The sequence below is a fragment of the Carex rostrata genome, chromosome 7 (assembly GCF_964058835.1).
Source record: "Carex rostrata chromosome 7, lpCarRost1.2, whole genome shotgun sequence".
Lineage (NCBI taxonomy): Eukaryota > Viridiplantae > Streptophyta > Magnoliopsida > Poales > Cyperaceae > Carex > Carex rostrata.
This window is the reverse complement of record NC_135924.1, coordinates 10,849,343-10,921,431: the sequence shown is the minus strand read 5'-3', so window position 1 is coordinate 10,921,431 and position 72,089 is coordinate 10,849,343. Positions and strand designations below refer to the sequence as shown.

The following is a 72,089-nucleotide window of genomic DNA, read 5'->3' as shown; positions in this document are numbered from 1 at the left end:
CATGGACGGAAAAAGTGAGGAAACAATAGGCATGAACAAATCTAGTGTTCCTTTTATTTTTGTTTGATCTTTTAGTATGCATGTTTGGATTTTTTTTTTTGGTGTTATGCAATATGTATCTCCATTTTTATATTATGCACATAGATATCCTGATCTGTCAACGACTATGATTGAAAGATGAAATTTTAAATTTAATATCAGCCCTCTAATCAAATAATTTGTCTTCTTTTGATTAAATGCAGAAGTCTAAATTTAGTTAGAAACATACTCGCCACACATACTGTCACATATGTTACAATTAAAATTGAATAGAGAACAAAATTGGAGAGAAAATCAATTTATTCATTTCCTTATCTCTCCTCTCCAGCTATCTCTAATTTCTTATTTAAGAATATCAAATGTTGACATCTTTTAAAAATATATTATCAGCATTTGATATCTTATCAAATTATTTGATATCTTATCAAATTATTTGATATCTTTAAATTTAATACATTACTCAATTTAAGCTATAGTCAATCTTTTTACAATTATACTTCTTTAATTTTGATAAGATAAAATATTTTTTTATTAGTATGTTCAAATTCGTTCTTCTTAATTTCAGTTGTTAAATTATATGAAGAACATATTTTGAGGAGGGATTTTAGTAATATTTCTATAATTAGTGCCACAAAATGAAGCAACTAATTTATTAATATGAGTTCACTTTCACTAAATATTTTTTGTTCTTTTTGACTTTTTCCTATGGGATGTATATATTTCTACAAGCTATCTGTCTTTTTTTTTTTTTTTTTATCAAATATCTTTATTTGCATCAAAGTTTGAAATTCAAATTGTAAATCAAACTCTTGATCTTTTTTATTTTACAATATGTTTCTGTTACAATGCACGGATATGATACTAGTATGTAGATAATTGTGTTATTAACTTTGGTTTACTATTATAGCAACAACAATATGACAATTTATTACAACCCAACAGAATAAAAGAAAATTAACAATTAGGTGCCAACTGAAAATTTGAAATCCGTCACAACCGTTTTCCTCATCAGCATCGGTACCAATGGTACCACAGTTTCCCTTAATTCATAAGTCATAAGGCAAGCTATGAGGATGTATACTTTAGATAGGAATGCCATCCAAGTCAAACGGCAGAGTCATTTACTCGGTTGTGACATGATAGCATTCTGCATCTCTCTTCAGTCCATATTACACCAAAGTCATTAAAATTATGTTTCAAATATATTTTAACGATCTAAGCTAGCATGTGATGTGCTCACGGAGAAGTTTTAGTAAGCACAACTTCAAAAATTATTAAATTGACTTCAAAGAATAAATCTAAATTGTTGAAATTGATATACTTCACGAATGATACGTGTAACACTTGACAACCACTGTCAAGTTTCTCAAAAAAAAAAAAAAAAAAAAAAAGATGCATGTACATGCAAAATTTTTGAAAATTTGAAATTTATTTAGTACAAAGTCAATCGTTAAAAAAATAATAAAAAATGAATGCACTAAAATAACTTATGAATTTTTTTTTTACCGCTTGATTTTATACTAAACGAATTCGAAAGTTTCAAATATTTTGCATGTACATGCATCCCTCGTGAAGTAGACCAGTTTTAACGGTTTGAATTCATCGTTTAAAGCCAATCCATATAATGTTTAAGTTGTTCTCACCAAACCACCAAACCCTCTTGATTAGCGCATCACACGCGAGTTTTACTCAAATTTTAACTGTATATTAGAAATATAAATCTCATTTTCCATTCTCCACACACAAAAAAAGCACTTATTATGACGAGGAATTCTTGTTTTTTTTTTCTTTTCCTTTTTGGTTTGATAAAGTCTGTTCTTATCTCTTTAAAAGAATATTAGTTTTGATATAAAATTTGAGCAACATATGGCCAAAACAAAAATAAATGATCACCAAGTCTCATACAATGGACGACGTGCGTATAACTAATGACTATATATATTAACAGATAAAACATAAATAATTAGAAAACCAATGAAAAAAAAAATGTTTGACATTACTATTATATACTCCTCGGAATAGGTCATCTTCGAATTGGATCGTCTGTTGATTTTGGCCTATGTTACTCGGATACGTTGACTTAGGCACCGTACCCGTATCGGATACCGATACGCGTCCGATACGGCCATGATACGTATCCGATACGCGGCGTATCTCTAAACTACTAGATACGGTCACGATACGCGTTGAGCGTTGACTCGTATCCGATACATCTGTTTCGGCGAGATACGGACGGGATACGTGCCTGTGAGCTGCGCCCGTGGACTAGTCCGGCCGTGTGAACCGCGCCCATGGACACCAGCCCGAGCGTGTGGACTGCGCCAGTGGACCGGAGCAAATTTCTTTTTTTTTCCGCTCCAAGCTAGGTTCGAACTTGGGACCTCCCAAGTGTGGGTCAAAAGCTTTAACCACTACACTAGAGCATCACATGTGACAAGATCTAGTCAATATAATATTTATCTTAAACTTTCATGAAGTCTTTATTTTTCTACAAATTTGATTTAAGTTATAATTATCTAAATACAATATATAAATTAATTAAAAATAATATATATAATACACGTATCGTATCTTATATTTTTCAAAATTGCCGTATTGCCGTACCCGTATCGTATCCGATACGATACCCGTATCCGTATCCATGCAACATAGATTTTGGGTGATCCCTGGACCAAAACAGGGAAACGAATTCCTCTCTGTCTATCTCTCTCAGTCAATCGTCACAAGCTTATTTTCCCTCCCTCTGACTCGTTCCATGTAATTTTAAATAAATGGTGCTCTGCGCACTCTGCATTTCTCGACATCGGATCCCTTCTTTCCTTCTTCGGACCCCATGGCCTATTCCTCTGTTTCTCTCCTCCTCTTTTTAACAACGGCTCTCACCTCTTGTTATGGAAACAAGCTAGGCCTGGACTTTCACCATCGCTTCTCTGACAAGGTGCAGGAATGGACCGACTCTCGAGGGTTGCCACCAGCTTGGAATCCAGAGGAAGCGCCACGTGGCTCTGTAGAGTACTACCAGAGACTTCTCAAGTATGACCTCCACAGACACCGTGACCGTTCCTTAGCTGAGGGTGACCTCTACGCTTTCACCAAATTTGGGAATGAGACCCTGGAGTATATTGGCCAGTATGTGAAATTAAGTTGTTGACTTTGTTGCTTTGCTCTAGATATTTATTTCAGGTTGTAGATATCAGTAGCTTCTTACCAGAATCATTAATCTACTTGAAATTACTTGTTCAGTTTTGAAAATGAAAAATATGTTGATTTGTCAAATTAACAAAAGTAAAACAGTTGTACTATTTTACTAGAGAAATACATGTAAGCAGAACATATTCTTTATTCTGAGCATCATTGACCAATCAACTGTCATTTTTAAATGGTAACTTGTGTATGTTTAATTTTACTTTGTTTTTTTTTTCTTTTTTCTTTCCGGAAGTTAAAAAATTAACATCACCTGAAATGATGAAACATTTTTTTTTTTTTTTTCCTTTTGAATGCCCGTTTCGCAACAATAAAAGCTTGCAGTATGCTTTTGTGGATCTTGGGACGCCAAACCAAACCTTCTTGGTAGCACTCGACACAGGCAGTGATTTGTTTTGGGTGCCTTGCAACTGCAAACAATGTGCTCCTAATTCTGACCCCTCATATGGAGTATGTTTAATTATCGACTTTGCATTACAATTTGAAATAAGTTAATGTTAACAATTTGGTACTTTTTTTCTACTCTCCTTATGTTTTCTTCATGCTAATCAATTTATTTTATATACTAATGAAGTAATGGCAAACTTTGGTTTCTTCTAATTTGGTTTCTCATTGGAAAAAAGATGTTGCATGTGGAATAATTTTCTTAATAAACTTTCGCGCAGAACATTGTTTTTAGAAACTACGAGCCTAGCAAATCTACAACAAGCAAGAAGATATCATGCAGTAGCAACCAATGCTCTTCCACCTCAAAATTCAATTGCACCAATCAATCTGCAGATTGTACTTACACAATGACATATGGAGCTGCTAACACTTCCTCCTCTGGGACACTAATCCAGGATGATCTTTACTTGATAAAGGAGGACATAACTTCAAAATTGGTCAAGCTTTCTATTGTATTTGGGTGAGAAAAAAATCCAAACATAATGCATCAGTGAATCTACTATTCATATTAGTATATTTTTGTAGGCTCATGATCACCAGTTCACCACGGGTAAGTCTTTGTTAATTAAATTGTTTGCAAATGATTTTTTGAAGTCTTCTTGAGGACATTAGGCATTTGGTGCTGTTCTATGCTGTAACTAAGGTCTTAATAGATGGACATAGGCTGTCATTGACAATTATTTAGAATAACTAATTAGTGTATCAAATTTTAAATTTATCAGCTGTGGAGAGGTTCAAACGGGCTATCTTCTTAATGGTGGGCCACCAAACGGTCTAATGGGTTTAGGACTTAGTAATATATCAGTTCCTTCTATGATAGCAAACAGTGGGTTAATCTCGGACTCCTTTTCCATGTGCTTTGGGGTGGATGGTGATGGCCGGCTTAATTTCGGTGACAAAGGCAGTGCTGACCAATTTGAAACTAAACTTAACATTGATACCATGTATGTTACTTTTCCCCCTCTTCTCTCTATTTTGTGTGCCCAGCATGCTAATAGTAACAGATTAAATACCCATTTTGGACTTAATATTATTGTTTCTGTTCATCTGACAAGTAATTGAACAAACAAGAACCTTCTGTTAATTAGTAAAGAAACATACCACTCCTGATGTTTTGGTTCTTGACAAGTTCATTCTGCTTTGTTAATTAGTAAAGAAACAAGTCTTTGTTTTGTAAAGAGATGAAAATTTTACTTTTTAGCATATTCATATGGATTATTTTCCCAGACCATTCTACAACATCAGTTTAACGGGAGTTGTAGTAGGGAGCATAGTCAGCAATTTGTCTTTCACTGCTATTGTCGACTCAGGCACTGCAATCTCAAGATTTACTGATGATGTTTATATGACGCTTGCCACCAATGTAATTTTTTTAGTATTGCAGTTCATCATTAGTGACATATTTACCAAATATTGAGAATTTGAGATTGACTTACATTTATAATTTTTTTATTACTAGTTCTCCGCCCTAGTTTCAGAACAGCAGGTGCAAGTTCAAGGGATTCCTTTTGAGTACTGTTTTGAGATAAGGTAATTATCCTCAGAAAAAAAAAAAGCAGTACAAGTTCAATATAGTTCGATGGCATTTCCTATAAACCTTCTGGGGTTTGTTTGTGGGTGGGTGGGGGGGGGGGGGGGGGGGGGGGTTGTTCTTTTGCGTTTTGTTGGTGATCGGGAACATGGTAATCTGGTTGTTTTACTAAGAAACAGGTAGCATCTTGTTACTTTAAAAAAATAAAAAGATATATACCAGTTGCAAAGGGAGAGTATTTATGTAACGAAATCAATTAATGAGTGTTCTTCTGAGGACCAAAGATCTATAAAATACAGAGCAATTTTGTAATTTTGGTATCATCTTAGTAATACCACTGGTTGTACCTAATTCAGCCATTTGCTCATTCTGAAAATACAAAAAAAAGTTATTTAACTTTAAATTCTGGTGATACTGGGTTTCTCCTTGATATTTGGATGGAGTTGAACACCTTGCTGCAGGAATTCAAAAAATAGGCATATAGTTCTTAAATATTTCAAAAATGGGATAGTGATGTTAGTTTGATAATCCTGGATATGCAAAAAAAGGTTTATTTTTTAGTACAAAAACTGAAAAAAAAAAATTCAACATATTTTATATGGACGGAAAGAGCGAGGAAACAATAGGCATGAAAAAAAAAATTTAGGAAAAACTGATTATGTATGCTCTGGATAGGAATCGACCTACTTTTATCTGCTATATGAGATTTCCTAAAACCAATTTTCCTCTGATCTTTCAGTGCGAATCAAACTCGAATTCTATTGCCTCCTGTTTACTTCAAGACCAAAGGTGGAAGCATATTTCAAGCACTTCATCCTCTTGCAATTGTTATTGATCAGGTACAGGGAGAGAAATTCATTCTTTATATGTCATGCATTACCATATACAATCATGTTCTCCATACCATATAACTGATTGATACTCCTGTCATGAATAAAATCAGAATACTAAGAGAGCGGTTGCTTATTGCTTGGCCATTGTTCGTTCTCGATTCAACATAATCGGAGGTAAAGAAATTTTAAAAATATATCCTGTTCTAATTAGCTTTGGTTATATATTTATCTATTTTATTTCAATGCAGAGAACTTCCTAGTTGGCAACCGGATCGTTTTTGATAGAGAGAGAGGGGTCTTAGGTTGGCAGCCCTACAACTGTAAGTACCCCACAGAAGCGAAAGCTTTTTTCTTGGCATACAGTGATTTGAAATACTTGAAGCTTAGCCTTGTACAACTCAAAAATCTTAACTACTTTAATATATATAAAATGACAGGCTCTGATTCCAAGAATACCAATAAACCTGCTCCTCCTCCTGCTCCGAGCACACCTGTTCCTCCTCCTGTCCCGAGCACACTAGCTCCTTCCCCTGCAATATCAGTTCCAAGTAAATCATGGGCCCATCCTGTTGGCCCCTCTACCGTAATAAGTGTCGTAACATCTTTTCTTTTGATTACCCTTATGTGGCTTCCATTTTATTGATTAATGATTTTGTAAATCAGATTTGCTTGTGCTGCTGAAAAGTTATTGTTGTCATGCTGCTTGTGATGTATTCTTGATAATCAGATTTTTTTTTTTTTTTTTTTGGGTGACATTTCGATTGCACTATAATATGGGGCATACTATTCTGCTTCTGTGAGTTATTAATTTTGAATGTCCTTTTCTGGTGTTCTGTATGCAAGATACATTGGGATAATATATATTGATCTGATCCTGGCTTTTTTTTTTTTAACTAACTAATCTAATTTTTACTTCCTTTAATATCTAGTATTCATTTTTTATTCTTCATAATTTCAACAATATACCCATTAAATTCATTTCTAAGCCTTTTATGTGGTTAAACTAATAATCAAATTCTTTCATCCTATTAAGATATCCATTTCAAAGCAATTGATCAAAATAGTAATTAAGCTTCAATTAACGAACCAAACAAAAAGAAAGAAAGAAAAGGAAAACAAATGTGTATTCAGGCGTTGGAACATGTTATAGGAATGTTTCACAATCATGTAATTGGATACGTTTCTACGATCAAATATCTAGGTCTATTGTTCTATTGAATGTTTTTTTTTTTTATTCCAATATAAGGAATGTTTCTGACAATAGATGTTGTCAATTCTGATTCTAGCCTCGCAAAGATTTTATGCCAACCAAAGTAAGGTGCATGCAAGTTCTTGGGATCTAGTTAAACAATAATTTTGGAATCAGTATGGCTTTTTTCCGAATGGTAGTATTTTAGGGTCATTTTATGTTTCATTATATAATTAATATAATTTTCCGAGTGTGTTAAGTAATTTTAATCCTTATTTCAAAACCTAAGATGACCTTACTTCTGGGCAATTCAATTAATTGCATTCTGTTTTCAATTCTAAGCATCAAATGAATATTTAATATCGATTCTCATCTTGTATGGTACCAACTACTATAGATGTCAAAGTTCTTTATTATATATCTAATCATTTTAGAGTTGCTGGTATTCTTATTCCCTTACTATGGTCAAATAATATATAAATCCAAAAACATTAAAATACTGTAATCTTCTTTGAAAAACTGTAACCTCTTAATCATCCACTAGCTAACATCCTCAACTAATTACAATACCACAAGGATTTTCCAAATCATAATTATGTCCTAATTTTTTTATATTGCTCACAGTATTATATTACATGTAGCAGATTGTACACATAGTTCAATAACCCGCTACACAGATTGACAAAACCCCTTGTTCATTCTACCTACTCGCCGTGTATCTTTTTAATCTTTCTCTCTCAATCTCTCTCTCTCTCTCTTGACCATTTCAAAGTCATCTCATGTTAATGGCTATGTTATCTACCGCTCATGATCATCCATTCCTTCTCTTCTCAGAAGCCAATTATGGCAACTTCCCATTTTTCTCTTTTTGTCCTCTCCATATTTGTAACATTCTTTCATTCCATAGCTTCTAGTAGTAAACTAAGCCTCCAATTCCACCACCATTTTTCTGACACGGTAAGGCAATGGCAAGAGTCCCAAGGGTTGCCTGCCACATGGCGCAAGGAGGATGTGCCACGTGGAACTGCTGAATATTACAAAATTCTTATCAATCATGATCTGCATCGGCACCGTGGTCGCTTTCTTGCTCAAGGTGACCTTTACTCCTTTGCTAATGAAGGCAACATGACCATGCAGTACCTCAATTTGTAAGTGAAATAATTTATGTTCTATTATATATGTTGCATCCTATCAATCAAGAGTTTGTTTAAAGAGTGGAAGACCTTTTCTGGATGATTATTTCTGAATTTTCTTTGGTATAATTTGGAAGATTGCACTATGCCTTTGTTGCACTGGGGACGCCGAGTCAGAAATTTTTGGTGATGCTGGATACTGGCAGTTATCTCTTTTGGGTGCCATGCAACTGTCGCCAATGCGCTCCAAATACCTCGCCTTCATATGGAGTATGTTAGTTTCTGATCACATGCACCACTCTGATATAAAGTTTTAATGTTTATCGAGATTTTGGTACTTATATATCAGCTACTTCGTAAGTTTGTTTCAACTGTGAGAAAATGAACATTAAGTAGAATTATGTGCACTTAGGATTTTGATCAGGTTTGACTTTTTATCACCTACATAATTCCTTTAGTCCTTATTTTGGAACTTATAAATTCAAATTATATTTGTGAAATTTTGTACATAATTTTCTAAACTTTATGATCAATTTAGGGATGGCAATTCTTAAGCCACTAGCAGGCGAGACCTGATCCGACTGTATACTTCATTAAGCTTATCCATAAACATCAATAGAATTTGCTATTAAGCTATATATTTAATAAAAACACAGGCTGACTCGACACTTACCTGATCCAACCCATTGTCACCCTTAACTCATACATAATTATATCTATGCATGGGTAAATCTTATATTTGACTAACGGGAACTAATCCAAGCAGAATTATAAGTTCAACAACTACATGCCAAATGCATCTTCTACGAGTAAACCAGTCACTTGTTCCAGCAGTGAGTGCGATAAGCGCTACAGAAATGTGTGTCTCAACAGCACCGGTGACTGTACGTACTTGGCACAGTATGCAATGGCCGATACTGCCTCTTCAGGCATTTTGATGCAAGATGTCTTGTCATTCATGAACGAGCACAATACTCAAGATATCATCCAACTTCCTATTGTATTTGGGTAAGTTTTTATCTTAATAGAAGTGTCTTTTCAATTATTTTGTAAATGGGGGATAAAATTAATTTGTAAAAATGCTCTGCTTATAATTAATTATGATGATTCTATTCAAACAATAGGAGGTAGGGGTGTAAACGGATCGGATAATATCCGATTTCGTCCGAATCTGAATCCGAATCCGGAAAAGTACTTAAATTATCCGATCCGTATCCGTATCCGAAAAATTATAACGGATACGGATACGGTAAGGCATTTTACTATCCGTATCCGACCGTTTATACTTTAAACCACAACAAATGTGATATATGTTTTTAAATTGATTTATTAAATTGCATATTGTATGAATAATTTATTAAATTGCATATAGATATATGATGAACAATATAACACTATGACATAATTAGTTACTAATATTTTAATAATATAATAGACGTTTTGTAACTAACAAGCTAATTATGAAAAATATCTGTATCCATCCGATATCCGATCCGTATCCGTAACATTTAATATCCGATCTGTATCTGTATCCGTATCTGAAAAATTATAACGGATACGGATACAGTAAGACCACTATACGATCCGTATCCGACCGTTTACACCCCTAATAGGAGGTAATTTAATACTCGAAAGGCAAAGTTGGAAAGATTTGATCATGCATTAATTAATTCTTATGTAAATTATCCAGTTGTGGTAAGGTTCAGACCGGTGCTTTCTTACGTGACGCACCCAATGGCCTGATGGGTCTCGGGTTAGATAGTTTCGCAGTTCCTACAATGCTAGCAAACAAAGGAATAATTTCAGACTCATTTTCAATGTGCTTTGGAGATGACGGCAACGGGAGGCTTAAATTTGGGGACAAAGGCAACCCCGGCCAAAATGAAACACCACTTGTTGTCCAGAATGGACTGTAAGTCTTCTTGAAAATATATATATATATATATATAGAGAGATAGGCTAATGTGCTTCCATAAGCACTTGGCCCGAAGTGCTGCCACCCCATTTTCGATTTTTCAAAATTCAAACAGTCGATCCGAACCGTTCATCTTGTTCTCCATATTAATATCTGCTTGGAGACCAAATTTTACATTTTTTGGAATTTTTTTGCTATTTATTAAGCCACTTTGAAAATCGCTGATCCAACGGTGAACCCCTGATTTTACTGTTTGGAAAGCCACCGTTGGATCAGCGATTTTCAAAGTGGCTTAATAAATAGCAAAAAAATTCCAAAAAATGTAAAATTTGGTCTCCAAGCAGATATTAATATGGAGAACAAGATGAACGGTTCGGATCGACTGTTTGAATTTTGAAAAATCGAAAATGGGGTGGCAGCACTTCGGGCCAAGTGCTTATGGAAACACATTAGCCTATCTCTCTCTCTATATATATATATATAGAGAGAGAGAGAGAAAGATAGGCTAATGTGCTTTGGGTAGCATATGGGCCGAAGTGCTACCGGTCCAAATTTGAAATTTCAAAATCCAAAAAGTCGATCTGAACCGTTCATCTTGTTCTCCATATTAATATGTGCTTGGAGACCAAATTTTACATTTTTCTGAAATTTTTTACTATTTATTAAGCCACTTTGAAAATCGCTGATCCAACGGTGGCTTAACAAAACAGTAAAACCGTTGGATCAGCGATTTTCAAAGTGGCTTAATAAATAGTAAAAAATTTCAGAAAAATGTAAAATTTGGTCTCCAAGCACATATTAATATGGAGAACAAGATGAACGGTTCAGATCGACTTTTTGGATTTTGAAATTTCAAATTTGGACCGGTAGCATTTCGGCCCATATGCTACCGGAAGCACATTAGCCTATCTCTATATATATATTTTATCTTGCATGTAAAAATAAATTGACCAGTGATCATAGGAACAGCGACAGTTTCGTACTGTTCCAATAATTTCAGGTAAATATTACATTTCTATAATATATGGAATGCTGCAATTTTGTAAAAATGATCAATAGCTTTTTTTTTTTCTTTTTCTTAGGCCTATACTTGTGCTTACAATTGAATCTAATCTTAAGTTTCTACACTGGATTGGAAAAGACAAATTTCAGTAATCCAAAACCAATGTTCTTATTTGTAGTGGTGAATGCAGCTTTCTTTTTATTTAACTACAATTATACTTTGTTTACTCAATTGGTATTAATTGTATTCATTTCAGTCCATACTACAACATCAATATAACAGAAATGGTAGTGGGAAATAAAACTATCAAAGCAGAATTCACTACACTAGTTGACTCCGGTACTAATTTCGCATTACTAGAAGACCCATTATACACTCAATTCACTGCTGCTGTAAGTTGCATAAAGCTTCTTCAATTGCATGTGAAATACAGTTTCACATTTATATTTTATACAAGACTAAGTTTCTCCTTTGTATTATTTTGTAGTTTTCTGCACAGGTTGAGGACAGAAGGATTACCGATCCTAATATCCCATTAGATTATTGTTACGAGAGGTAAGTTTGTGCAAAACTAATTGAGCTCAAATTAATTCAAATGCATTAATATATAGTTTTGTAAGCAAATATAACAAAAGGATTTACTTCATTTAAGCATGAAAATTATTGAAATTATATTGCACAACTACCTCCTCAAATTTACTTTTTCATCGAAACTAGTGTCCTCCGCGATTTAGAAAATGAATTTTCCTTTGTGAGATTTTGACTCATTTTATTGAAAGTGTTCTATATTGTTGGATAATTGTATGTTTTCCATTCAAGATAGAACAGATAATTCTCTCTCCTTGCTTTATGCAGTAATTCTAAAAAGAATAATGCACATCCGTCTGTGAGGTTTACAACAAAAGGCGGGAGCCAATTTCCTATGCTAGTGCCTATAGTTGGATTGTCTGATGAGGTAAATAAAGAACAAGGAAGACATTTTAACAGTAGTGTGATCAGGATTACCTTGTTTTGATGAGCTAATTGATGCATTTGGAAGTTTAACATGATCATAGTTGGTACTGAACCTGGCCATGACTTGAGTTGGTACAGACTGGTACTACCAAATATTTATTTCCCCATTTCATTGTCCATCACTATTCATCTAATGATGCATTGAGTATTACATTCACTATTCATCTATTCTTCTAATCTTGCAGTATCCAATAATTGCTGTATACAAAAGAAATTAAAATTTTGGTCAATTTCATACTTTATTTGCAGAACTCAAATCCAGTTGGATACTGCTTAGCAGTGGCTCAGAGCACTGATGGGAATGTAATTGGAGGTAAGATGACTAAATTTCGATAAATTTTCTATGATGTGACTTGCACATCAGGAGAGAATGTAGAGTATATAATTTCTCAAAATTTTGAACTAGAATTTAATTCATATTTTGGTAGTCTTTTTGGAGTTTGGACCTTCATTTAAGGAAAAAAAAAATTAAATCATGTTATGTAAACCTTTTTGTAATTTTAATTTAAATGCAGCCATTGCTATGACGGGCCTAAACGTCGTCCATGACCGAGAGAAGCTAGTCTTGGGTTGGCAAGAGGCTGATTGTAAGTATCTCATCTCCCATAATCCAACCAAAGAAATGCAACTACATGTTAAATAACAAATTAACCTTTTTTGTTGTCATAGTCAGATCACTGCAGTGAATTCTGTTTTATCACTTGGTAGTAATGTACTGGCACTGAGTACCACCTCAACAATTACAGAAGGCGAAATGATATTTCCGAAAGAGCTTACGTACAATATTTACATTAGGGAGAGTAAAAAAAATGTCGAAATGTGCTTTCCTATGCCAAAAAATAGTTGTAGGTGAAATAATTCATATGGTCAACTCATTATCATTATCATTAACACCACCGATTTCATTACTCGAACGAAACCTACAAAATTAGAACATTTTGTAAAATACTTTTCTGTACTCTAAATACACTTAGATGTCAATTGAAGAGAGAATGTATGGAAAAAATGTTGGGTTTTAGGAAATCTTGCTCAGAGAAAACTTGTAGAGCTAAATTTTGCCATCCCAAACCCTAGAACTCAATTGGGCTGGATTCAAGCCTGCTAGGCCCAAAACGTCAACATAATTGTACCATTTCGGATTCAAATCTTGGTAATGCAAATTATTTGTACTTTGACAGGTTATGGTTCTTTCAAGAACGGTACTATAAAACCAGAAAGCCCAAACTCACCACCAAGACCCCTGAATTCGTGGGCCCCACATGTCAGTGCCTCAAACGTATTGAACATCTTGATATGTCTCTTCATGATGAGTTTACCGGTTGTTTTGTTCGATTGATCTGCTCCTAATTTGTAATTGTCATTATTTTATTTTGATATTGTTCGTGTACATACATTATAGTTCTGAAACTAACATCTTTTATACAAGTCTGTTACAGATTCATATTCAATTATACTGATTTTTTTTTAATTTATGAATTTATCAGTTGGTAATCACCAATTGGTCTTTCAGAAGTACAAATTTTATGGTAATCATCTCGGTGAAGCTTCACTTTTCTATAATTTTATCCAAAATTTTAAATGGCGTTTATCGCGTCATAGCGGAATGACTAAAAAAACGGTGTTATGCCCATATAGTGCCGCTATAGTACGGAATAACGCATTATAGGACTGATAGTGCCATAGCTTTTATGGTCCGAAAATATTATAGCGTGCTATTTAGAACCTTGTTTTTATCCTTATCAACACCCAATGATTACTAAATGTTAATGGTACATCTAATGATAAAAATTATAGTGATTCTAAACACACATCTAGATTTAGTGGTACATCTAATGATCAAAATCTAAACTTTAGTTTTATAGCACTTCTTCTTTTTTTATTCATAAAAAAAAGATTTTTTTTATATTTTACTGATTAAAAGATAATACAAAATATTCCGCATTAAATGTATATCTATGATGATGAAAGGGTTTGTATTATACAAGATATCAAATTTTATAGTATTATTAAAAGTGACCCTTTTTTAAAAAAATAAAAAAAGTTTAAGTCACTCAATTTTTTATATTAATAGGAAACTTTCATCCGAATTTTTAACATATGACTTCTTATTCCGAGTACATTATATTGATTACTATATTAAAGACTAGTTCTCAATATTATTCAATTTTTTTTTTAAATAAGGTTACAATTAATTTTTTTTATAAATAAAAAGAAAATATATACTAGAATTATCCTACATTATCTACTTTAGTTGTTGATTTGCAAAACATTGGAGTACTCTCCTTGCCTTTTCCTAAGAACATGAGGCATAATTATCACCACAGGCACTTATCACAGAATATGATCACGTATTCAAAACGTTCAGAGGTTTTCTATAGAATTTTTTTTCCCAAATTATGTATATCATAATTGGCACGTTATCCAAATTTTATTAATACCTGGTAGTATAAAATTAATACTTAACACAAGCCTAAATGAATTTTAAATTAATACAAATATACAAATTTATTGGTGAATTTTAAATTAATGACTTTGATAGTTAACTTATTTACGAGTTGATATATATATTTTAATTTAAGTGTTACCCAATATTTTTTATATGTTCTTTTTTAGAATTAAACTGAGAGACTTTATGTGGAGAGATGAGACTCAGTTTATAAATTATATCCAGTTTAAGAGTTGATGTAGTTTATAAATTATATCCAGTTTAATAGTTGATATAGTTACCAAACTAATATTTCTATGTCTGATCTCAATTATAAAGAACTTGATACTATGATAGGTAGAGTATAATTTTAGCTGATTCAAATTCCAATCCATCTTGATATCACACAATTGTGCAATTAAAATATGGAGCCAATTTATCATCCTGCCACAGCATATTGCACAGTCGGCTACACCATATACCTCATCGGTGGAGCCTCAAAAAATGTCTCCACCAATCCTGTGGATCAGTGTAAGTTTCACCACACCAACAAATCCGTCGGCCAATTTTTGTAAATCAAGCCTCCACTGATCCTTAGGATCGGTGCAGGTAAATATGGGATCTTCTGTGGCACTGCTCTAGCGGGGTGTGAAAATGGGTAAATCAAGCTTCCACCGATCCCTAGGATCGGTGTAGGTTCTGCTTTTTTTGCTCCACCGATCCCTACGATCGGTGAAGGCTATTTCTCTTAATTTCACGCAAAGCGTGCTTGTTCCGTTGAAAGAATTAAAATGAGTTCTATTTAAAATTAAAATATTTGTTATCTTTTGTTACTTGATCAAAGATTGTTTTTTTTTCTAATATATGAATTAATTTTTGATGTAATTATAGTGTGATATAGTACTAGCATATTTGTTTGGTTTTTGTAACTTTTAGTAAATTGTGGGAGGTACTGGAGTTAGAAACCCTTATCATGAGGAACCTTTATGGACATTAATAAAATTAGTCTTGACTTCTGTCTTTTTATCTCAAAAGAACAAAAATTTGATGAAAAGTATAAAAAAAAAAACGAAAATAATAATTATAATCGTCGTTAACGGTGTCTCAGACTTGCCTCCAAACTAATTGTTTACAAACAAGGAATGGAGTTGATAGTTCTCCAAATTGGCCGAAATTTTTATTTATATCCTTTCACAAAAAAAAAAAAACTCTAGATTTGAGGAATTACCACATTTATCCGGACTGCAAAGTCAATCTGCGGCCCATTTAGGGTGTGCTCCAGAACTTGTTGCGCAGAGGAAGGGGACGGGAGACGAAGGGAGAGTAACACGGCTCGTGTTACTCCGTCTACACCCCGAATCGGGGGGTATGAATTTCGGAAGCCTTCAACGTAGAGTTACCCCTGCAACAGTAGCATTTCCCCTTCCTCTCCTCTCTGATTTCTTCGTTCTGGAGCGAGTAACCATGGCGGACAGCTCCGGTCTGCCTTCGTCTCCCCTTCCTTCCCTTTAATGAGGGGTTTACTCTCCGTTGTGGAGCACGCTCTTAAGGGGGGTCCGCAGATTGACTTAGAGGTCCCTTAAAACTTAGATATATTCAATATGACAGTGCATTTTTTTGTGCTTTTGGGGACCTCTAATCCAATATCCCCCCCTCATAAATAGACCGCAAATTGACTTTGTGGTCTGGGTAAATACGGAAATCCCTCAAATCTAGAGTGTTTTGATTTATTTATTTTGTGTGTGTTACAAATAAAAATTTCGGCCAAACTGGTATGTCAATTACTAAATTTTCATTAAAAAAGCTTAAAGTATGAAATTTTATGGTAATCAATAAATAAATTTTTGCAACACTGTAAAACTGTTTTCATAATGAACAAAATGTGTGAAGCCTAACTAGGTAAAAGAAATAAATAAAAAATCCTCAAACAAATTTATAAAAGAAATAACAAAAATGGTAAAATATTGTGTTTTTCTTTAGTTAGAAGCAGTGTTTTAAATTGTGGTCGTCGGACAGACGGAGTACCACCAAGTAATTAATCGATATGTAGCCGATTAATCATTTTTATTAAAATTATGTGTATATATTCATAATTTATTAAAATTAATTTATTTAACTTATCAAACTTACTAAAGAAACTTAATTTAACTTAATTTTATTAATAAACATGGCACTACCCTTATTTCTTCTTAACAACACATACATACTTATAAAGTATAAGTACACATATATTTAATGCAAAAATAAATTCGAAAATTAAGCTTTATCAAATACTAATAAAATATTATTGAAAGAAATGAAGCATTTCAATATAAAATTATTAAAATTAATTTATGATAACAATTTAATTTCACATATGAACATGACGTACTAATTAAAAAAATTACATTAGTAAGTAAGAAAAATATATGTTATATAAATAATAGAAGAATTATCAATTTCAAAATAAGTAAAATGAAAAAATATATATAAAAAATATTGAATGTATATCCAAGCACAAATAAAACTACAATATATAATTTATGAAACTTATTGTCACACACAGTAACAGAAAAAAATAATATGAAAACAAATATTCACTGAAATAAATGAAAATAAACAGGAATCAACATATGATTAAACAGAAATAAATGGAATTATCAGAAATAATAAGCCAATTAATCAGAAAAATTCACAAACAAACCTTCAATTAGTGTATTCGTAACAGTTTGACCACCGTTAATGATTAAATAATCGTAATCGGCTCTTAAGATCGTTTTTTACAGTACTAGTTAGAAGTGCTCAAAACACTAAATATTTCGAGGAAAAAAGGACTAACAAAAGTACATATTTCTTAATGGAGGAGGGTTCCAATGCCTCATCTTTTTCATAACTTATCATACCTCATATTTAAAATTTTTGTTTTTAAAATCCAAATTGTCGATCCAAATCATTCAACATAATATTTATACTAAAATATGCATGGAGATGAAATTTTATATTTTTTGGAAACTTTTTACTAATTTTTAAGATAGGTACAAATTATTGTTTTTGAACCGTTCAAAAAACAATGATTTTCTACTCATCTTAAAAAATAGTAAAAAATTTCCAAAAATTATAAAATTTCATCTCTAACTATATTTTAGTATATATATCATGTTGAACTGTTGGAATCGATAATTTGGACTTTGAAAACGAAGATATAAAATATGAAGTATGAAAGACACGAGACATTGCAACCCTCCTCTTCTTAATATTGTTAAAAAAATAAAGTACAAATTGGGTGAAGATAATATTAAATAATAGCTTCATCCATATCTCTCTTTTTTGTTCTTCAACATTAGTCTTTATATGTATCCCACTGTTAATTATAAGTTAAGATGAACCTTCCCTTGAACATTAGTCTTTACCTAAATTCTACGATATTAGTTAGATCAACATGCCATGCCACAGAAGATTGCGAATATATAATGAATAAAATAATGATGTATTTAATTTATCCCAAATAAATAGAAAATTAACAATCAACATAGTACCTTAATTGTACATCGGCCATTTTTATTAAAACTCTAAAAAAAAGGTTTTTACAAAAGTACCCCCCGTTCAGTTTTTTTTTTTTTTTAAAACTGCCCCAACCGCCCGGGGCACGGGGGTCCTCTAAATTTTTTTTTAGAGATCTTAATATTTTTATTTAAATAATTTTTGTGAAGTTTTAATTTTCTTGTTTAGAGTGTATACCAAAAAATAAGACATTATATATTTATGAAGTGATGTCGTAACTCTTTATAACTTTGATTTAATTTGTTAGTTAGATATCAAAAGTCTAAAGATAACACTAATTAAGGACTTGACCTTGATTCTTAATAATTTATTTTATTCAAATATACACAAGGAAATATAGTTAGATTGCCTTAATGATGTCAACTTCTTTTTTTAGAGAATAATTGGAGAGCGAGAGAGAGAATAATAGAATTATTTGATTATTGTCAACATATACCATTTGCTTGAATAAGCAAACACACACAATAAATAGTAAATGCATTTTAAAATAATTATATGGATAATTCTTGAATAATCACTTAGGCTTTTGACTAAACAAAATACCAATCGTTGCATGTCTATCGTTGATAGAAAACTTAAACTGAATTTTTAAGGCACAAAACGATATTTTTTTGCAATTCTGATGCTTTAAATGCCCGGGATTTGCCCCGGAAAAAAATTTAGATCCGTCTCATCCCTCCCTTTCTGAAAAGTGGTCATACGCGCAAATCCGACTTTCATAGCCAAAGTTATAGCTGTTTAAAGTTTTTTCAAAAGCTGAACTTTAGAAATTCATAACTAATTATAGAAAAATCCAAATAAATTGAAATTTGTATCAATTCTATATATTTTTGAATGCTCTACATGCTGGTGTAATCACTTTTATAGTTTGATCCTTGCATCAGTCCAAACTTGCTGATTTACCAGCAAAAGTCAAATTTGATGTTTTTAGTGCATTGCACTATACCAGTGGCCTTTGCTTAGTATTTGGCTGCTGAGTTTGGACTTGGTATCATACCAGAAGTCAGTCTAGAGTACTTTGCGTATGGGCAGAGATCTAATTTGAGATTTGAACATATTTTAGTAACTCTAAACTACTGTTTTAGTACCAGAAATAAAGAGAAGAATATCAACAAGCTGTCAGACTTGTAAAGAGTTATAACATCACTTCATAAATATATCATGTCTTATTTTTTGGCATACACTCTAAACAAGAAAACTAAAACTTCACAAAATTATTTAAATAAAAATATTAAGATCTCTACAAAAAATAGAGGACCGCCCGACCCCCAAGTGGTCAGGTCCCTAGTGGACCGCCCCTGCCCCGGGCGGTTGGGGCACTTTAAAAAAAAAATGAACTGGGGGGGGGGGGGGGGGCGGACTTTTGTAAAAATATTTCTTTTAGGGTTTTAATAAAAATGGCCGATTGTACATGTATATAATATTATCATAAAATATTGTATTAAAATTAGTGTGCTTTTTTTATAGATGCTCGACATACTACGAGGTAATTATTTCGGGAAAAGGAATAACCAAAGTACATATTTCTTAGAATTGTTAAAAAATAAAGTACAGATTGGGTGAAGATAATATTAAATAATAGCTTCATTCATATTTTTTTTTAATTATTTATTTCTTCAACATTAGTCTTTATATGTATCCTACTGTTATAAGTTAAGATGAACCTTCCCTTGAACATTAGTCTTTACCTAAATTCTACGATATTAGTTAAGATCAACATGCCATGCCACAGAAGATTGCGAATAAATAATGAAAAAAATAATAATGTATTTAATTTATCCCAAATAAATAGAAAATTAACAATCAACATAGTACTTTAATTGTACATGTATATAATATTATCATAAAATATTGTACTAAAAATATTGCCGAAATTTTTTTTATATACCATAATAAAAAAAAAATCAAAACACCTTCGTTTTGAGGGAATTCCATCTTTATTCAGGCTGCAGAACCAATCTGCAGCCCCACTTAACTGGTACAAGGAGTGTTTTGGGTTGTTGTAACATGCAAAGTGGGAGCACATATTGGCTCTGCAGTCCCTCCCAAAATGGAGCCGAAGAGCCAATCTGCAGCCTAAGTAAAGGTGAAATTAATTCCCCCAAATGGGAGTGTTTTGATTTTTTTTTTTATTATTATGGTAGTTAAAAAAAATTCGGAAAATATTGTGCTTTTTTTTTTTTTATAGATGCTCGATCGATATATTACGAGGTAATTATTTCGGGAAAAGGAATAACCAAAGTACATATTTCTTATTAGTATTGTTAAAAAATAAAGTATAGATTGGGTGAAGAAAATTTTAAAGAATAGCTTCATCCATATTTTTTTTTATTTTTTTATTTCTTCAACATTAGTCTTTATCTGTATCCAACTGTTATAAGTTAAGATCGATGAACCTTCCCTTAAATATTAATCTTAAACCTTCCCTTAAATATTAGTTAAGAACTTAAGATCAACATGACATAGAAGATTGCGAATAATTAATGAATAAAATATATAATAATGTATTTAATTTATCCCAAATATGTAGCAAATTAACAATCAACATAGTACTTTATATGCAACATGTATGTATGTGATATTCATAAAAATTATGTATGTGGGTCTCATTAGTTTAGACAAATATAATCTATTTATTAAATAAATATACAAATATTGCATAAATCAATCTTGCCATAATTATAAATATTAAATAATTAAATTAATAATTTAAAGTTACTGTATACTAATTTAAGGTTACGAACTAACTCTTACTCTTGAGAAATATTTTGCCTCATCTCTCCGAGTCATCATATCCGAGTACGCTCCTCAACTAGTTTAATATATTTTTTTTTTCAATTTTACCTAACTTTCATTTCGAGCGCTCATATATAATTCTAACAAACTATAAAGGCTTAGTTCTTATTTGTGTTCTTATTTATTTAATAACTTTAAATTATTTTTATTCGTAATCAGATTTAACAAATGCAATACCAATCGGATCATCCGAGTAAACAAATTCCATCCACAAAACCTTTTCCATCGTAGATTCGGGTATTTTTATTATTTTGGACCTAAATAACAAAAGAGAAAAAATGATCCCTCTTAAATGCACGGATTCCAGAAAAAAAAAAAATTATTTTAAAAATGCATACCTTGACCTTCTCAATTTAGTCAATTGCTTGCTCGGGATTGCAAAATAGATTTTGGGTAAGAATTAAGCAAGTCCTTCATGGCAACTATGGCGGCTTGGTTTATATTATTTTTCTATATTGGGTTTCTCAAATTTGTGATTAATTCAGTTCACACTGTCTCTAACTTTTTGGAGATAATTTTTCCTCGGTCTCACGGTACATATTTCTGTCATTTGTATTGGAATTTGGAGGAGGTTTCTTTCGGCGAATTTCACAGATTGCATGCATCTCAATATACTGTTTGATTCTGTGCTGCATGCTTACTGCACAGCATAGTCACAAGATTCGTGAATTATATATGAATTATATCCGAATAATTCATTTTATTAGTAATGTAGAACCGAATGCCGAATTATTCGGTTGACCGAATTTAACCCGAATTTAACCCGAATTTTACGAATTATTCGCGAATTTCTTTCCAGAACATTTTTTTTTTGGTTTATTTTTTTGCTCTCTTGAAGGATTGAGATATATGGTATGAATAATTCTAAATCATTCCCGAATTATACCCGAATTATTTCCGAATCACGAATTTTTGACATCGCTGAACCAAATCTGAATAATTCATTTGTCACTATGCTACACAGTTAAATATATAAACTAAATTAAAAAAAATATAACCCTACATGTTTTCTCAATTATTTAAATAAACTTGATAGAATTCCACTTTATATATCCATTACATGAGATAAACTTGAATTGCTAATTAATTATTTAATAAAATATTAAAATCATGTTATATTGTATGGTCCAACAAAATTAAGATTGTGATATATTTAATATATAATTTTAAATAATAGAAAAATATCTATCATATATTTATTTAACTTAGAAATATTTTTTTTTCATTAGAAAACCGTATATGTATCATAAAAAATGAACAATCTAAAATATAGTTAAATTAGAAGTCTGATTGACCGCCCATCCACAGTTAATTTAATTCAACAAGTGAGACTTTATTAAGTAACTTTAAGCCAGATTTATTCCCCAACTGCAAATCACATAAAGTGTGGATTAAACTTGAGATCTAATTTACAGTTGACATTATTCCTATAAGTAATTCGTAATTATCTTTGACTTCTAATACCATTTAGAATTTTAGATCCGGATACAGAGGTTTAGGTCAAGCGTGCAGCGTGCCTAGTCTACGAAATACAACAGTACAGTACGGCTCAAGGCAGTTCATCTAACCGTTTTTTTATTTATATTTTTTTCCAGTCCGAATCTGCTGTAATCTCGGAAGGGATTACAGGACTTTGAAATTCCAATATCAACAGTTCAAATATTTTCTGTACAGATCTCGAAAAAAAGTAAGTTTTCATGCATAAATCTCAAAAAAGACCAACGGTTCAGATTGGGATTACAGGGTCCTGTAATTCCCAAAGAATTACAGCAGATTTATTTTCATTTTTTTCTTCAATTGTAGGGGTGAAATTAAAAAGTTTTCATGGAGAGCGAGTTGGAACAAAATATGCATAATATGTAGCAGTGTTGTAAATAACGGTATGCGGCCGTCGGACGGACAGGGTACCACCAAGCGATTAATCAGGAATAATCGGTCAATTAGTCAGAAAAATCCATGACGGTTTGATCACTGCCAACGACTAATCGGCTGATTAATCGGCCTAAACGGGCGTTTTTTACAACACTGATATGTAGAAAGTGAAATTTAAATGTATATGTATATGTAGATATATCAGTTTTAAATCGTTAATAGGCATTAAATCTACTAATTAATCTTAAAAAAAATTCGAATCTATTTAAAAATTTACGGGACAGTTAATTAACAGCGAACAGCTTTAAAATTCGTACGGGACAATATTTACGGAGAAATTTAAAATTTAAGTTAAATTGGATATAAATTCCAAGCCAGCTTCCGTTGGAGCTAACTTGCAATACTGAATTCCCTCATAATTACATTGTACGGATACATCATTGGATTGTTAAACTTTTACTTGGAAAATTATTATGGGGAAAATGTTCCCTGCCGCAATAAATTCGAGGCATCTTAACGTCACAACAAATTTATTTTTGTATTTATTTATTGAAGTCCCCAGGTCGGCATCTTTTTTTGGAGAAATGCATCAGCATTAATTCTGTTGTTTGGTACAACATATGACATTTTTTTTCTTTTTTTCTTGTTACAACTATTTTAAAGAAACCGTGACAGTCTAATGTCGGATCGGAATTGTTTAATCTACATTACGATGTCGACGGATAATTTTAATATTTCTACAAATTAAGTGCACATAAATTTTGATATATATCAAACATTTCAATCAGATATCAAATCAAATTTGATCTAATTAATTCTCATCCAACATCCAACGTAACAATAATTTTATTTATTTATTTGAAGTCGTCAAGTTGGCATCCTTTTTGTGGGGAATTTAATGTATCAATTCGTTTGTTTGGTCCAACATATGACATAGTTTTTTTTTTTCTTTTCTTGTTACAGTTATTTTAACAAGTTAATAAAATATTTATTCCAATTCCGCAAAAAAAAAAAAAAAATATATATATATATATATATATATATATACGAATTCTGAAACTTCTTAACCAAGGACCTGTATAAATTGTAAATCCTACTAATTTTTTTTATTAGATAGGTACCATTGTTCTAAATAGCTAGCTATAGCGGTTTTGGACCTAAAAAGCTAAGCTACGGAGTAAAATTACGCTAATTGAGCTATGGCCGCTATAGCGGTAATGACGGTCCACTATACTACATGGGCTTATTATTATTATTTTTCAATTTAAATGGGTTTTAAAGTCCAAGCTGAAATTAAATTATATGTTTTTTTTTAATTTAAGAAGCTATGTCAATAAATTTGAACATTGTGCGTTGGGCTCTCCAGAAATTAAAACAAAATATAGTTCCTGAGATAATATTAGAACTTCTTAATTAATTTGGTGTTTTTTTTTTTCTATGAGACTTTAGATAATGTATTATTAGTAGAAATATAAATATAATTTTTGAAAAGAAAAAAAAAACGCTATGTCTGATAGTTTTCGTTATAGCTGCGCTATTCGCTAAAGTTTTTTTTTTTTTTGGCCTCCCCGCTATACCGCTATGAACGCTATTTAGAACCTTGATATGTACCACTGTAACGGCTTATAGCCCAAGGGATAATTAAACACCTTGCATACCAAGATCCATCATAAAAAAAACATTAGATGAAGAAATTAATATAGAATTGTTCAACTTTTTTTTGTTCCTTTCGATTTAAACTACGTACCCCGGTACGTTGAAGTCTAATTTCAATTTATCCCAACGAAGACAAACAAATCAAGTTACGAGAAAATGCATATCCTAGTCCTATCTTTAATCAATAAGACAATAATAAAATATAATGGATTTGGTACACATGAAGGAATGTATCTGAGTTATGCAATTTTATATAGAGAGGTGAACATGGAAATCTTTCAAACTGAAGCAATGCAGAATTAAAGCGATTAGATTTTGCTTATAGGCCCAGCAACTTGAGGTGTATCTCACATGCAATACAAGCTGCTTCAAGCTTAGACTTCTTATGATAATATTTCTCACTTCTATATAAATGCAAATGTTCCATGTATTACCATTCCTATACATTTAACAAATCCAACCAATTCATCAAATCAAATTGGCCATACTGAGAAAAACAGAGCAGAAATACAAATGGAGTTCTCAAGATTTTGTTTAATTCTGTTAGCCATGAACTTGATGGCGATTCATGTTTCCGGAGTGGTACCGTCAAGATGGATGAAGGCATTTGCGACATTCTATGGTGGAAGTGATGCAGCGGGCACAATGGGTATAACCGGAACAAAACAAAAATTCAAACATACCTAGTGTTGCTTGATTTATAAAAAGAAAAAGAAAGCAAATATGGTGTCTGATTTTATTTTAGAGATTCTCAATTTATTTAATTTTAAATAAACATATATTATGATGGATACAGGTGGGGCTTGTGGCTATGGCAACTTGTATACACAAGGATATGGTACCAATACTGCAGCACTGAGTACACAATTGTTCAGTAACGGGGCTCGTTGTGGGGAGTGCTACAACCTCAGATGTCGTGATGATTTGGTCCCGCAGTGGTGCCATAAGGGCGTAATAATCACTGTCACTGCCACCAATTACTGCCCACCAAACTATGCATTGCGTAGCGATGCTGGTGGGTGGTGCAACCCTCCTCGAAAGCACTTCGATCTGGCACAACCAGCCTTTGAGAAAATCGGAATTTATAAGGCCGGTATTATTCCGGTTATGTATCAAAGGTGATTGTTTTATCCCCATATAGACAATAAGGTCTAGTAGCAAGATGTTCCTATTATATTTCATTTCACCTAACAAATATGAACAATTAAGAAGATTAAACTTCTGCTGTCCATAGAATGAGATACAAATTAATTGTAAATGGAGAATATAAACAAATCACAACATCCTTTATGTCTTTGGCTAATAATCACATGATGTTCTGAATACAGAGTTCCTTGTGTAAAGAGCGGTGGAGTGCGGTTCACGATAAACGGGCACAACTACTGGGAGTTGGTCCTTGTGACAAATGTTAATGGACCGGGGTCAATCAAATACATGTCAGTGAAGGGATCGAATACCAAGTATTTACCGATGACACGGAACTGGGGTGCAAACTGGCAGTCGAGCGCTTTCCTCAATGGCCAACCCCTCACCTTTCGTGCCACAGCTACTGACGGCCAGACACTGATCTTCCCTAATATTGTCAATACCAATTGGCAATTTGGCCAGACTTTCTCCAGCAGTGTGCAATTCAGCTAACATGATAAAATTTGGCAAATGCAGTGTATTAAGTTTAAATTATCTAAGGATTGGTGGTTGATTAGGGTGGCTGAGGCATGCTTTTCGTAGGTCATTAGTGGCCCGCCATCTTTCAGTTATTAATATTTGATTATCAGAAAAATCAATATATTGATTTGTTATATATTACTGTGAAGTGGAATGGCAGCAAGTGTAGCTGCAAGCAAAGTCAGATGGATATATGATGTGTCCTAATTGACTACTGTAAATTTATAATTATTGATGGATTAATTTAATTTCTGCTTACTTTTTTGTTTTATTTAATTTTTGATTGAAGCCCGTTGGCATAGTTTGTCATTAAAATAAAATACTGGTGCAGAGGGCCTTGATAATGAACATGCATCTGCAAACAGTTAGCCCTCATAAGTCATAACTAAAATGCCTTACATAACCCTAACTTGTTTTAAAGTAAACAAATGTTTACACTCAATTCTTGAGTAGAACTAGGGTGTTTCTAAGTTCACCAAGCTCCTTTGCCGAAATTTTTATTAATACCTCAAAAAATTATAAAATTACAAAATCTATCCAACTTTCCGGAGGAATTTGAAATCTGCCCCTTTCGGTGACTAAATAACCAGAAATAGAGACTTTGTCTGGTTATTTAGTCACCGAAAGGGGAAGATTTCGAAATCCCACGAAAACGTGGGTACATTGCGTAATTTTATAAAAAAATTGAGTATTAATAAAAATTTCGGCCCCTTTGTGAAATCAATTCTAAGACCTATTGGATTGACTTCAAACGACAAATCCAAACCATTGAAATCTTTCTACCTCACGAGTGATGCGTTTACATGCAAAAAGTTTAAAATTTAAAATTAATTTTATATAGAGTTAAGTAGTCAAAAGTTGTCCAAAAAATGAATGCGTTGAAATTAATTTATAAACCTTCTAATTTTGACCACTTGACTTTATACCAAATTAATTTGAAACTTTAAAATTTTCATATGTATACGCCCCACTCATAAGGTATAAGAATTTCAACAGTTTGAATTTGTCGTTTCAAAATCAATTCAATAGATTTAGAGTTGAGTTCACAAAGAGTCTTGAGAATGCACTCTAGAATAGCTACTATTGAGAATAACTAGAATAGCTACTATTTGAGAATAGTGCTAACTCAAAGCTATTCGGAATAGCTAAAATGTTGTTTGGATGTACTCTTAGGAATAGAGTTTGCACTCTTTGGATGCACTCTTTGCAACAGTCGCTATTTCGACTTTTTATTGGAACAACAAAATAACACTGTTCTGCTTGTTCGAAATAGCAAGTGTGATTGTTTGAATAGACTTGATTTAAAATAGCACTGCTATTATGAGAATAGCACTATTCTCATACCATCCAAACATACCCGTATATATATAACACAGAAAATACGGGACTCGTAAACCTAATCAAAAGCATAATCCTAACTAGGTCAAGTGGTGTGGCCCTCGGGGACAGCTCCTGACATCTCCTGCTGCGGACCGCCAGAACCTGTACCTAAAACCCACATAACAACTTGTGGGTGAGCGACGAATCGCCCAGTATGTGACCCAGAATTATCCCCTCAGGGATCCTCTACGGTCAAAGCACTTTTATTATTTATAAAATAAACGCAATTGAAAATATGCACATGTGTGAACCTATAATAATATCTAATAGAATTTATAGTAATTTTCAGTGATGTCATGATGCGATTATTCTATTATGCCAACATGCAAAATAAACCCAAAATAAAATCAAAGTATAATATCGGATAGAAATCAAGTCGGAATCCAGTACACCTCGCACTGTGTGCCCAAATACAATAATAATAATAATATGGATAAAGTAATCACCCCGTGCCGTGCCAATAGGATCAAAAGATCCAAACAATATAATCCAAGGACTGTGATCAGAGTGCAATGATACACGATGCCTAATGACATCGAGCATTGCTCCACAAGATAGTAGCACACTAGCCGATGGTTATATCAAATCCAATGTGTCATCTCGCCTAACGATTCATCACCCAAACATATCCAATAGGAGAAATCATACAATGCATGTCGTAAAAAGTTAATCTCTTCCCTCATGAGCAGGAGAGAACTCTACCGTCCGGCCAGACCAATAGGATCAGGGGCTCGTCGACCCCGTGCATCAAGGCTCGTCGACCTTATGCACTTGCACATCATTCCTCAAGGCCTGCATTGGACTTGGGAACTTCCGTTCTAGGCAAAGTAGCTCCTAATGTAGGGAAGGAATAAATTCCCGAATCGTATCGTGCCACAGAACTCGAGATCGGAACTGCTCACGTCAAATAGTAAAATGATCGAAAAATATATATATAATCAAGTTATACATATAATATATTCCTAAAGCCATCCAAGGATCAAGTGACCCTCAGCTCAGCGGCTATCGGGCCGTCCCATGCCAAGTGACACCAAGACGGAACGAAGTCACTCGGCTCTGCTCAGCTCTCACCAATGCATGCGTATGCATGTAAAATAATAATATAGTCTTTTACGAGAAGAAGACAGCTAATAACCTAATATTCTAATAAGGTATATATATAATATTATTTAATTACTCTACTCTTAAAATACAGTAAATTCGAGTTTTTCAGGGTTTATGCAATTCTACCTACAGTGCAGAAAGGATAAACATGCTCTAAAGTTCCTCAAGTCTCTAACTATAGCTATGATGCAAAATGAGTTCTCATGTTTAATTTCTTAGTTCCATAAGCCCAGTATATATGGGCTTTTGTAGAAGCTCAAAAGAGCTGAATTAAGTAGGCTCAATATAACATGACAACAAAAAGCCCAGTTTAATACATTCTGGTTCTCACTCGGAAAGGGAAAAAAGGGTCGAGCATAATTGGATTCGTCGTCTCACGTTACATGTCTGCCACGTAATGTCACAATACACAAGATTCACGTAACTTGAATATCGAATGATATGTCTTATCATGGAACATGCCTATTATATAATAAAAATGATATGGTATGTTATGACATGTGATTTGACTTGAACATGTTATAGTATGGTACGTGGTCACATGTTTTAGTGAGAAACGAAAAAATTCGGGTTCGGTTCAGCGGGTTTAAAAATTCGTGATTCGAGTATAATTCAAAAATGATTCATTACTATAAGAAATCAAAAAAGAAAATTCTCCAAAACAAACCCCAACGACGTTTTTTCTTGTTTTTATTGCGAATAATTCATGAATCGAGTTTTATATGGGTTTTATTCACGAGTTTGGTTCGAAAACGTCAAAAAAAGGAATTAAACACAAATAATTCGCGGGTCTTGTCATGCATGTTACAGATAGAAACATAATTATTATATCTATTAGATTTTAATCTGATAATTAATTTTTGAAAATTCTAAAAATAAAATGTCTCAGCATGACAACATATGACATGATCAAACGTGGTCACCAGGCCATTAACATGATGTAATTAACCTCCACTTTTTTTTAATGTCACGTCACATGAGAAAAAACTAATCATGTTATTTGACAAAGTCACAACAATTTATTAATCGCATCTTCGATCTTACACATCATTAAGTTCAAAATGTCATTATCTATCAATTCCAATTCATGCATTCGTGCATTCGTGCAGTTGATAATTCCACTAGTAGATATATATTGAATGGTCAGAAAGAATTACTAAAACACACAAGACGGGTCGTGCATTCGTGCACGTCTTGACTTACTGTTTATACCTAATAATTATGAAAGAAACATATAATTGCTATTTGCTAATACCAACGTCTCCGATAAAATCGGAACGATACTTCCTAATATACCAACATTATGATATGGTAGTTTAGTATTTAAATATTTAATCAACAATCATAGCAAATTCGGGGATGTAGCTCAGATGGTAGAGCGCTCGCTTAGCATGCGAGAGGTACGGGGATCGATACCCCGCATCTCCAATATTTTTTATTTTTCACTTTCAATATTTTACATGTTCTGAACTTTTGCAACGACAATTTCAAACAATAATATTGCTTCGTTGACCGACTGGATGGAGCATTCATGAAACCCAAACGTTTAAATTGACATGCACAAAATAAGATTTATAACCTTTAATTATATATTTTGGATATTTTTGTTTTTGACTCCACAAATTAAATCTACATATTAGGGCTGGCAAAGAGCAAGCTCGATTTAGCTCTCCGAGCTAGATCAAGCTCATAGCTCATTCGTTTTAGTAACGATCGAGTCATGAGCGAGCCAATATTCGGATTCGAGCTAAAAAAAATGGCTCATGGGTCGCTTGTTTTGACAACAAGCGAGCCGCGCGAGTCAGCTCATGAAAGCTCGTGGGCCAAAAGCCCAAATGTATTAGATAATATAATATAAAGTCAACTACCATAAATTAAGTTTGTAATTAAATTCATACATACTAAAATACTAAATCTTCAAATTCATACAAACTTAGTTTACAAAATAAATTAATGCATACTAAATTCATACAAATTCATACCATTTTACAAATTCATACTTGGACTGAACTAGCTCGCTAGTTCGTGAGTGAGCTAAGCTCCAGCTCAAACTTGTTAATTTTGGATTGAACTAGAGATGAGCTAGCTCGTTAATAACTCGATCCACTAACAAATGAGTTATTAGCGAGCGAATCAGACATGAGTCACAATCGGTCGGCCACGAGCTACGAGCTTTCTTGCCACCCCTACTACATATATAGGTTATTGTTATAGCATATTGATAGTCTTTAATTATCTAGCAAGCCAATTCATTTTGGTTAGGGTTGACGGCTTCGATAGTGAAATTTCCAACTCTCCAATATATTTATTCACTTAAAAAAACACAATATTAATTTAATAAGGTCGTATTAGTAATTCCGAAGAATCATATATTTACAAATTACTCTTTAAAGAATGGCCTAATTAATTATTTTCTCTATAATTCATACTCACAGTGTAACATCAGAAAATAGAAATAAAGGAAAAAATAATCAACAAATAAAAAATAATTCAAACCATCTGCGTTCTTCCCGCAATCTCTTGTGCAACCAATCTCCTACTCCTATTGATTGTAATCATGCATAAATACACATGCTCCTCTAGCTCCTCTAATTGCTCCATAAATTCTTCCTCTCCTTCCACCACTTCTCTTGTCACCTCTCTCACTAGCTGTCTTTCCCTCTCTTCAAGCACCATCCTGACCACATTTCGACCGTGTTCAATCTCATCATGTACCCGTTGTACCATTCTACTTATTGTGTCGAAATCCCTCTCCACAATATATGCGCCCTTCACCGCCATGTCCATCTGTACTTCTGCCCTCTCATTGCGGTGGATTTTTTTGGCAATGCACTTGAATGTTATCATCATCGAAATTTTCTTGGCAACACGAATGAAACGGGCTTTCCTGAGTATTTTTCTATGGGCAGCAGCTAGACTTGACACAAGAGGGTGGTACCTGCCAAATTATTGATCATGAAAACATTATTCTTTGAGGAATTCAATTATCATATTTCAGGATCAAAGGTACTGCTCTTTGATGCAACAGGAAACAATATCAACTTAACAGTGTCTTGTGAAATAACCAAAAAACAAATCCCTTTTATTATTTACTTTTGGACATGCGACTCGCAAGGAGGGATGTTATTTATTGGCGGCGTTACACGGGATACGAAAGGTAAACAATGGAATCCGTAAACACAATTCAAATCCGTTAACAATGGCTGCGTCACATGGAATCCGTAAACACGGAACTAAAAGTATGACCATGTTTTATGCCATACATGCAAGTGACAAATATGATAAACGAAGCGTACCTTGAATGTGCACTATGAAAGAGGGAGAGGTTTTGCGATGAAAGCGGGTTGTCTATCTCAACTCGCTTCTCCAACTCTGTAAACACAGCTTGTCCAGGTCGATTATGCAGTTGTCGTGCATCTACCTCAGACAGGCGAAGTAGCAAAAGCCTGATGTATCTATGGTGTTTTCTCGCCGTATCTAGTGAAGCAAGAATCACACTACATGCGGCACAAGCATGCATAGTTGTTTCAAAAAATTCTACCAGAATTGACGAAAGTTGAAGGCTGCGCAAGGTCTCCTGGCTCGGGTTGATCACAAACTGTGGAAGGTTTTTGAAGAAGCCAGAAGGGACAGGAGAGAGGTGGATGCTTAGGTTCGGACTTGGATTCAGATTTTGGTCTTGATTTTCATTTGTTTTGTAGTTTTGATTTTGTTCTTGGCCTAGGTTTTGGTTTGGATGCACCATGGTGTAGAGATCCATGTAGGATTGTGTGCGTAGATTTGCGTTGTATTCATCTTCTACATTAAGGGGTGTGCTCCCAGCTGATGTACTTAAATCCATTTCTTTATCTGCGTTTTCATGAAGAGAGAGGGGGTTAAGAGAGAGAAAGAGGAGAGTTTTGTTACTTGACACTGAAGGAAGACCAAAAGAACAAAAAATTATAGAGGCCATGCACTGTCAAATTGTTTATAATTATTATCTCCTTTTCACAAAACTGGAGACTCTGTTTCATACCACATTGAGTTATTTGACTTGCAAAATAAGCTACTACTGTTGGAACACTGAGGTACGAACTGGAGAGGATACAAAAAAAATGTGTTTCCACAAATTAATGCAAGGTGATACCGTGTTCAAATGTTGCTTCTGTGAAATTCTCTTTTTTAGGTTTACGTAAATTAATTATTCCTCCATTACTTTTAATTATAAATTCTCAGTAAATTACAAACATTTTAAAGAAAAATAAATAAAGAAAGAAAGAAAGAAAGAAAGGGAATGAAAACAGGCGATAAATTGTAACTTGCCTGATGCTAAATTCTCAATGTGGCGCGATCTAACAGTAGAAGGAGACTCCAAATTGTGCGACATTCTGATTTTCGGACACATCTTCGACCATATATATATATATATTTATTTGCTTTTATCTTCACTGAATCTCTGAAGATATATAAACGAAACAGATATATAAAATCTAAGGTGGCAAGAATAAAATCCGAAGCGATGAGGTGTGTTATATAAGGGTTACGGGGGGAGAGGCGAAAAATCGAATTAGCAAAAGAAAAGAGAAGGAAAACGCAATCAGATATAAATCACCGCCACGTACACTAGGATTTCAATTGTCCTGAGGCAGATAAAAACCTATCTTCTGTGTAGCAGGTTATGGAAAGATTTATATAGGAGGTGGATACAGATGGATCCCACATTTCAGTAGGTTAACCCATTTTACATCTAGCACAATAGCCGCAGAGGACTTAATTGATTGAAGGAGAGTGTTGGACAACTGTGTGAGCCCCACGTGCCCGGTTTTCAATGGTTGCCGCGTTTCCTCTCTTTTCAGACTCTTTTTTTGTAGAACTTGAGGCGAGATCTGATTCATTTGATTGATGAGGCAAGGGCCAGTACCACACGCTACCAACTTCTTTTTTCCAACTTCTAATTAACAGTTTAACACTCCCCATTTTACAATTTTTTCAAGCAATAAACAAAGGGACAAAAATATCTTACTAATTAATTTGGTATGTATTCCGCTTGAGCCGCCTCTTTCTCTCTGATATTTTCCGAATTTGGGCGGAATTATATATTTTTTTTTCTGTACAATCATAACCATGAGTAGAGGAGTAGTGATAAATACGAGTAGATTGGATATTATCCGTTTATATCTGAATTTATATTAAAAAATTTGCAATTTGAATTTTCAAATACATGTACAATCAGGAGCGGAGTTAGACTTCCGAACTATGAAGATCAAATACATATGAGAATCAATTATATAAAAAATTTCATTGGAGAATAAGTATCAAATATAAAATTTTCCTTCGGTAAATGAGAATCAATTACACAATATCATAATATTTTGCTTTAAATTATATATAAATATAAAAAAATAAATAAAAGTCAATTAACCTCATCTCTCTTGTGTAAATCTGCATTGGTGTACATCTGCATTGGTGTACAATATTAGTTTAGAAAACATATATGGATACAATATTCGTATATGTAGGCTTTTAGTTATTTTAGATATCTGATAGTGTGGATAAGGATACGGATACAAATAATTATTTGTACTCAATCATATTTTTATGGGAAAATTTCATATATATCCCTCAAAAGTTTCAATATTACATATTTATCCCTCTAAAATCAGTAATTACATATTTATCCTTAAAAATTGTACAAAGCCGCATATTTGTCCAATCTACCTCTATAACATATCAAATATCTCAAAAAATAATTAAATAATATTTTTTAAAACTTTAAAATTTATTTCACAATATTAATCAAGTATATGTTAACCATTATGCCCTTTGATCTCTTTAATCCGCCTGAGTTCTCTTCTCTGTAAGGCGCCAAACCTCTCTCGCCTCTCTCTCCAAACGCGCCAAATCACAGATTTCTTCCTGCCTTCCCTAGTCACCTCCCCTCTCACAGATTTCTGCCGCTCCTCGCTACTTTAATTTTCCATTTTCTTTTTGACTAAAAAGACAAAAACAAAGAGCGTAATAATTTGTATTACTAAAATATTTTTTTTAAGTTTTAAAAAATATTATTTAATTCTTTTTGGAGATATTTGATATGTTATAGAGTTAGATTGTACAAATTATATGTGAGTTTGTATGATTTTCAATGATAAATATATAATTATTGATTTTGGAGGGATAAATATGTAATATTGAAACTTTTGAGGAATATACATGAAATTGCCCCTATTTTTATTTTTCTAGGATTTTATTTAGTTCAGACACAAAAATAAGATGGAAAATTATGCAATGAGTGCAATTTAATTTTGGACATTATATGACTACAATTTTTGTAATTCTTATGTAAACATTTGTTCTTAATTACTTTGTTTTCTCATATTACGGATTGTAAATTTTATCATTTGAATCAAACGGCTTTCACTCTATATGTATGTGCATCAAACTTTCATGATTGCAAATTGAAAAAAAATAGAAAATTATCATATAGTAAATTTCAAATATTAAAATTTATATGATTTGTGATGTAAGAATAAAATATTATTACTTTGTCAGTTTGAGAAAATAATTATTATCTTATTTCTCATATTACATGAACTTTATGATTTCTCAAGTCCAAGTTTGTGAAATTTTATTTTGTGTACAATTTTTTTTATTTCTCATATCCTATCTAAATTAATAATAACAAGAACACTAAATGATTAACTAAACATGCGAAATCAATGCCAGGTCTCACCCTAGTAATTTTTTTTATTCCTTTTTATCCAACAATATTGGGATAAAATTTATTCTTACTCGAATATTTACAGATTGATATGAATAACTGAATACAAATATTGAAATCTAAAATTTTAATTTGGAAGCGCATACGTATATAACACCGATTTTTTTATTTATATCCAAAAATTAAATCAAATTACAAATAATAACCGAAGCACTGTTGAATTTCGAAAATTACCCAATCCGGTTATCCAATAACCGGATTTGGGATAAATGTCCGGTTATCCAATAACCGAACTCAACAAATATAACCGGTTATTCACTAACCGGAAAGTTATGTTTTTGCTTTTTTTTTTTTTTAAAAAAAAAAAAAACCGGTTAATCACTAACCGGAAAGTAAGTTTTTTTTTTTTTTTTTTTAAAAAAAACAGAAATTTCGAATTTTTTTATTTTTTATATTAAAATATTAGAAATGTTGAATATATTTCTTTGAAAATAGATGAAATACAATATAATTTGATTTATTAGAAAGACTGCAACAAATAACCCGGATCAATATTTTTCAGGCCAGATTTTTCGCGGTTGTAAGAAAAATTAATATATTTCTTTATTTGCTATTGGAAAAAAATAAAAATGCTCAGATTCTGAGTTATTGATCCCGGTTCAAAAGTCACTTCTAGGTAATCTAAAAAATATTGTGATCCATCTAGTACATTTAATTAATAAAAAGTTGTTTCTATTTAAAAAAAATAAAAACTTTAATTTATTTAATAATTGTTTTTCAAAAAGAATTTTCAAAATAGAAACAACTTTTTATTAATTAAATTTACTAGATGGATCACGATATTTTCTAGATTACCTAGAAGTGACTTTTGAACCGGGATCAATAACTCAGAATCTGAGCATTTTTATTTTTTTCCAATAGCACATAAAGAAATATATTAATTTTTCTTACAGCCGCGAAAAATCCGGCCTGAAAAATATTGATCCGGGTTATTTGCTGCAGTCTTTCTAATAAATCAAATTATATTGTATTTCATCTATTTTCAAAGAAATATATTCAACATTTCTAATATTTTAATATAAAAAATAAAAAAATTCGAAATTTCTGTTTTTTTTTAAAAAAAAAAAAAAAAAAGCAAAAACATAACTTTCCGGTTAGTGAATAACCGGTTATATTTGTTGAGTTCGGTTATTAGATAACCGGACATTTATCCCAAATCCGGTTATTGGATAACCGGATTGGGTAATTTTCGAAATTCAACAGTGCTTGAGTTATTATTTGTAATTTGATTTAATTTTTGGATATAAATAAAAAAATCGGTGATCTAGAAGTGATTTTATATACTAATTAATGGCGTTGTTAGTTTAATCTTTTTTTTTTGTCTGTGTTTTACTTTAAAGACAAACTGAACCTAACATTCTCTTTAATGAATGCGGAACAAAAGCCAAATCTCACAAATTAAATTATCCTTTGTTAAAAAAGAGGCATTTGGCTCCATTTAACTATCGGATTAATACATGTGATCCTTTTAAATTCCTATATTAAGGAATCCTATGTAGATTTTTTTTTTAAAATGGAACTAATTTTAAATATTTTACAGAACAAGCATCATTGATTTCATTGAGTTGTTTTTTTTATAAAAAATAGCTCCACCGATCCGTAGGATCAGTGTAGACATAAACATGTTTGCTTCTATTTATTATTGATTTTTGTGGTTAGATTGTTCAGATGGGTCATAAAATGGCTCCACCGATCCTGTAGAGTCCAAATCAAATTGTACTTGTTTTATTAAAAATATTAAATTTGATTCTATTTAAATTTTATTTTGTGTACAATTTTTTTTATTTCTCATATCCTATCTAAATTATTAATAACGAGAACACTAAATGATTAACTAAACATGCGAAATCAATGCCAGGTCTCACCCTAGTAATTTTTTATTCCTTTTTATCCAACAATATTGGGATACAAATTTATTCGTACTCGAATATTTACAGATTGATATGAATAACTGAATACAAATATTGAAATCTAAAATTTTAATTTGGAAGCGCATACGTATATAAAGACATATTCGATATAATAAAGAGTATAAGTTTAAATAAGAAATTGAACAATTTTTGAAATATTCATCAGAAATTAATGCTTTTATTATTAAGGCCCAATAAAGTTACTTTCTAGGCCCAAAATGTGTATCAAGACAATAAATTAAAGGATTTGAAGCCCATTGAGGTGGCCTCTTAGTTCATGGGCTTCATCCTATCCAATACCTTTAAAAATGTAATCCGTACCATAATGATCTAGAAGTGATATTTATATACTAATTAATGGCGTTGTTAGTTTAATCTCTTTTTTTGTGTTTTACTTTAAAGACAAACTGAACCTAACATTCTCTCTAATGAATGCGGAACAAAATCCAAATCTCACAAATTAAATTATCCTTTGTTAAAAAAGAGGCATTTGGCTCCATTTAACTATCGGATTAATACATGTGATCCTTTTAAATTCCTATATTAAGGAATCCTATGTAGATTTTTTTTAAAATAGAACTAATTTTAAATATTTTACAGAACAAGCATCATTGATTTGTTTTTTTTTATAAAAAATAGCTCCACCGATCCGCAGAATCAGTGTAGAGATAAACATGTTAGCTTCTATTTACTATTGATTTTTGTGGTTAGATTGTTCAGATAGGTCATCAAATAGCTCTCCACCGATCCGGTAGAGTCCTAATCAATTGTACTTGTTTTATTAAAAATATTAAATTTGGTTCTATTTTTTAAAAAAAAATATCCTATCCAAGTCATATTATCTAAAGAAGTTTATGGGATGCCGTTATCCTTTTTGTTTCATTATAAAGACGAACAAGTTACACATGGACTTTTGTAAGCTATTTAATTGAACTACATGTAAAATAGATTTATCAGAAAAGGTGAAACCGGCTTGTAGTTTCCCCTTTCGCTTTATTACTCTGATCAACAAGACGAATACAAGTACACTATTATTAATCTATAGATATCAACACAATAAAAGAAAAAATTCACCCCCACCCCCACCCCCTTACAAAAGACATAATAACACCAGAAATTTCTTTCAACAAATTCAAATATTCGACGATTTCACCGCACCTTTCTGCAATTCAGCCTGACCTCCTGGCCACCCGTCAGGCTACTCATCCTCAACATAGATTTAACGAATGCGAGGTTAAATGCCTGTTGTGAATTTGCAAAGGTGGTAATAAAGCCTTTCGTTTTCGGGTGCGTGAGGAGCGCAGCATCTGAAGAGAAGATGCTCATTCCCCCCAGGAGCATCTTGTAGTACATGTTGTCAAAAACCGTGCTGGTTGCGTCCAATGTCGCACCGGCATTGTTCGCTGTGTTATTTGCGGGACACGCTTTCCTTAGGCTGGATGCAAATGATGGGTTCAGTGTTGGGTCTATGCCATTTACCGAGTTGAAGCTGTTGATCCGGTTTTGAAAGGATGAGCAGTGTGCAAATCCTAGAGTGTGACCCCCTGAAATATAATTAAAAAAATATTGAGTTAATAATTAAGGTTTTCTCAATTGAAAACAAATAGATATACATGTTTTTGTTTTAATAAGATTGGACATGAATAATGAACGTGTTAGGTTTATGCAACATGGCACATTTTGGTGGGTCAGGTTTAGTATGGTGGGTTATGCTTCACATGAAAGCATTTCTGTTTACATAGATAACCCTGTGAACAAAATATTTTCATGTATATCCTTGCAATTCTCTCCAGCAAGTTTTTTTTTTTTTTATCTAAATAAGAAAAATATTCTCCATCTAGTTGGTTGTCAGAATAAATTTATTGTTACTTAATATGAGAATGTATTTTACAAGTTATATATACTCAATCATTTGTGCGCATAAGAACCGATTTAATCGCAAAATTATTGAATTTCACAGGAAAAGTATACAGCTTAAAAATGGAAAAAGGTTGGCCATATATGTGCAAATTTGCTTATCATGAAAAAACTAATTAGACTTTGTGCTCAAACTAAATAACCGAAAGAATGATCAAAGAATTATTTTATCCAATTTCCTTGCTGAATAACAACAGTATAAGTTGTCACTGCACATGTTCTTGTCTACATCGATATTTGGCTTGTACTGTGATTGTAGTTCTGCCATGCTTACTATTTTTTTTTTTGACATGTTCTTGTCTACATCGATATTTGGCTTGTATCGTGATTGTAGTTCTGTCATGCTTACTGTCAAAGAATCAGTGTGCTGTGTTTTGTTCTCTTCCTAAAGTTTCACAAAAACCACACACATCATGGTCCCAATTTATTTTATTTTTTCTCTTAGGATAATCCAACTTTTATATCCATACATATTTTTTTCAATATTAATATCATGAATTGTGAACTTTTAGAGAGGAACAGATTAGCTGTAGGTCACTGACAATGATTATTAGTTGAAATTTGAAAAGGAGCAAGCATGCAAATGCTGATAAGGACTAATAATAATAAAGTTTTTGTCCTTTAATAATATAATTTGTGAGGTACTTAGAAGACAAAACATATGTCATATCCCTTGTCCTACAGCATTAGTCCACTAAGTTCTGTCTTGGACCAGTTTATTTTCAATGATAAATTAAGCTTATATATAAACCATTTCCCCAATACAAAGAGCATACGAGTTTGTTAAAATTGACACTAATCTTAGCTCTTTTCATTTTTCTTATTCTGAAGGTTATTTGACAAATTATTACACTAATGTGAAAACATTTGGCTTATTTTCCTAATCAAACCGGGTAAATATTGATCATGGCAACCAAGTATCAGAATATATGTACCAGTAACAGCAATTTGAACATTAATTAATGGAGCATTAATATGGGTTGATCATAGTATGTACCTGAGAGAGTGACAAGGTCTTTGACTGACAGATTAAGCTGATTAAACCTCTGTTGCAATTGTGCAAAATTGGAGGTTGGCGCTGGCAATAGTGATGTTTCACTTGCTCTTGATATCCTGCCATCTAACCTCCCCACTGGAACCTTCCATGTGGGTCCCCCTGACTGCCAATTTGAAGAAGAACTGAATGTTAACTTGTTTGGGCCAAAACAAAAACAATAGAAAATTGGAAGTTCTGATATTGTAATTACATTCAGTACAACAAGGTACTTGAAGATGTTGGAAATGTTACTGTTCAGTTCAATTGTAAATATACAACAAGAACTACAAAATGTAGGTGTAACATGCATATGATTCTGAAGTAACATGCCAACAAAACACTAGATTGTTCAAACCATTTTTATCTCAATTCAAACCAAAAAAAAAATACTATTGTACCTTTAACCAACAATGTATGGGTTTTGGAATCTTGAATGCTTTTAAAAGCTGCTTTTTGTTCTCCCCTTTTTCTATTATATTATGTGCGATGAACGCATTGAAAAGAGGTAACAAAGCAAGCAAAACAGGGGAAAAGGGTGAAAGATGCACACTATAACAAAATTTAGATATTTGTGATTAGGACTATTCATCACATGCCAGCATCAAGGTATTCTGACCTCTAAAATATGAATGAAGGACAAACTAAATGTTTATTAAATAGAATTTTTTACTGGTGGACGTGGCTACTACCAACTATCATTAATTTTAAGAGCCTAAAAGCTACTAAGAATCTAAACTTTCATTTTATTTCCTTTTTTACCCTCCATTTGTTCAGGCTTAATAATATTCTGTTGCTTACCTGGATAAAGAGTAATCAACATTGAAAAATTGAGCATGATAGATCGAGTAATTAACAATTATGACTTACGAGAGCGACGGCATCTTTAGCAGCTAAAGCGAGGATATCAGCACAGGAAACAACACCAGGGCATTGAGCCTCGATCGCTGACTTGGCATTGTCGATGACGAAAAATGCATGGAGAGACACATTTGGTGGGCCCGCCTTCTCGGCCGTGTTGTTCGCGGTTGAGTCCAGCAATACTGATCCATCACAACCCTTTAAAGTTTAAACATGTTACAGCATTGTTAGAACAATAGAATTTCATATGCTGACATCAGTGACATGATACATGCGGTCATAAACCTCATAAACTTTTTTTTTTCCTTTTCTTTTCTCAGTTGTATGATGAGGAAGAGACAACATCAAGTTTGCATGCGATCTAGAACCCAGAAAAGGAAATCAGAAAATTTGAAAAAGAACTTTGAGAAAGAGACATGTAACATGGCAAGCACACTAGTCAGAAGTGGACATGATACATAAACCTTAATGGACTTTAGCCATGCTTTCATTTTCACTTTTTCTTTCTTCTTGTTCTTCTTCTTGAAGAAACTCTCTAGGTATCTAATTGACAGTGAAATAAAAAAAGTTCTAATGTAGCCTAAATATATTAAATTTGTATCCTCTGCATTAACTCAACTTTTTAGTTAATGCAGAATGAATCCGGACCATCTGATTCGTGTAGGCACGAATATTAAATATACCCCATGAGTTTCACCTCAGCCCGATTGGCTCGGATCCTGATCAGACGGCTGAGATGCATTAACTCAAATGCAGAAGATGTGGACTCAAATATATTGACTCTTACTTTCACTTCTTATTTTCCTTTTTAAATAAAGTAGTATTCAATATAATTACTATAGTAGTTTACTGTTAGCCACTGAAAAAGAGGTGAAGCTGCAGCAGCATAAATGTAGATGACATTCACTACATTTTTTTTTATTAACTCACTTAATGTTAGAAAATAATTTAAAATTTCTAATAAATAAATACAACATTTTCTTGAATAAAACTTGGAAGAAGGAAAAAATGTATGTGTGATCTTTTGGATATCCTCTGTTTTGAGTAGTGTGCAGATTTATTTGCCAGAAATTATCAGCTGGCAACCCCTTTTACTTTAATAAAAAAATATGAGCACAATGCCGGTGCTCATCGGCACCCAAATGCACATGAATGCGCCCGCACATACATGCGTGTGTGTGATTGAGTGTGTGTGTGTGTGAGAGAGAGAGAGAGAGAGACCCTGACGAAGCAGTCGTGGAAATGCATACGGAGCAGTGCGGCAGGAACCGTGTTATCGGTCACCATTGCTTGCTTCACAGCGGCAGTCACCGTTGCCTCGTAATTCGGGCAAGTTTTGTCATAGTAGTTTAGGCTAAGTCCACTTCCAACATGTAGAACAGAGAAGATAAGAAGTGATACAAGAGCAACTTCCATCCTTCTTCTTCCTCACTCTATCTCACAAAAAGGTATTTCCTTAAATTGTGGTGAAAAGGGATAAGGAGAGATGGGTCATATATACTGCCCACAGAGAGAATCAAAACAAGAGGAGACCACATGTATGCCAATGTGGTTGTTAATGAGGGGATGATAAAACTAAAAGGATTGATTATTAAAGTGATTTGGTTTACAGAGATTCTTGTTAGAAAGGAATGTGTGTTGTTTGGGGGTGGCTTTACCTCTGTAGGTTGTATATATGTGCAATTGTGCATGTTACCTTACCTGTCAGTTTCTTGAACAAATAATTTTCTGTACCTTCTGTTGTTTGAGAAATGGAAATTATTCTTTTATTGATTGAAGTAATGATAAATTGATGAGTACATATTTAAAGTATCAGAACTTGAGAAGATTCTATGTACTTGTCACAAATATACAGTCTCGCAACAATAGATTTTGACTTCACCAAATTGTTGACCTTGATTTCATGCTCCTGTTTTTGTTTTTATCAGTATACTCACTTCACCAAATAATGCAATTAAGTTAATTAAAATCGAATAGTATGTTGATCAACTTATTTCCCCTGCAGATATGGTGTAAATGTGGAAATATAGCAAAGAGCAAGTACAAAAGAGGAACAAATTTTGCTTCATGTGTGAGTTTACAGTGTTGAAAGGACAAAAATGCGACCTCCCAACAAGCACTAGTAGACAAATTTATAAACTCCACCTATTGTACTATTGAAAACCTTTTCAACTTCCATGATAGAGTTCTTCAAACGAGAAGCATTTGGAAGTAACCTCCAAGGGAATCGTTTTATGGGAATCGTTTTCTAGTTAAGATTTAGCCTCCTGTTCGACCATTCGGAAATAAATCTGCTGTGATTCTTCAAGAATTACATGACCCTGCTATTCCAAATCCAACCCTTATGTACACAAATTTCGAAATAAATGAAGGGATGGATTTGGAATAGCAGGATTATGTGATTATTCTTGAAGAATCACAGCAGATTTATTTTCTCGGCCATTTACCGTTCTTGTGGGGAAAAAAAAATTCACTCAGGGTAAATTTTTTTTCCCACGCGCATAGTGTTTCGGTCATTTAAATTGAATCCGTTCCCGTTTCTGTTCCCGCCTGGCAGCCGTAAATTCATATTTTACCACTTTGTTCCTCTTTTTCTTTTAAAAAGCGAGCGCTTGCGTATGTCCGGTTTTAGGATTTGGGAAGTAGCTTATTTTAGCAAATATCATTGAATATATTAAAAATATATTATTTAAATCAAAAGAAAATATATATCAAATTTTTGTTAAATTGATTTAATTATTTATTTATCCTAAATCCTAATCAACTCTATTTTTCAAAATTTAAACTATATAATGAAATATGATTTTTTTTTTCAAATCAAATTAATTTTGGTGAACATGCAATTTAAGAATGAAAAAAAAAAATAATCTAGTCTTCGAATTTGAACAATATTTTTCCAAAATATATCAAAACAAATGTACATGAAAGTGTGTAGTACAGTAAAACTAACCTTCAAATAATTTATGGTTAGTTTCCAACAAGCTGCGGTTCAATCGAAATAATTATGAAAGTAATCTGTAATCATGTGTGCCGACTAGACTTTTGGCAAAGGAATTAATTAGATTTTGTTAAAAGCGTTTTGGACAAATTTGATCCAAAGTCAGGTTTAGAGCGTCTGATATGTGTTGAGATTGGTGCAAACATATTTAAAATTTAATACATTTAAATGGTTATGTGAATTGAAACTGTTCGTATGAATTTTGAGAACTCGCATCCCCTGAGATATCTCATATTTTGCGTGACTTTTTGGAAAATCTCAGACGTTCAAATATGTTCTGCACGAATCTCATAGCTCAAATAATACTAGCTCTGCCCCCATCTCCAAATAGGCACCGAACACGTCGGTCTCGCAAAATATGAAATATCTCAGAGGATACACACTCGAATTTTGACACCTATCGAACAATTTACATCTAATTTTGATCAGACTTTGTCCATAGTTTTTTAGACAAAAATCTTACATTTTCACAAATTATATATCATGAGATTTAGAGGCGGATTTAGTTTGACTCTATTTATACTTCAAATAATTGTATTTTATAAATTAAAAAAAAATATATCATAGTTTCAACTATGATTGACATCCATTACTATTGATCTCCATATTATATTTTCTTCTCCAATTTAAAAGCTTACTAATATTGACCCCTAACGATAAATTTCTGGCTCCGCCCGTGATGGGATTACATAAAAGATTATAAAAATTAAATTATGTAAGAAATTTACCTTGTTGTTAATTAATTACCGTAAATAGCAATTAGAAACCATGCTTTGTTTTTAAGCGTTTGCATCTTTGACCGGTCCCATCCCATGCACTAAAGAGTGGGACATTGCTATTGGACCTATTGGTGGGTTAGGATAGGATGAGAACCCTTTTTTAAGTTGTAAGTTGTAACCACCACCTCCATTTCTCTTGTCGCCACTCATTCTTGCATTTTTCATTCATGCATCTTCAATAGGTGGCAATTTCTCTCGTCTTGCTCTTGTGACCACAGTGAAAAACTGAAAAGTTCGGATTCGGTTCGGCAGGTTCAAAATTTTGTAATTCGGGTATAATTCGAGAATTATTCTTACAATAAGAAAGCAAAAAAAAAAAAAAAATCTCCGAAACAAACCCCAGCAAAAAAAAAATAATGTTTTTTTCTCATTTTTTTCGCGAATAATTCGTGATTCACGTTTTATTCGCGAATAAAATGTATTATATGTTTTATTCGGAGTTCGGTTTGAAAACATAAAAAAAAAATACGAATAATTCGCGAGTCTTGTTACTATGCTTGTGACATATCATAATATCATATGTAGCATTCTAAATTATTGATATATAATAAAAGCTCTCCTAAAATACTTATTATTAAGTATTTTACAAAACTGATATTTTTTAGTGGTCCAAAATTGTCTAAAAACATCAGTTTTGTAAATACTTAATAAATAGTAAAAAATTTCAAAAAAAATATAAAATGTTATGTCGAAGCATATTTTAATATATATATCATGTTGAATGGTTTGGATCGACTGTTTAGACTTTTAAAATTACAAAACCGAATTGTTGTAAAATGTTGTAAGTGGTTCCCTCATTTTACAAACAAGTAGCATTATGACATGCATCCACTTTTTTATGAGAAGTAAAATTTTGGTCTATTTTTGTATATTTGTACGGAAGTGATAGGTGAGGTTTAATTAGGAATTAATTTTATGGATTTGAAGTTCTTGATTTGAATATATTACATATATATGATCTAAAATAATTCATTTTTTGCATGTAAATATATTAAATTATGAAGCTTTCAGAAAGAGGGTTCATAAAATTAGCATCTGGAATCTTTTTAATTTTTCAATGAATTCCGGGATGTGTTAAAAAAGGTAATTAGCAAATCTTTTTGTTTCCAAAAATACATAATCAGACCCTAAATAGATCCAAACCTGTGAAAAAAAAACGTGACAGAACATGACAAGACATAATTAACATGCTGTAATTTGGTCATGTCATGTCACGTTATTGCATGTGATCAAAATTTTTTTTTATATGACATGACGTGATGTAACTAAAATTATGGAGAATAGATCAAACGTGGTGTGTCAAAGAAAATAATAATAACATATACCAAATAATAAGAAACTACTACAATAATTAAGAAATAATGTTTACAAATTAGTCATGTATCACATGACGTGACATGACTAAGATAGTAAAAGACAAACATAACATGTATTATGTGATCACGTGACGTGACCTGACGAAACTCATAATATATTAAATTGGTTTACCTCTCCAAAGGCCCAAACTAAAGGAATTTGCATCCTCTGAGATATCTCAAATTTGAGTGTTTTTTAGAAAATCTCAACCATTCAAAAACATTATGTACGAATCTCAAAGCATAAATAATACTGACCCTGCACTATCCCAGATTAAAACGGGCAATTCAGATCTCATTCTACACTGAAATCATGAGATTGGAGGTCAAACACTCGATGCCTTCGGAGTTTAATTTGATGCTATAGGTGAAAAAAAAAAACATTATTTTTTTTTTCTGAAAAAAGACATATTAGATATTACTGTCCGTTTCATTAGAAACATAAGAAACTATTGCAAGTCTTTAATTACCACAGTCCACAAAGTAACACCTGCTATTATGGCCTAAACTTTTTATATCGCACCGTTGACAGAACAAGCAACTTTTGTCTCACTGTATCATACATTTGAGTTGCATCGATCATTGGCTCATTCCAAAGCCCCAAAAAAACCCAATCTCCTAGTCAACTGTGCACCAAAAACATTCTATAAAAGCAAATCATATTTGAAAATAAGTCACCATATATAGTCCATAAATAAGTGCATGCTATTTTGATAGCCAATTGCATGGGTACGTAATTGTTTTGTAGCTAGCCACACCCGTTTCTTTATAGGCAGTACCTTTTATTTCTTAGTTTACACGGTATGCTAGCTAGAAATTTCCAAAATATCCAACGACAGAAGTCACAAAACAAAAATGTTCATCATGAGAAATGGCAGTGGAGGTAGAGGTAGAGGTAGAGGCAAAGGTCGTTTAGAAGTTAATCATGTAACTATATATTTGGTGTCGTGTCATTCTCATTTCCTGACTTTTAGTTGCAACTGTACTATGTTGTGTGGCTAAATTAGCCCACATGCATAGCTATAGTCTCTCTATAATTGAAACAAATAAATTATTCGGATTCAGTTCAGTAAGGTCAAAAATTTGTGATTCGGATATAATTCGAGTATAATTCGGAAATGTTTTGAAATTATATGAATTAGAAATCTCAATCCTGCAAGAGAGCAAAAAAAACCAAAAAAATCAGGGAAATACGCTCAATTAAAGTTTGGTCAACTGAATAATTCAACGTTTGATTCGATATCACTAAAAAAATAAATTATTCAGATTTAATTTGAATTTAATTCGCGAATCTCGTGAGCTCTTTCGGTGTCGCCAGACATCATCCGTCATCGCTTGTTCGACTATGATTAAAACAAGCTTCACACCATAAAAAAAAAATGTTATCTGCCAAAAAAAAAAAGGATTGGACAGCTTTTTTTCTCTCTGAGAAGTTTTGATTTACCGTTGTACAATTTAAGATTCCAATCAATTACCCTACAAAAAAAAATCTATAATTCCAAACACTAAAAACAAATTGCTGATAAAAAATATCTGGTCCTTGATATTGTTAGGCCTAGAAAAATGTATAATAGGGCTGAAAGATAGCCTGAGTGTTTTTTGTGGAATTTTGAGTTCAAGCCATTTAAGAAAGAATAGTGGCAATTCAAATACACAGAAAAAGGAATTCGGCCTACAAGCAGAGCCCAAATTAGCAACCAGGTAAGGCCTGTTAGATATATGGTCAAGATAGAAAAATCAAACAATATTACAAGAAATAAGTTTGCATTTGTTTTATCATTTAACGTAGGTCTACTTTAAACTAAACACCGCATTTTATACCAGTAGATCAATAGTTATATTAAGAGAACTGATAACAGTATTCGCGCTACAGTACCTGTATTGTATCTGTAGGGGGGACATCAAAAATTAAATGTGAAAGATAACTTTCTGTGAAGATCGCAAAAAATCTACAATTCGAATTTTTTTTCCTAAAGTATTAATACTTATGCAAGGAAGTATTTATACCTATGAGTGGATAATTATTTATTGTGTAGGTACTGTAGCGCGAAGATAACAATACTCGCACTGTATTCGAGAGGACCACCGAAAATTAAATGCAGAAATATAACTTTGTGCGAGGACTACAAAAACTTCACAATTTGAACTTTTTTCCTAAAGTATTAATACCTACGCAATTTTCTCTTTCAAATGAGATCCATGATGACGTACTTTCAGGCTTATCGTCACGTAAATATTTATACCTCACCGAACAAGTATTTATATCTATACTTGCAAATATTTTTTACATATGGCACTGAAAGTATTAATATCTAAGTATTTAAGTATGTATACTTATGCACTGAAATATTTATACCTATGAGGTCGACTATTTTTGTTAGAGGAAGGTTGACGCAGGAATAATTGGGGAACTCGGAAATGGATGATCATAATAAGTTATGCATCAAAGTATTAATATCTTATTTTTTTAGTGTTAATATCTTATCGTATCTTCTAAGTATTTATATCTACGAATGTATAAATATCTAAATATTTTTTACATATAACACTGAAAGTATTAATATCTATTTACTGAAGTATTTATTCCTATACAGTCAATTATTTTTGTTAGAAAAATATTGATGCGGGGACGAGTACAGGGTATACGTGAAAGGGGGGCTATATAATTAATGGGGACCAAAGAGCAAGGGTATTACTTTTAGAATAATAATTAGTAGAGACAATATAATTAGTGGAAATCATAATATATCATTCTTTTAAATGTGAATACTGTAGTGCGGGTATTGTAATGAAATAATTCTATAAATATTTGTCATTTCAATTATCATTTGGATACAGCGAGTCCAAATACAAACCTTTAGAAATATGTCTACCTGATCAAGTAACTGCATTTTTTGTAGCATGGGGTCGCAAGCAAATTTAAAAGCAGCTAGCAAAACAAATATGAAGCTAATGATAGTAGTGCTAAGTTCAAAATATAATCAGGCATGCTTCATTCTCTTGCAAAGGATGCCTGAGATCTGAGGCTGATCTGATCGCCTCCAATCTATAGCGGTATCAGTAAAACATGCCTTCAATCTACAGGCCACCACAGTATATTTGGATGAATAAAGATCTGGCAAGAGCTAGCAGATGGCGGCTGTGGATTTGGATGAATAAAGCCGTGGTTAGAGGAGTAGGTGACGGAAAAGTATCTGAGATACTGTAAAAGATTCTCCTCACTTTACAGTTTGAGATCAACTCTCAGCCACTTCGAGATTCGAGTTAGCATAAGGGGCAGTATTATTGTTGTGAATTCAGCAGGTGACGGCTGTGGACAAGGTTCGGTACTTCGGTTCAGGTATGTTTGGATGTAGCGAGAATAGTGAGAATAGAGGGAACAGCGAGAATAGTGCTATTCTGATCCATCCAAACATACTCAGGAACAGCGAGAATAGCGCTGTTCTCGTTATTCCTACAAAAATATGGAATAGCAAACTACTCTCTCAAATGTTCAATCGCTATTCTCGCTATTCTAAATGTTCAATTCAAACAATATTCTGAATAGCTCCGAATAGCACTATTCTTAACCTACTATTCTCAACAGTAGCTGTTCTTGCTATTCTAGAGTGCATTATTTTGTCGTCCAAGATGAAAAATCTCTATTTCATTTCAAATAAGTTTTAGATTAGTTTTTTTTTTTTATATATATTTAATTTGTGTCCAAGATGTGGATAACGAGGAACGAACTTTTGGCATCCAGTTTAAAAATGGGTTGAAGAATTTTTTTTTTTTTTTTTTTTTGTTTCTGCGAAACTTTGACAGAGGATGTCAATGAACATTTTTTTTCGTTCATCCCATATTTTTTCATTTTCATAATAAACATATATTGCTCAAATAAATAATCGTCTTTGCATTCCTTCCCGTCAAATTACTTTTAACTAGAACTAGAAGGGACAAGTTCCCTACCAGAGTCATTATAAAAAGAGATGATATTTAGTTCAAGTGTAGTTTATATATATTGGAATAATTTGGGTCTCAAGTCCATCGGATTCAAATTTGAGTTTGATGAGTTTCGTGTCCATTCGATCTGCTTTAAGATCCGTACATAACACTTCAAGATTCATACAAATCTATCGCATACGGATTTGTTCCCGTCTGTCTAATCCACTTTAAAATCCGTTCGCGATAGATCTGTATGAATTTTGAAGTGTTATGTATAGATCTTAAAGCGGATCGGATGAACACACGGACTAATCAGTACGCACGGACTAGTGTGTTGTTCCCATTAGATGGGATTTATGAACAACTGTTTTGTTGACCTCTATTGTTGTATCAGAATTAATTTTACGAATTATTTGCGAATTTTTTCTAGAATATATATATTTTTTTTACTCTTTTGCAGGACTAGGATCTCTGATCCGAATAATTCTCAAATTATATCCGAAATTTGAATCACGAATTTTTTATTTCGCTGAACCGAACTCGAATAATTCATTTGTCACTGTGGGGAGCAAAAACATTTTTGTCTTTAAAAGAATTGGAGCAGCACCCGCTACATTAAATTTGTATCAGAATGGTAGAGCCGTAGAGGATCAAGATTCCCACTTTCCCATCGAATGCGTATCCTCTGCATTAACTAAAAAGAGAATTTTTTTAGTTAATGAATCTCAACCGTTTGATTTTGAACGGAGCAAATCCGGCTCTTGCCTATTATATAGGAGGCCTTTCAATATTAGTGCAAATCTAGTTTGCACGAATTTTAAAGTAAATTATATGGTTGAGATTCATTAACCCAAAAGATTTCCTTTTGAGTTAATGCAGAGGATATGAATTCTTTCCCATCAGGGGGCAAACAAAGTGGACGCAATATAACCGGAAAAAAAAAAACGAATACTAAAAAAGTGGAAGATTTTTTTTTAATGTAAAATAAGGATATAGTCATTTAAAAAAAAAAAAAGAAGAAGTGGAAGATCACTGGAACACCTGTCATAAAAAAGGAAACGTCATGTTGACAGATGGTGTTTCAACCTCTAGTGGGCATTCTTCTGTACCAAAATGCTCTTTCTTTGGTTCAAACTTGAAAGGAATCCAAATCCAATTAGATACGAAGATATATTGTAGAGAGTACTATAAAGAGATTTGTTCCTTTGAAAAGACTTTGCCAATTATGGAACCTAGTATAGGTTTATAGAAGGGTAGAATATCAATTTTAGATCTAGTCACTTTTGGTACATTCATATCACGTTAAATTTGATAAAAATAGATAAATATCTTTCCGAAGTACCTCAAGTAGGAAATAAATAAGCTGTTATTCTAAAAGGATCACATGACCCTATTATTCCGATCTAAGGTGTTGATCTTTATCGAGATTCGGACACAAAAAACTTTTTGTTTTGAAATTTACACATGAAAAAACTTTGAACGGTTGTGATAGAAATAACAGTCTTGTGATCCCTTTAGAATAACAGTCTTGTGAACTTCCTGAAATTCATTATACTAGACAACAACAACAACCAAGCCTTTAGTCTCAAACATATCTATGGGTTTCATTTCATGAGATAATGGTTGTTTTTCGACCATTGGTCTATCGTTGGCTCGCCACGCCTATCATGACCCTCCTCCTTTATCCTGGCTTGGAACAGGGTTGTGCAGAAACTACACAGACGGAATTATCCATTATACTAGCACGACTAAAAATTAATAATGAGTACCATATAGGAATTTTTTTCATAAACCATAATTAATAAAACAAATTTTACGGAACCAATATGATTGATTTTTTTTTTTAAAAACCATAAGGACCGTGGGGTTCCCACGGTCTCAATTTTTTTTTTTTTTTTTATAAAACAGAATTTTTTTTAATTTTTTGTATTAAAATATTAGAAATGTTGAATATATTTCTTTGAAAATAGATGAAATACAATATAATTTGATTTATTAGAAAGACTGCAATAAATAACCCGGATCAATATTTTTCAGGTCGGGTTTTTCGCAGCTGTAAGAAAAATTAATATATTTCTTTATGTGTTATTAGAAAAAAATAAAAATGCTTAGATTCTGAGTTATTGATCCCGGTTCAAAAGTCATTTCTAGGTAATTCAGAAAACATTGTGATCCTTCTAGTACATTTAATTTATGAAAAGTTGTATCTATTTTTGAAAAAAACAAAAACTTTTAAGTTATTTAATGATTGTTATTCAAAAAGAATTCTCAAAATAGATATAACTTTTTATAAATTAAATGTCCTAGAAGGATCACAATATTTTCTAGATTACCTAGAAGTGACTTTTGAACCGGGATCAATAACTCAAAATCTAAGCATTTTTATTTTTTTTCTAATAACACATAAAGAAATATATTAATTTTTCTTACAGCCGCGAAAAACCCGACCTGAAAAATATTGATCCGGGTTATTTATTGCAGTCTTTCTAATAAATCAAATTATATTGTATTTCATCTATTTTCAAAGAAATAAATTCAATATTTCTAATATTTTAATACAAAAAATAAAAAAAATTTGATATCGTGGGAACCCCACGGTCTGAAAAAAATTCTGTTTAAAAAAAATATAAAAAATTGAGACCGTGGGAACCCCACGGTCCTTATGGTTTTTGAAAAAAAAAAACCAATCATATTGGTTCCGTAAAATTCGTTTTATTAATTATGGTTTATGAAAAAAATTCACCATATAGACTTCGTATTGTAATAAAATATAATTAATACTAAATTATATCGTACCAAAAAAAAATTGGCATTTCATGGATTGGATAAAATATATTTGACAATTAATTTTATTTCTTTTTCACCAACTAAATCTTACAACAAAATGGTTGTTATGCATGATGTCAAAAGCCAAAATCTTTGGTTTTCTGCCGACCTGAACAGTATAAATCTAACTAAAACTAATAAAAAATTGTGTCGTCGTCAAGAAGCAATAATTGTGTCTTCTCTTTCATATTGGACTGAGAATATATTGCTCTAATTCTTTGAGAAAAGTAGAGATATGTTTTTTCATCCAATCATTTAAATATTTTTAGGGAGCACCTAGCTATCCCTCCGTAACAATTCTCTATTTCAACCCTCAGTCATTAACTACTTCAATAACTACTAACTACCTAGGGGGACCACTTACTATTTGGGGACCACATTGTTAGTGTAATAATCTAGAAGTCAATAATACGATAATTTATCATAAAGCTTTGTTCATGAATTGGATGATTAATATCATTTTGTTGCCTTGAGTATTATTAAATTTATGGATCATTTCGAGTTCATGACTGAAATTGTGAAACTCCATAATATAGATGATATATACTCGTAAAAAGTCACTGACCAAGGTAATTAGCAGGAACACTAATTACCGCGATAAGGTTAGTATGTGGATTAAAAGATGGTTAAGTTTTACAAACCACCTGACACGAGATGTCATTTTAATCACATAGATACATGTTCTAGGAACATGGTATTTGACAGACCACGAATGAAACATTAAATAGAATTGTGTTCGTGTCATTTATGTTTTCATTCAGTGCCAAGTTCTACAGTATGAGGTATTCATCTTTCCTACTAAGAAATGTATATGTGTGATTGTTATCAAACGCTGTCGGTAAAATGCAGTTATAATGGTAGCTCTTCGGTATACATGGCTTAGCTGAGGTAGTGATGGTTTACCAAGAATACTATTTGTCTCTCGTATCTTTATACGAGCTATAGCATCACTGGGCCCCTTGATAGAGTAAGATTATCTGCTAGCGGTATAATTACAAGAGTAATTATATTTGATAATCTGCTCAAGATCAAGAAAAGATTCAGTTAGCAAGTATGACACACATCTACCTTGAAACTAATCTGATAGCTATGAGACAGAAGAACAGACACAAGTAAATAGTTTACTGGATCGTGATATTGTACTGTACAGCATCATCTGTGTAATTGGATGGTCATGATGTGTTGCCAGATGCCGCTCATGATTATAGAAGTTAAAACAGTTTTAACTCTGTTTACCAACATAACACAAATCCTATTGGGTCACACCATTAGGAGTTAATCGGAGAATCTTATTGTGATTGATTATAAATTGGTTATGATCAATAGTAAGATGGTTATAATTAATTATACGTGTTATAATTAAATTATAAATGTTATGTAAAAATAACAAGCAAAAACATTAGTTAATTTATAAACGTGTGTGACACGTTGTATAAAAGTTAACCGGTTAATTTATAAATGTGCAGGACACGTTGTATAAATTACCGAAACAACAACCGCAAAAAATATATATAATTGTTCAGAATAATTATACGAATATTATTTGTATTCGGGCCGAGGGCATTCGGGTCTTTTCAGATTCGTGCTTATCTGCATGACATGTCATCGATCCTATCCAGATGACACGTCATCGATCTTATCCACATGACATGTCATCCTTATCCATTCAATGGCATTATCTTGTAAATAGGCCGAACTTGGAGGGCATTTTGGTCTTTTGGTAACCGAACCTAAACCCTATAAATAGGGGTGGAGGGGTAGAGAGAAAAATCGTTAATTCACTCATACCGTTTTGTGTCGAAACAGATCGGTATTTTCTCTCTTTCTCGGTTTCTCTCCCAAATAGTGTTTCGGTTGAGAAAAGAAAGTTATACGTACTTGATGTATAATCTTGCGGATTGTTGTGAAGTTGTAGGGCGCAAAAAGTTGCACGGCGTCAGGTTAGCTAACGGTGCAGGATGTCTTAAGTGTGGGTGAGTGGAAATATTCCCAGCTGGGTTCAGTGCTCTGTTTCTTTGAATGTGAGCAGGTCACCGAACTCAGGGGAAGGGATTCACTCGGAATTTGCTTCCTGCATTCCTCCTGGTTCACCCCTTGTGACGAACTTACGTTCATGATCGGTTGTCGGAGGTTTTATTATTTTCGATTGTGGGGACGTTTTACTCCCGACGGGCGCAAGCCCCCACCGTTAATTACATCAGAAAGACCTTTCGGGTCTATCTGAAGACCTCATGCATTCCAGGATTTGTGCCTATTGAGGTTGAATTGAATAACGGTGCTAAAAGGGCTCATGTATAGTTTGTTTTGGTCATGTGGTTGGTTCTCATTTAATTTATAGGCATGTTTTGATTGATTGTCGTGATGTATGCATGAAGACATGGATTTCATATGTTTAAAATGTGAGAAAGTTATTGAGAAATATCATTTATGTGTTTTTAATATGAAAAGAGCATTTGGATATTTTTATTTATAAAGATATGTCGAGAGAAGGGGCATTTTGGTCATTTCAGATTATTTGTGGGACATGAATATGTTCAAATATCATTTAAGATTGTAGAAAATTGAATTTGGGTTCATTTGGGAATGATTTGAGTTGATTTGGGAGTTAGTATGAAAAAGTTATGGTCAAAAAGGACTTAAAAGGACTTATTTGTGAGGATTTTATACTTCCAGGGACTTGTTTGTAAATTTCCAGGGACCTGAGGCTGTGATTTGGACTTTTAACAGGGTCTGGAATGAAATTTGGGCCTTCAAGGGCTTGTTTGAGAAGTTTTTATTCTGACAGGGGCCTCTTTGTAAATTTATAGGGGCTTCTCTACATATTTTAAATAAACAGAGGGATTTATATGTAAAAGAAGTTTGTTTAATCATTTCTGGGCTTTGAGATTGGTGTTGGGCCTTCAAGATTCGGGCTTTGGGCCTTTGAGGTGTGCACTAGGCTATCAATTAATGTACAGGGCTTTAGATTGATCCATTTGGGCTTTGAGATTAGTGCCATGTCATTTTAATTCACTTGAGCCACTGACAGAGGGGTCCCATGCTGTCAGGAGCCGTTTGATTTATCAATTTGAACATGGGCCGTTAATCACAGAGATTGCTTCAAGATTCGTGCAGAAGGGTTTCTCAGCTAGGGTTCTTCCCCGATGAACTCCTTCCGGCCAATCTAGGCCACGGCGGCGCCGGCCAAAGACATGGTTGTGATTGTGAGGCTGTCAGGAGTCTATTGGTACCATTGTCGGCCGTCGGCGACCATCGGAGGCGGCGGAATAGGCATCTACGGTACCAATCGGTACCGATTGAGTCCCAGATCGATTTCTATCGATTTCTTTGCGATTCCTTTCAATCAATTGGTTGTTTAAGATCGTATGAGACTATAGAAGGCTCTAGAGGCATCAATTTCCCATTTAAATAGGTTTTAGGTATGATTTAGGTTTTGTCACTTCGGTTTCAGTACCGAATTGGTACCAATAGCAGGTACAATGGATTTCAAGTCAAATTGGACATTCAGAGATGCCTTTTATGTCATTTAGATTGTATTGGAAGAATTTGGGAGCTTTGGTTTACATTAGATCAGAATCTGGATCAAGTTGGCATAAAGAACATATATATTTTGATATTTCTAAATCATTTTCTCTTGAATCTTGTACAGGACATGTGGTTTTTATTTCACAGATTCAAAGATATACATGTTAGGGATTTTTGTTCCAAATTTGGGATTTTTCTGAGCTCACTTACTCAGTCAAATGGCTTGATCAAGTTCAGGGGTATTCATGGTAATTTTACCATTTTAAATACAGAATTTCCATTTTAAAAAGATGAACTTTGAAACCTCATAACTTTTCATAGGAATGTCCAAATGAGATGAAGTTTATATCAATTTTGTGTGTTTTTATGTGTTCTATCTAGCTGTGAAGTCCAATTTTCATTTTGACTTTTGTACTGATCTGAGCTGTCAGATTTATCAGCAGGGGTCATTTTACTGTTTTTTTGGATGCTTATGCTGTACCAGTTGTGCTTCTAATGCAATTAAGTGCTGAAGCTAGGTTTGCCATGGTACCAGGGACTGGTACAAGTTCATTCAAGGTCTGGTTTGGTCCAATACAAGTTTTCAAGGGCATTTAGCCACTATTTTCATACCAAAAAAGTGAAAAATAGAGATCAAAGGGTTCAAAGTTTATAAAATCATCATTTTAATGTACTTTTAACATGTCAGAACTTGTAATTTTGCAGGGAAGTCCCTGATTGTTTTAAAACCGTGTTTTTATACCTTCTCACTTGATTTCAAGAGGCATTATCACCAAAACTTCATGGATTCATAGATGTAAATGACATATGGCAATACAATTGCTGTCTTTTTACACTTTGAACCTCAGTTTCTCACTATTTGCAAATAAACCCTTGGAAATAATGAAATTAGCCATTTTTGGTAGCATAACCTCACTATTTCTCTAGTTTTATTTGCAATTAGGCCTTCTCAAGTGATCATTAGGTTGAGAGTTGCAAAGGATGCCTGTGGCTCACTTTAAACAACCCTTGTGTATTTATCTTTTATTCAAAGTCACTTTATTCCCTTATTTTGATTATTTTTGTAAAGAGATCAAAGGGTCAGATGAGCAAGGATGCCTGTGGCTCACTACACTCATCTTTACCTCTAATTAATTTACAAAAAGAATCAAGGGAGGCAGAGAAGAAGAAAATGAAAGAAAATAGAGAAAAGTGTACAAAAATGTAACTTTTTATGAAAGGTTTGTGTCAAAACAATACATTTTATGTTTTTAATGTTTAAATACATTATTTAAGTGTTTTTAAAGAAGATCATTGCATCAGAACAGAAAGGAAGCAAGTGCTATAAGAAAAGAAGATCAAATGGCTAGAAATAAAGCTTTATTAATGAAAATAATGTACAAACAAGGTCCCTAGGGACTTTACATTGCATCCAAGCCCTAATTACCTATGAATTAGACTTGTACTCACAGAGGAAGCTTATGGTGTGTGTGTGCACCACTTGTATGTGTGTAAATGTGTGTGTAATGTGTAGCTGTATGCTCAGAGCTCAATGTGTGTGTTTTCTCTCTTAGCTGTGTGTTGTCTTGAACTTCATTTGGGGTGCCCTTTTATAGGCTAAGAGCTCAGCTCAGGATTTGGTAGGGCTGAGGTGGTCTCATCTTGGCCAGAGGTGCTTGATCAAATGCCTCTGGTTGATTTATGTTTATTTGAATGCCATCAAGGCAGGGGATCACCCAATTATAGTTTGCCATGTCATTTGAGTGTGTTGGATGCATTTGAGCCCTTAGATTGCATTAACAACAGCTCTGGGCATCAATAGCCCTTGATTTACTGCCATATGGATGAGGTATGAGGGAATGCGTGCTCTCAGCCTCCAGGAGTATATTCTCCTATTTTGTCATGACCTTAGGCCTATTTGCCATGTGTCCAGGGGACCAGGAAAGGTGTTAATAGCTGCATCAGCTATGTTGTGTTGGACCCGAGCCATTTCAATGCTTAACATGGTCCTTTCTCGATTATTGAGCTTTATAGTATGTAAGAGTGACAGAGAGCATCGTGTTTCCTTCCTTATCATGTACTAAGGTCCAATTTATCATCTGCATAACCAATTTGATGCTCTCAGCCATGGCAGAAGCTGAGCTGGCATTCTTTGTTCAATTCACCTTTCTAAGTCCATTGAACCTCAAATTGTGCACACAGGTAGTGTCGTCTATGCTTAGTTGGCATCCCTGTTGAGTTTCAAAGCTTGATTGCATCTCTGGCTCAAGTTCACAACTTCACCCTTCTTCTCTTCTCGGTTCAAATTGAACCTTGTGAGAGAGAGACAATCCTTGAGGTTTGGGAAGAGAGAAGAGGGAAGGTAGCTCTTTCAATCTTATATAAGCTTTGCTTCAATCCCTTCTTAATTTAGGCGAATTTAGAGCTCAAAAATCGGCTCAGGCCGCGAGAGGAGGGAAGGAGAAGATGTCAGAGAAAGGGGCCCGCATGTCGGCCTCATTGGCCTGTGCCTTCTCTCTCTTTCATTTCCTTTTCCCTCTGTATAAGCTCGGCGCATTGTAGGCCGCACAAGGGGGCAGTGTTATGGTGTATGGTGCTCTTAGCGCACTCAAAATGAAGGGTTCAAAGGCGCTGAGTTTAAACTCAGCGCTCCCTTGCTCATTTTGGCTGGTCTGGGCGCATGGTGCACCATTCCGCTGTCAGCTTGGTGTATGGAGTTCATTCTTCATGCACTGAGTTCACCCATATCCGAGTTTCAGCGAAAATAGCCATGTGAGGCTGACAATGGGTCCCAAGGGTCAGGTTTAGGCTTGGTATACCCCATATTGCACCCAGAGAAGCCAGGTTTAATGCTAGGGGTACCCTGTGCCATGTGGCACCAATCAGGAGCTGCCATGTCAGCATTTCCTTTGAAAATTCATAACTCTTTAACCATTTGGAGTTAGAATCTGTATAAAATATCAAAATTCATGGTTTTCAATGTAGAATATTACCATGAACTTTAATATGTCATTTCCCTTCATCTTGGGAAGATTTTATGCACATTTAGCATTGTTCAAGCATTTAAATTGGTGCCAATTTCCATTTATTTAAATTGGCAACTTTCTAGGGTACAACAGAAGTATATTTACGGGATTGATGAATAGTGTTTTACCGAATTTCGCGGTATGTCAGTTTTGCTTATTGATGAAACTGAGCAACCGAAAATTCGTGTTTACGGGTTTTCATCTTTTTCCCGTGAATAGTGTTTTTGCAGAATTTCACGGTTTACGGTATTTCTACAGAAGAAATAAACCGCTCTCCGGTTAGTCCTGGTGGATAACCGATAGAGGTATCACACGTGTGATACTCCGAGTCGATTTCTTCCCTGGTGAGGCTCTACTCGCTCGGTCTGCATTCCAACTGTGATTTGGAAACAAGGTATAAATATGCTGTATTAATCTATTTAATTGGTAAGTAGATTAAAGTTTTAGAAATCAATCATGGAGTAGATCTGTAAAAATGATTAAATTGGGTTTTGATGCCAAAGGAATACTGAAGGTGGACCGCCTTGGAAAATTTCCTGACATACCCCGTTTAATCCTGAGCTTAAGTTGGCTGTAGAAATTTTTGTTCTACGGTCATTCCGCAGCTTAAGCCTAAACGGGTTTTGGTTACAGCACCGTAAACCCCAACACACATAATATTTGAAAGATTTTACAACTGGCGCGCACAAGTATTCATCTATAATGCATCAAGTATTCATTTAAAACACATCAAGTATTCATACATAATATATCAAGTATTTAAAAAAAAAACTGGACAGGATTTTAGAGGTGGGATTTTTTTTTCTTCATTCAATCTAATCAATATTTCTGACGATCGGTGAGGAATTTTGCAAATCTAAAACCACGAATGTTTTTGACATAATTTTATCTTTAAAATGAGATCCATGATAATATACTTTCAAGTTGTCCGTTGTACAAGTATTCATCCTTATCAATAAAGTATTCATCATCGTGCAAGTGCAAATATAAAAACTGGACACATCACTCATCCATCTTTTACACGTTTTTAGAGGTGGTTTTTTTTTCTCCATTCAATCTAATAATATTTCTGACGATCTATGAGAAATTTTGCAAATCTAAAACCATGAACGTTTTCTACATAATTTTATCTTTCAAATAAGATCCATGATAATATACTTTCGAGTTGTCCGTTGCACAAGTATTCATCTCTTATCGAGAAAGTATTAATCCTCGTCGTGTAAGTGCAAATATAAAAACTGGACACATCACTCACCCATCTTTTACACGTTTTTAGAGGTGGTTTTTTTTTCTCCGTTCAATATAACCAATATTTCTGACGATCTGTGAAGAATTTTGCAAATCTAAAACCACGAACGTTTTCTACACAATTTTATCTTTCAAATGAGATCCATGATAACATACTTTCGAGTTGTCCGTTGCACAAGTATTAATATCTTATCACCCAAGTATTCATACATAAGATATTAAGTATTCATATCTAACACATCAAGTATTCATTCATATATCTCTATTTTTTTTTCAAATTTTTTTTTTATGTCATTTATTTAATACGCAATGACCTAATTCATCATTAATAAAGCTTTGTTCTTTACAAAACTCGCTACTTCATGAGGAAGGGAAACATAAACATGAAAGGGATTAATTGCATATACATATACAAAATTATTTTGATACGATCGACAGTGACGGATCTGATCTGGTAGAGACGTGCTCTAGTATTCATTCATACACATTGAAGTATTCATTCATACACGTTGAAGTATTCATTCCTGGCAGAGGCGTGCTTGATTGGGATGGAGTGACGGATGATCTCCGGCAGAATGTTCGCTAGAGCGGGAGCAGCAGGCATAGAGGGAAAAAACCGAGGCGAAAGTGTAAGAGGGAGGGAGCTTATTGTATTTACCATTTCAAGGTGGGGAAGGGTGGGAGGTGGGAGAGGGAGGGGAGCTTATCGATGGAAAAACGGAGGCGGAGGAGGAGGTGGGAGAGAGAGGTAGAGGCGGATGTGAGGTGAGGTGTGGGAGGCGAAGGTGAGAGGCGAAAGTGGGAGAGGGAGGTGGGAGGCGGAAGTGGGAGGTGAGGTGTGGGAGGCGAAGGTGAGAGGCGAAAGTGGGAGAGGGAGGTGGGAGGCGGAGGTGGGATAGGGAGGCGGAGGTGGGAAAAGAAGATGGAGGTGAAAGAGAAAAATGGAGGTGGAAGACACTAGTGGAAAAACTGGAATCAAGATTGGCCTATCTGGATCGGTTATAGGAACCAACCGATACTAATACCTATCTGGATCGGTTTTATTAATAAAACTGATCCTAAAAACGGGTTTTTTGGTCGACCGTACCTAATTTATGCACTTTTAGGATCGGTTCTCTCTAAAAACTGATCCTGATAGTATCATATATTAGGATCGGTTATTAGCTTAGAACCAATCCTGATACTATCAGGATCGGTTCTGTCTAAAAAACCGATCCTAATTCTAAAAAAAAAAAAAAAAACCTTTTAGGATCGGTTGTTATTAACAACCGATCCTAAAAGTTTTTTTTTCTTTTTTTTTAAGCATTAGTATCTGAAAAAAAAACTTTTAGGATCGGTTGTTATTTAACAACCGATCCTAAAAGTTTTTTTTTTTTTAGAATTAGGATCGGTTTTTTAGACAGAACCGATCCTGATAGTATCAGGATCGGTTCTAAGCTAATAACCGATCCTAATATATGATAATTAGGATCGGTTCTTAGCTTAGAACCGATCCTGATACTATCAGGATCGATTTTTAGAGAGAACCGATCCTAATGCTTATGTAGCGCTAGGGTTTATTTTTGTTTCGCGCCTCTGTACTTATCCAAAATATTTGAGTCTCAACAGGGCTCTCTCTCTCTCTTTCTCCTCCGTGTCTCTCTCTTTCTCTATCTCCGTCTCTCCCTCTCCTCCATGTTTCTCTCTCTCTTTCTCCATCTCTCCCTCTCAATTAAGAAAGGAAAAAAATCCATATAGATGAGATGTTCGGCTTTGACTTTCTCAAAACATAGCTTTAGTTTTCCAAATGTTATTTTTAAGATTTTTGACCTCACAATATTATGAATTCACATTGTGCAGGGGTGCCTTGCATTTTTGGAGTTCTCACTTGTGATGACATGGATCAGGTAATTTAACTATTTTTTTTAAATCATTGTTTTAATCATAGTAGTATGAGGTTTCTATTACATCATTTAATTTTGGATGCACAGGCATTAAACCGAGCTGGGGGTAAATCTGGAAATAAGGGTGCAGAAGCAACTATTACTGCGGTAAGTTTTTATCTCTCTCTGACTTCTATCATTTAGTTTCATTTGTTATGTTATATGGAGGGATGCAAGTATATACTCATTCTTTTGTGCCATCTTCATTTGCTGAACAGCATCGTTTGGTTATTTCTGAAATTTATTTGATATTGTGTTTTTGGTGCCAAAATTATGGAATTTCACTTTGATAATTTGTTTTTCTTTTTTTCTGGTGTTATCTTCTTGTAGGGATAAGCAGTGATGACTAATTCACTCTGCTCTTTAGTTATGTAAAACTTAATTTTTGTTGATAGAGAGTTCACATTTTGGTTATTTCTAAAGCTTTAGTTTAGGTAAATTTTGAATGAACATGATTTTTTTGTAAAAATTTAAGATGTGTATGATATTTAATTTAGGATGTGTATATGATATTTGATTATTGCTTCTTACTGTGCAAAAAAAAAATTAGGATGCTGACCAGCAAAATATATATGGAAGCTGGTCAAATAAATAAAAATAGTTTTTTTAGCTTCAATAAAACATCAGGATCGGTTATTTTAAACAACCGATCTAGATTACTACTATTAGGATCGGTTGTTTAAAAAAACCGATCCTAATTCTAAAAAAAAAAAAAAAACTTTTAGGATTGGTTATTCTTAACAACCGATCCTAAAAGTTTTTTTTTTTTTAGAATTAGGATCTGAAAAAAAAAAACTTTTAGGATCGGTTGTTGTTAACAACCGATCAACAACCGATCCTAAAAGTTTTTTTTTTTTAAATTAGGATCAGTTTTTTAGACAGAACCGATCCTGATAGTTACTATTTGGATCGGTTGTTTTAAACAACCGATCCTGATAGTTTCTATCTGGATCGGTTATTGAACCGATCCAGATTATTGTAGTATCAGTATCACCTTCATCAGGATCGGTTGTATTCCGATACTAATATGCGTATATAACCGATCCTGATTCCATATTTTCCACTAGTGAGAGAAAGGGAGAAAGAGGAAAGAAATAAATGTTGTTAAAAATAATAGTTATAGTTATAGTTAAAATAAAAAGTTAGTTGGGGGATGAAATAGGAGATGGATAGGTGGAAAAAATTATAATTACCCATATTTTTAATGGTTCAGATTTTGAAAAGAAGATTAGAACTAGCATTAGATTTCATCTTCAAATCCGAACTGTTAAAGAATATTTAAACAGTAGGGACGAAAAAAAGCTTGTTTCTACTTTTTTTAGAAGAAGAGCCGCAAATTTGATTACTTTCTATTGAACCTAATGTATATAAGGAATTATTAAGGATTCAGTAAAATTACAAAAATTGTTATTTATCATGCACTTCACATATTAGTTAAGAAAATTTGTTTTCGTTTTCAAAATTTAGTATTTAGTCATGTTACCAAGGATTTTATTTTAATATATTATATTAACATAAAAGAAAAAAGTAATTAAAGACGTGTGATTGATTTTGAACGGTTCGAATGGAATAATAAGAGGATGCTCTTTTTTTTAAAGAAAAGAAGCAGATTTGAATCCAGTTACTAAAACATTACCTCATGTGTGAGATCAGGTTAGTAGGTCACATGTTTTGATACCTCGATCGAAAAGTACTTCGTAGATATTTTAAAATTGTAAGAATTTGATCCATCTTCGTCTAAATATCTTTTTGAAATTTTCTTATTTCGATTTTGGACATATTTATCTGTTCCAAATTAATTCTGTCCACACTAAATGATTAAATAATGATAGTTGAAGTTCATACGGAAAAAATATATTAACTTAAAATCAAGATTCTAAACAACTAGATATAGTTGTCTACTGTTTTGTCAGATTTTAAAAGTAATAATGCTATTAGCCGTTTTGTTTATTGGAGTTCTAAATCTCTATTTCATTATTAAGCACGTTGGGTGTTCGATCCGCTAACGGCTACGATTGAAAGATGAAATTTTGGATTTAATCTTAGCCTTCTAATCACATAATATGTCTTCTTTCGATTAAATGTATATCTTTTATGTGTAAAAGTTTAAATTTAGTTAAAATAAAACTCGCCAGACATACAATCACACAATAAATTTCCTTATTTCTCCTTCTTCAATTGAGCAATGCATATAGCAGACTGGAAATTAATATTTCTTTTTCTTATATCTCCTTATTTGTTACTATACAAATCTCCATGTCCTTGGTGCCGATTCTAACAAGGTTTTCTTCAATGGGACCGAATCGTTGGCCCCTCCGGGGGCAAGAAATTTCTGCCCCCAGAGTCACTGCAGAGTGGGCCCCATTTTAATTCTAAACCCTAAACCATTTTAACCCTAAATCCTTTAATAGTAACCGGGTCCACCCCGCAGTAACTCTGAGGGCAGAAATTTCCTGCACGGGGGGCAGGACATTTGATTCCTTCTTCAATTAGTGCAAATCAGAGGCGGGAGAATTTTTTTCTGGGCCATATTGTCCTCTCATTGAAAAGGAAACTATTGTGCCATCAATTGGAATAATCCAATAAGTAATCATTGTGGGACCCGTCAATATTTACTAGCTTCAAATAATAATCGATAATACAACCAAATAGAATTGGAAACATATTGTTCATACAATTTTTGCTATCATTTAAGCAATTAATAAATATTTGTTAATATCCATACGTATCAAACTATTGAATTGACAAATAAAACACAAAAATAGAAAACAAAAATAAAATAAAAACGGCCTAAAATAAAAAATCAGAACTCTTAATTTAATAACATAAATTCAGATGAAATCTCTCATAAACCATTTTATTATTATTATTATTATTATTATTATTATTATTATTATTATTATTATAATATCAATATAGCTAGAATTAAAAAAAATAGAAAAAATAATTTAAATTAAGCACAGTAATTACATTATTTTTAGAAGTCAAATTAAGATCTTCATTTTTATTCACCGGTTCATTAACTTGAGGGGCTTGATTGTGAGTTCATGGTTTGTGATTTTTTTATGCTTCGACAAGTTCAAATTTAAAAGAATCTCATTTAACAGAACTTAATGCTTTTTGTTTTTTTTGTTGTTGTTGAAACCTGTCTTTGTTGAGTTTGACTTTTGTTTTGAGTGTCAACTTAAAGCTTCCAAATGAAGCCTCAAAATTCAATTTTTCATCAGTTTGCAGAATTACTAAAAATTTGCCAAGTGCATAACTTGTTTGGAATTAGATTGAAATATAATTAGAGTATCCTGTTTAGCAAAACACACATTTGCTAATTTCAAATCTCAAATTTAAGGAATAAGATAATGTTTTTATGCATCAAGTCAAAATTTTTGCTAATTTTATTAGTTTTCAATTGGAGCAATTATAATCTACTTTTCATATTTTGTTTATTTATTTTCAGAAATATTGAACTACATCGAAGAGGACCACACTGACAATAAATACTTCAAGATTTTTTTTCATGTTATATTCGATACATTTCTTTTCGTTTGTTTTTTTTTTTGGAAGTAGAAATGTGGAGGCCAAGCCTCTTTATATTATTTGTTGTTGTTTTTTTTATTGTTATTTATTATTTGTCTCTCCGTTTTTTGTCATTTGGATTTTTTATTTTCATTCAATTTTTTTTTCTTAATTCTATGTAAATGTCGCTTTTATAATACGTTCCCGTTGCAACGCACGGACACAATACTAATAACTAGTTATAGATACACAATAGCTGCGTTATAATTTTTTCAAACCGTAAAAACAATAATGCAGTAATCTCTATTCAAAACATTACTTAAAATACACTACAAAAATTTCTCTGAAATGCTGAGAGAATTTCACCCAATGTGAATTCCCTTTTGTCGCAGAATACGAACTAGCTGTCATATGTTTTGGGGAAATAAATCTGCTACGATCTTAAGGAATTATAGGATCCATATTATTCTAAATCCAACCTTTCCTTTGTTTTGAGATTCGTGCATAAAAACAACTTATATAAAAATTCGTACAACTAAAAAATAAAGGAAGGTTGAACTTAAAATAACAGAGAACATACAATCCTGATAGCTACTATCCGACTTTCAAAAAAAAGAATAACAGAGAACCCACTTCATAGGATCGTAGCAGATTTATTTCCTTGTTTTGGTCCCCAAAACCAATTGTCGGCAGGTGTCAGATATGCTTCATCTTTATGCATCATCTTGATTCGTTTTCTATTTTCATTAGACAAGTATTCAATTGCTTATCTTATTCATCGTACAGGATAAAAAATTACGATAAAAACCTCCAAAAAGAAGAAAAAAATTTTGGGAAAGAAATGTAAACTGTACAGTGGTTTGGAATGAAAATGACAGAAGAACTGTCCGAAAATGACAGTATAAGTTTTCATGATTACGTATACGTACGTTTTAGCCGAATTGATGGCGATTGACAGTATAAATTGCACAAGTCAAATGGAATAAATATTTACATGTTTCTTTCTATTTATCAGCAAGTGCTCAAGAGATAATAAAATCTATATAGAGGATATATTATTTATATTTCGAATGATTAATTGTCAACTTTTTTTAATACAAGCCCCGTAGGCAGATTATAATTGTCAACTTTGACCCTCAAATTGGTAAAATATAAAAAATCCATGACTTATTTCGGTTACATCGGTAGTTCCAATGAGTAAATACATTATTAAATGTTGAATAAAAAACATTTATGTATTTGGAAAAATAATACAATCAGACATTAACTTATGTATGTGCATGGAGACATTTCAACCTCAGACAGCCCAACTGCTTAAATAACAATGCATGAATATGTAATACCACGTAAATATATGAATCAATTTAATATCTAGTCAAAGTCCCCCTCATTATTTTAATAAGGGGCTGCTATCTTGAGGGCCCAAATTCAACTATTGAAAAGTGAGAGAATTTTATTCTTCTATGTACCACTTTTGCCCTTCTTAAAAACCTTCTTATTTTCTATTTTCTGCTTTCAATTAAAATCTGCTATAATTAGAAAAGTTAATAACATGTTAAAAGTAAAAAGAAATTGTTAGATATTGAAAACAGAATTTTATTTTATTTTTATTTGAAGTTCATAGGCTTGAAAACAGAAATTTGATTATTTGTTTATTTCAATATCTTATGTCCTCTTTCTTGTTCTATTATATTATGGTTTTAGAGTATAATGTTTTCTTTTATTAATAATTATTTTAGTACCTGCACTACAGTGCCCGTACTTAAAGGAATAATATATTATGGTCTCCACTAATTATATTGTGTCCACTAATTATTATTCTAAAAAAATATTATATAGTCTCAACAAAAATAGTCGACTTCATAAAAATAAATACTTTATTGCATAGATATTAATACTTTCAATACTTAGATATTAATACTTTTAGTGTCATATGTAAAAAATACTTAGATATTTATACTTTCGTAGATATAAATACTTAGAAGATAAGATATTAGCACTTAAAAAAGTAAGATATTAATACTTTGATGCGTAACTTGTTATGATAATGTCTTTTCGAGTTCCCCAATCATTCCCTCGCCAACCTTCATCTAACAAACATAGTTGACCTCATAGGTATAAATACTTCAGTGTACAAGTATAAATACTTTCAATACTTAGATATTAATACTTGTAGTGTCATATGCAAAAAATACTTGCAAGTGTAGGTAGAAATACTTGTAGGGCGAGGTATAAACACTTGCGTGACAACGAGCCTGAAAATATGTCATAATGGATCTCATTTGAAAGAGAAAATTGCATAGATATTAATACTTTAGAAAAAAAATTCAACTTGTGGAGTTTTTGCGATCCCCGTAGGAAGTTATATCTATGCATTTAATTTTTGGTGGTCCCCGGGTACTGTAGCGCGGGTATAGTGTAGGTACTGTAGTGCAGGCACTATAGCGCAAGTATTGTCGCGCTTTAAGAATCCACGCAATAAATAATTGTTCACATCATAGGCATAAATACTTCCGTACATAGGTATAAACTAGTATCGTGCCCGTGCGTTGCAACGGATTATATTATAAGATAACATTAAAAAAAAATCATACAAAATAACATATTTTAATAAAAAGAAATTAAACAGAATAACAAATAAGTGGTTTTTCTTTAAGCAGTGTAACATAAATGATGATTTTTTTTTAATATAATCGCCTCGTTATTTGTATGATATATATTTCACCACTAAGATTTATTATCCTTCTTTATTTATTTTATACTCATTATTATGTATGGGAATAATCACATATTAAATTTATCTAGACAAAGAAATAAATCAGCAGCAATAAATATTGAATTATAAATAATAGTTAAATATGTGAAGTTGTGAACTATTTTTAGAATACTTATATAAAATGTTAGAAAACATTTTATTTCAAAATAGACAATACATCCTCAAATAAAATAATGTTAAAAAATCAATATCAATATAATGATATAATTTTACATTTCAAGACATAAATTTAAATAAATAAAATACATCGATTTGCATCAACGCAACATATTATTTTTCAATATCATCTTCATATATTGGCGAAAAGATAATAAATTCATATTTAGAGATTAATTCATCAATAAAATGAATTAGTTCATCATTATACATATTTCATAAGCTCGTTTTTTAGATATTATATAGTAAAATGATAAAAAAATATGCACAAATTTAATTCATTAATTAATCAGATTAATAAATTAATAGTTTGCACTTTTAGAGCAGTCTTTTTATGAGTAATGTAAATTCAATTCAACTTTTTTTTGCCTTGCTTTTGTACAAAGTTTGAGCTCTTGAATGTTTTTTTAGAAGAATTTAAAAGTAAAGGGAAACATTACACTCTAAAATCAGAACAAAAAAGTTACACAAGATATTAAAATAAGTAAAGAATCAAATTTTTGTTTTCACACCTTAAGGCTTCAAGTCAAAATGATTATTATATCAAATATTTCTATATTTTACGTAGCATTATAATCGTTCACCTTATTTCAAAATTTTACATAACATTATAATCATTCACCTTAAAATGGTCTGTTTTATTTATTTAAAACAAAAGACGATTGTTTCCATGAAACGATTAAAATATATGAATTATCAAATAAAATGAAAATTTGATAAAAAAAATATATTACAACCGAATTACTTGTTTCTGTTCTTCCGTCCAGTCTCTTTATGTTCTTCCGCTGATTCCTCATCAGGTGCATACACTCATCATTTGATTTGTGCTTCTAAGATTTTCAATTGATTTCCATTGTGATCTGTATAGAAATAAAATTGATAATATTTCTAGATTTTTCACGACAATAGCTATAGAAACATAGAAGAGCAATAGGGAATGAAATAAGGAAACATAATTATATGGCTAAATTGGAGAGGATAAATAAGGAATGAATGAAATAAGGAAACATATGATGTCGCTAAATTTCAGAGTTTATTTAATTTTAATTGTAATGCATCGTGTGGCGAGTATATTTTTAATTAAATGTAGACTTCTACACATTATTCAGATGAATTTAATCGAAATAAGACAGATTATGTAATTGGAGGGCTGAAATTAAATCCGAAATTTCAACTTTCAATCGTAGCCGTTGGCGGATTGGACACCCAACGTACTTAATAATAGAATGGAGATACTTCCGTTCATAGGTATTAATACTTTAGGAAAAAAATTCGAATTATGCAGTTTTTGCGATCCCCACAAGAAGTTATTTTCACATTTAATTTTCAGTGGTCCCTTGCGGGTACTGTAGCGTGGGTACTATTATCAGCTCCCTTCTTTTATAAGGAAGAATGAACTTTGACTGAATTGTTTGTGAATTTTATGAATATGTTCTAAATTTTATGAATTATTCATTTTTTCCTCCCTTGTGGAATTGAGATCTTCGATCCGGATAATTTTGAATTATTTCCAAATTATACTCGAATTATTTCCAAATCACAAAACTCCGACACCGCCGAACCAAATCTGAATAGTTCATTTGTCACTATGAGAGAAACAAAAGACACATAAGAGCTGGCTCATGAGGTACTACAGACGTAGGAGGCGATCCTAAGCTTGATCAGGAACAAGATCTACATATTTTCCAAAAAAAATTTCTATTTTTGACACTTTACCAGTACTTTATTTGTTACTGGCTTGCACTTTATTTGCTTTATTTTGTTTTTCAACTTTGATCACTTCGATTTCAAAGCTCCAATGTTTTGAGCTATTTTTTTAGAGTGAGTCTATGGCATTATGCATATTACGAGTTGGTTAGTAATACAAATCAATATTTTTGTTTTCAAAATTTTAACGATCGATTCAAACTATTCAACATGATTATCATATGAATATGCACTTGCATATCGAATTTTATATTTTCTTATATGGAAATTTTGGACCATCCAAAAATATTGATTTTCTATCTATTTTCAAAAATAGTAAAAAAATATAAAAAATATAAAATTCGGTCTGCAAGTACATATTCATAAGAAAATCATGTTAAATGGTTCAGATCGAGCATTAGAATTTTGAAAACGAAAATCATTCCCTTTTTTTGTGATTGTACAAATTCGGCCGTCCTTTGGTGATCCAAAAATTTACACAATAAATTCTGCACCATTGATTTTACCTCATCACTAACCCCAACAAAATTGCATTTAATGACCAAAGGACGGGATACAGTTGGATAGTGATGAAGTAAAATCAATGAACACAATTTTGTTTTTCTAACAAAATTACACTATAATTTGGACTTGCTACAGCTGAAAGAATGGCATATTTGGAAAATAGAAATGCCTAAACCCCAACACCTACATTAAACTGGCTTACTCTCTTTATAAAACTTATGATAGTTTGAATTCCAAATGCTACATGACAGATATCTTGCTGTGCCAATGGATGGAGTAGGATTCTTCTGCCCTATAGAACCTGGAGTGTTGCGGCCTGAGGGCTTTCAAATGTCAGTGGGTTTCTAAGATATCAAGGACCTAATGATGTACATGGGGCTTGACGTCTCTATTCTACAAGTCTGGACATTGTGAGTCTTCCTAATTTTAATGGCTTTTATTCTTTCAGCAATTAACTATTTCCTTGTATTTTGAAACTTGTTATTTTCATGTTTTTTTTTCGATAAAAGGCTGTTGCCTGTTTCATTTCAGAAACTGTTGAGTTACAAACAAACAAACAAGATACCAACCAATATTTGTTCACCAGCAGCACGAGACTAAAAAGCATAGAAAAGCACATCACAAAAT

The 72,089-nt window shown here is 32.7% G+C and overlaps 6 protein-coding genes and 1 non-coding gene across 9 annotated transcripts in view; 5 read left to right on the top strand and 2 right to left on the bottom strand.

Moving 5' to 3' along the window:
- Positions 1-6,858, top strand: part of LOC144556632 (aspartyl protease family protein 1-like) — a 10,517-nt gene extending 3,659 nt beyond the window's left edge. The window contains exons 7-10 of one of the 2 annotated variants that reach the window (XM_078305022.1): positions 5,961-6,060; positions 6,165-6,228; positions 6,303-6,374; positions 6,492-6,858. In XM_078305022.1, the coding sequence (XP_078161148.1) occupies positions 5,961-6,060; positions 6,165-6,228; positions 6,303-6,374; positions 6,492-6,697 (442 nt within the window). In that variant the 3' untranslated portion in view covers positions 6,698-6,858. The remainder of the gene's footprint in view (positions 1-5,960; positions 6,061-6,164; positions 6,229-6,302; positions 6,375-6,491) is intronic. The other variant, XM_078305020.1, reaches the window with a different exon arrangement.
- Positions 2,782-5,224, top strand: LOC144556594 (aspartyl protease family protein 1-like). Its single transcript, XM_078304974.1, has 6 exons — positions 2,782-3,168; positions 3,561-3,693; positions 3,909-4,150; positions 4,413-4,634; positions 4,918-5,053; positions 5,150-5,224. Exons 1-6 carry the CDS (start codon positions 2,873-2,875, stop codon positions 5,222-5,224), a joined length of 1,104 nt encoding a protein of 367 aa, XP_078161100.1. The 5' UTR covers positions 2,782-2,872.
- Positions 6,859-8,053: 1,195 nt separating the features above from the next.
- LOC144556631 (aspartyl protease family protein 1-like) lies at positions 8,054-13,759 on the top strand. 2 transcript variants are annotated; one of them, XM_078305018.1, is made up of 10 exons: positions 8,054-8,391; positions 8,514-8,646; positions 9,143-9,384; positions 10,067-10,288; positions 11,551-11,686; positions 11,782-11,849; positions 12,150-12,249; positions 12,558-12,621; positions 12,824-12,895; positions 13,487-13,759. In XM_078305018.1, the coding sequence occupies exons 1-10, from the start codon at positions 8,087-8,089 to the stop codon at positions 13,642-13,644; spliced, it is 1,500 nt and encodes a 499-aa protein (XP_078161144.1). In that variant the 5' UTR covers positions 8,054-8,086; the 3' UTR covers positions 13,645-13,759. The 2 variants fall into 2 exon arrangements, with proteins under 2 accessions (XP_078161144.1, XP_078161145.1); XM_078305019.1 differs by lacking the exon at positions 8,054-8,391 and having other exon boundaries at positions 8,527-8,650.
- An 11,279-nt stretch (positions 13,760-25,038) lies between these two features.
- On the top strand, positions 25,039-26,513 carry LOC144556894 (expansin-A23-like). The gene is made up of 3 exons (XM_078305386.1): positions 25,039-25,246; positions 25,394-25,715; positions 25,926-26,513. Exons 1-3 carry the CDS (start codon positions 25,111-25,113, stop codon positions 26,233-26,235), a joined length of 768 nt encoding a protein of 255 aa, XP_078161512.1. The 5' UTR covers positions 25,039-25,110; the 3' UTR covers positions 26,236-26,513.
- A 3,588-nt stretch (positions 26,514-30,101) lies between these two features.
- On the top strand, positions 30,102-30,174 carry TRNAA-AGC (transfer RNA alanine (anticodon AGC)). Its single transcript has one exon. It is a non-coding gene; the product is annotated as a tRNA-Ala (tRNA).
- Positions 30,175-31,075: 901 nt separating this feature from the next.
- Positions 31,076-32,645, bottom strand: LOC144556630 (transmembrane protein (DUF677)). Its single transcript, XM_078305017.1, has 2 exons — positions 32,043-32,645; positions 31,076-31,684 (listed from the first exon to the last, which is right to left on the bottom strand). The coding sequence occupies exons 1-2, from the start codon at positions 32,585-32,587 to the stop codon at positions 31,237-31,239; spliced, it is 993 nt and encodes a 330-aa protein (XP_078161143.1). The 5' UTR covers positions 32,588-32,645; the 3' UTR covers positions 31,076-31,236.
- A 5,717-nt stretch (positions 32,646-38,362) lies between these two features.
- PER64 (Peroxidase superfamily protein) lies at positions 38,363-42,868 on the bottom strand. The gene is made up of 4 exons (XM_078305016.1): positions 42,446-42,868; positions 41,234-41,422; positions 40,328-40,490; positions 38,363-38,957 (listed from the first exon to the last, which is right to left on the bottom strand). Exons 1-4 carry the CDS (start codon positions 42,638-42,640, stop codon positions 38,563-38,565), a joined length of 942 nt encoding a protein of 313 aa, XP_078161142.1. The 5' UTR covers positions 42,641-42,868; the 3' UTR covers positions 38,363-38,562.
- Between the last annotated feature and the right edge of the window lie 29,221 nt (positions 42,869-72,089).

Coding starts and splice junctions, on each gene's coding strand:
- LOC144556594 (XM_078304974.1), top strand. CDS start 2,873: ATGGCCTATTCCTCTGTTTCTCTCCTCCTCTTTTTAACAACGGCTCTC. Junction 3,694..3,908: donor ATTCTGACCCCTCATATGGA/GTATGTTTAATT, acceptor ACTTTCGCGCAG/AACATTGTTTTTAGAAACTA. Junction 4,151..4,412: donor AAGCTTTCTATTGTATTTGG/GTGAGAAAAAAA, acceptor TAAATTTATCAG/CTGTGGAGAGGTTCAAACGG.
- LOC144556631 (XM_078305018.1), top strand. CDS start 8,087: ATGGCAACTTCCCATTTTTCTCTTTTTGTCCTCTCCATATTTGTAACA. Junction 8,647..9,142: donor ATACCTCGCCTTCATATGGA/GTATGTTAGTTT, acceptor TAATCCAAGCAG/AATTATAAGTTCAACAACTA. Junction 12,896..13,486: donor GGGTTGGCAAGAGGCTGATT/GTAAGTATCTCA, acceptor GTACTTTGACAG/GTTATGGTTCTTTCAAGAAC.
- LOC144556894 (XM_078305386.1), top strand. CDS start 25,111: ATGGAGTTCTCAAGATTTTGTTTAATTCTGTTAGCCATGAACTTGATG. Junction 25,247..25,393: donor TGATGCAGCGGGCACAATGG/GTATAACCGGAA, acceptor TGATGGATACAG/GTGGGGCTTGTGGCTATGGC. Junction 25,716..25,925: donor ATTCCGGTTATGTATCAAAG/GTGATTGTTTTA, acceptor TTCTGAATACAG/AGTTCCTTGTGTAAAGAGCG.
- LOC144556630 (XM_078305017.1), bottom strand. CDS start 32,587: ATGGATTTAAGTACATCAGCTGGGAGCACACCCCTTAATGTAGAAGAT. Junction 31,685..32,042: donor TTTCATAGTGCACATTCAAG/GTACGCTTCGTT, acceptor ATAATTTGGCAG/GTACCACCCTCTTGTGTCAA.
- PER64 (XM_078305016.1), bottom strand. CDS start 42,640: ATGGAAGTTGCTCTTGTATCACTTCTTATCTTCTCTGTTCTACATGTT. Junction 41,423..42,445: donor TCCACGACTGCTTCGTCAGG/GTCTCTCTCTCT, acceptor TAAACTTTAAAG/GGTTGTGATGGATCAGTATT. Junction 40,491..41,233: donor CTAAAGATGCCGTCGCTCTC/GTAAGTCATAAT, acceptor TCAAATTGGCAG/TCAGGGGGACCCACATGGAA.